This window comes from Phyllostomus hastatus, unplaced genomic scaffold (genome assembly GCF_019186645.2).
Source record: "Phyllostomus hastatus isolate PE091 unplaced genomic scaffold, TTU_PhHast_1.1 phas_scaffold_12, whole genome shotgun sequence".
Lineage (NCBI taxonomy): Eukaryota > Metazoa > Chordata > Mammalia > Chiroptera > Phyllostomidae > Phyllostomus > Phyllostomus hastatus.
In genome coordinates, this window is record NW_025334007.1 from 12,950,574 (window position 1) to 13,022,662 (window position 72,089).

The 72,089-nt window shown below is 37.8% G+C and overlaps 1 protein-coding gene across 1 annotated transcript; it reads left to right on the plus strand.

The window, feature by feature from the left end:
* Positions 1 to 9,254: 9,254 nt before the first annotated feature.
* On the plus strand, positions 9,255 to 52,192 carry BEND2 (BEN domain containing 2). The gene is given in 14 exon segments (XM_045855866.1): positions 9,255 to 9,345; positions 12,587 to 12,766; positions 15,640 to 15,791; positions 19,041 to 19,115; positions 22,239 to 22,343; positions 23,052 to 23,163; positions 30,281 to 30,397; positions 31,827 to 31,931; positions 37,045 to 37,182; positions 39,497 to 39,712; positions 40,799 to 40,920; positions 42,607 to 42,823; positions 46,533 to 46,736; positions 51,996 to 52,192. Coding segments are annotated over 14 exon segments (2,031 nt in total).
* Positions 52,193 to 72,089: the final 19,897 nt, after the last annotated feature.

The window sequence follows — 72,089 nt, forward strand, 5'->3', positions numbered from 1 at the left end:
CTGGGAATTGAACTGGCAACTCTTTGGGTTGTAGGCGAGTGCTCAATCCACTGAGTGACACCAACCAGGGCAAAACAGCAACCCAGGCATGTACCCTGACCAGGAATCGAACTTGTGATCTTTTGGTTTATGGGACAGTGCTCCAAGCAGCTGACCCACCTGGCCAGGACTAACGTCTCCCAGTTGAAAAGTGTAGACTTAAGTATATGACAACATAAGCCAAACCAAATGTATTTGCAGGCCAAATTTGACCCTACGTGCTATCAGCGTCAGATCTCAGCTCTCTGGAGTAGGAACTTGGATCTTCAATGGCCCTTTATTTATGTGTGTGGTAGAGCTAACCCCAAAGTTTCTAAGAAGAATCTTGGCTCTGCCTGTGAGCATTCCCTCAAGTTCAGGCCTTGGTTCGGGTTCAAATCCTCACCTTGCACTACGCCATGCTCAGCTGGCCACTGGAGCCCTTGGGGCCACAGTCAAAGGACAACAGCTTCCCTGCATTCCGGGTCATTGCCAGGCTGTGTACTCTTGAGGCCTTTGGGACTCCATGAAGTGTTGAGAGGAATGGAAACACGGGATGGTGTTTGGGTACTCCTTATGGGCTTGGAGAGCTGAAGAAGGCCTGGAACAGGAAGGTCCTTGGGTGAGCTTTGGGAAGCAAGGAAAGGGTTATAAATGGGGAGGGGCAGTCCACATAGCTAAACCTGCATCCTGGACATAGCATTCTGCCAGCTGCTGGAGACAGGGAGGAGAGCTGTCAGGCAATGGCACCCGTCACCCGCTCTGCACAGCACCTTCCACGTGATCCCATCCAGGTATTTCCCTTGGGCGTGACTCTAACAATTTCATTCTACCTTTTTCAGGCTGTTGTCAGAAGAATAGGTAACCCTCTGAGGGTGGCCTGGGTTGTTGCATTAATTATAGCCAGCAATGGTCAAGTGCAACCACCTTTCCCTTTCAAATGGTAGAAGCAGCTACTGTAAAGATTGCCTGAGGTCTGGGGAGCCCTGCTTTTTGCAGGGGGCTTAGATGAACTTTCGGGCAGAGCCCATGGACAACAGTCTCTCCCCTTTGCTTTCTCAGTATCGAAATGTCAGGTTAAGAACACAGGGAGGCAAAAGGCAGTTCCACAGCAGTGTGGGGATTGACTGTGAGAGCAGGGAGTGGGCTGGGTGCAGGAAGGCAAGGAGGGGAAAATTGGGACAACTGTAATAGAATAACAACAATTTTTTTTTTTAAAAAGAACACAGAGAGGCAAGCAGAGGCCTTGACCATCTGCGACTGGATTCCAGGCTGCAGACCCCTGTGCCCCATGCTCAGGGGCAGAAAGTTCTAGGCCTGGTGGGAAGGCCTTGTGCCCTGCAGCCACTCCTTCAGGTGCGAATGGTGATGAGGTGTGGACGAGTCCACCACCCAACCCAGGCCCCAGGAGTCAGGCACCACTGCCAGGAAATGACATGGGCTCAGGTCATCACCTCAAAGGTCAGCAAGGAGAGGTCCTGAGTTCTGCACCTGTCAGTCATTGTTGTCAAATGGGGCAGGACAAGGTGGCAGCCAGTGGCAAACTCATTGTCACCTGCTTCCAGACCTGAGCCACCTGCCGCTCCCAGGTCCCGTTGCCTCTGCAGGCCTGGGCTTGGCCTGGGAGACATACTAGCCTCAATCAGATGCAATTCTCCGAGGCCACTTACTTACTTATAACAATGGGGAGGTGGTTGCTTTTATTTACCAGACCCCTTCCCAGGTTCTTTCCTGTTTTGAGGGCACCACCGCCACCCCATCTTCCCTGTCTCTGTCTCATACACACACACTGTCTCTCCCACACACACACGCATACTTATGCACACCTCCTCTCTGGCTCTTCATGAGCCCATGGAACCCGCCCCCCCCCCCCAGGATGCTGCCTCTTCTGGGCTTTTCCCTGTTTCTGCAAAGAAAACATGTTTCTCAAACTTGCTCCTGTGTTCTCGGCCCTTCCCCTGAGGGTGTTCTTAAGGCCTTGGAGCCAAGAAGCCCATTGTGGCCTCTGGGTGGGGGGCACAAGGACATGGGTCTTAGTCAAGCGTGGGGCTTCACACCTGGGTTCTGCAGCCCCCCAGCATTTCATGTGGGCACTGGCCACTAGCGGTGCCTTGTGAAATCCAGCCCCTGGGTTCCAGTGCATTTAATGAGGCCAAACAGAAACCATCAGAGTGTGTGGCATGCGGTAAGGGTCCATGCAGTCTGTGTCTTGTGGGCAGTGTGTGGTGGTGCTGTAGGCTGCATTAAAGTCACTTCACATGCTGTTTGTGCCTGTACCATGGGCCCAGCTGGCTCACTTCCACTGTACATAAGCCAGCTCAGTAACATGAACCTGCCCAGGCAACATGAGAATGAAATGTGATGATCCTGTGACCGACCCCCTGTGGCATATAGAGCAGTGCACCTCAGCCTGATGCCCATGACCATGGCCTGGAACTTTTCAAGCCCAGTGTCCACCCCCCTGACCCATAACTTGGGAATCTCAGGGGCCAGTCCTGAGGTCCAGGGGTTCTTGCAGTTTCCCTGATGATTCCGGGTGCAGCCAGGGTTGGGAACAGGCGTCTAGAAGAGTGACCAACTCTAGTCATTACACAGCCGGGCCCCTGGCTTGCCCTCCTCAGGGGCCCACAAAGCCACCAGAAGTGGCCGGAGCCTGGGCCCTGTGCTCGCCAGCCCGCCCACCTCTGCCGTTGCAGCTCCCTTGGGGACCACACCTTCCTTCCTTCCCTTTGTTCCACTCCAAGAATGCCACCAACCTTTCCCTGCCCTGTTTTTCTTGTCTCCTCCAAAGCGATGCTGTCATTTCATCTGCATACACTTTAGCATGGGAAGTTTCCCAGCTGGTATCTTAACTCCTGAGGTCAGGAAGCTGCTGCAAATGCCAGGGCCCCCAGCCTCTCTCACCAGCCAGCGGTTTTCCATTACCAAAGGCAAGCAGGCACCTTTCTGAAACCTTGGGCCCTCAAGGATTTTCAATCTCTATCTTTCCCCAGATATGGGATGCTCCTGAGCTAGCTTTCAACAGAGACCAAGGTCACCAGCCAGTGCCTCTGTCAGGACCACTATGTGCAAGAGTGTCCTGTGGTTGTCATGGTGGTGGCAGAGACAGCTGAGGGGTCTCTGCAATATATATATATTGCTTTTTTCTTCTGCTGTCTTATCTTCTCCTATACCTGGTTATATTTAATTTCATGCTAGATATTCTATTTAAATATTTTTATAGAAATAATTTGATTTTATCTTCACAGGATAGAATTTTTATTTGCTTATATTGGGTACCTTGGAGTGCTAAATAAATCCATGAATGGTATGAGACTGAACTACAGTGTATGTGGTTAAGTGGATCACTTTTTATGAAGAGATGGCTCTTTGTGGTCCCTGTCCAAGGTTTACCAGCTCCCTTCCTCAGTGGGTCCTGGATTCTGAATTTTGTCCCTCGGTCCCACAAAGCCACCAGAAGTACAGCCTGACCTCTTTCAGTTGTTTCTGGATCACTAAATGCCCTATAGCAAAGCAGAAGCACTCCTTTTAGCTTCTCATACCTGTCTAGGTTTCTGTCCTTTCTAAGCTCTTAGCTCAGTAGTTGCTCATTGTTTTATTAACTTTTTGATGTTCTTGAGATTATGCTAGAACATTTCATCCAGCTTTCTTAGTTTTCATTCAGGGGAAGGGCTGCTGTGTATCATCCATTCCACCATTACAGGGAGCAGAACTCCCAGTTCCCATGGCTGCAATGGGTGTTGATAAAAATACCTAGCCTTGTCTGCTACTTCTGTGGCTCAGCTCTCACTTAAGGACAGGTAGATGACACTACCAGCACTTGTCCCACTTTTCTCAGTGTTGCAAGGTCTCCCTCTCCTGTCAGGTACTATTTTCTGCCCTACTCAGGTTGATGTGACTTAGGCAGATCACGAAAAAAAAATAGCTAGCCTCAAGAGTTATAGTAAGAAACTGTTTCCTCCTTGCAGTCTGTGTCCTTCCATGGAGAAGAGGGGTCAAGCAAAGGAAAGGAGATGACAAAGTAGAAATGAAATTAAAGGGATTTTCAAACATCTGTTGGCTGTTCAATTACATTCCAGGTACAGACATTGTGTACCTATTAAGTATTAGGTGCTGGAAGTAGACCCAAAAGGATGAGTGTATTAGTCTGGTTCCAGGATGAAGAAAAAAAACAGTCATTTGAACAGAGAAAGTTAAATGTGAATAATTATTATGTGTTGCAGAAGATTGAAGTAATGAGGGATTGGCTAGTAAGAAATAAAACTCTAAAGAATAGATACAAAACTCAACACCAAAAAACCAAACAACCAAATTAAAACATAGGCAAAAGACCTGAATAGATACTTCTTCAAAGAGGACATACAGATGGCCAATAGATATATGAAAAGATGCTCAATGTCACTAATCATCAGAGAAATGCAAATTAAAACCACAATGAGATACTATCTCACACCTGTCAGAATGGCTATCATTAATAAATCAAGAAACAACAACTGCTGGCGGGGGTATGGAGAAAGCGGACGCTAGTAAACTGTTGGTGGGAATGCACACTGGTACACCAGCCATTATGGAAAACAGTATAGAGATACCTCAAAAAAAAAATAAAAATGGATCTGTCTTTTGACTCAGCAATCCCACTCCTGGGAATATATCTGAAGGAACCTAAAACACCAATTAGAATGGACATAAGCACCCCTATGTTCATTGCAGTGTTATTTGCAATTGCCAAGATATGGAAGCAGCCCAAGTGTCCATCAGTAGGTGAGTGGATAAAACAACTATGGGACATTTATACAATGGAATACTACTTGGCTATAAAAAAAGAAAATTTTACCCCTTGTGATAGTATGAATGGACCTGGAGAGTATTATGTTAAGTAATATAAGCCAGTCAGAGAAAGACAAATAACATATGATTTCCTCATATATGGAATCTATTGAACAAACCAAAGTAACAAGGAAAATGGGGACAGACTCATAGATGGAGAGCAGAATGACAGTTAAGGGCAGTGGGAAGGTGAGGGGGGCAGAGGGATTAAACAAAAAGGGAAAAGGACTCATGGACATGGACAACAGTGTGGGGATTGCTGGAGGGAGGGAAGTATAAGGGGACTAAATGGTAATGGAAAAATGCAATAAAGGTTAAATTAAAAAAATACAGGATAACTGCTATAAGGAACAGCTACTACCTCTAAGGCTGAGGTAGTGCACTGAAGAGGCACAACTATGACTCAGTGAATGAGACAAGTCCCTGTTGTGCTGTACTGGTGGAACTTGCTATAAATCAACCCTCTGGAACTTACTGGAAATTTGCCCTGTAGGGTGCATGTGTGTGTGTATGCATGCTTGCTGCATTCTGCAGCAATCTGCCTAGGGAGCAAATGGGAATAAGAAAACAAAACTCATTTCTTTTTCAGTCTCTCTCCAGCTGAAAAACACTTCCTACAGAAAAAAACTTTAACTGTGCTACTGGCAAAGTAAAAATTGTGCTACCAGCAAAGGGAAAAATATATCCATTTTCACAGAGCAGGCAAAGGGGTGAATTTGAAGTTGAGAAGCAAAACATGGATCACCAGCACAGTGCATTGTTCTACTGCTCAGCTCCCCTGTGCATCCTCCTACACACATTTACGTTCCCACACAACAGCAGATCAGCTCTGCATTTCTACCTAACAAAATATACTTTTACTTTCTACTAGTGAAGAAACTCTCATGCTTTCCCCCAAATGAGGAGACCCACAGTGCCAAGAGTGATTGTACAACTGAAACAATGAAAAGGAACTAAAATTCCAGGCACTGTGCCAGGTGCTTTATATTTTATAACATTTACTTCTTAGAACCTTGTGAGGGAAATGCTATTTTAAATATAAATAATGTAGTGCTGCTACCCAGGAACGTAGTAGGAGAGAAGCATACTAACAAAGATTACTAATATCAGGCAAAGTGATTTGAATGCTAAAAGGGGATGATGGTAACCTGCCATGGAATCCTAGAGAAAAACCTACTTATTCCTGACCAGAGAGCTCTGGGAAAGATGGCCCACTGGAACAGGAAGGATATGAAAATTTCCAGAGGCAATTCAGTGGGAGATAGACTAAGATAGGGGAGATAGAATAATATAATAGATATGTGTGTTCAGATCATAACTCTGTCACTAGTTATTGTGACTTTAAGCAAGTTAAACCCTCTAAACCTCAGTGTTCTCATCTTTAAAATGGGACAATATACCAACTTTTTACAGTGTTAAGGACCACATAAGTTTAGACATGTTAAGTGGCTGTCTTGTGGTAAGCACTCGGTAAATTGTAGCTATTATTATTTTATGGGGGAATGAAACACATGGCTGTTGCGAAAATGACAAGTAGAGAGCATTTCAGCTGAAGGGCAGGGTGGCGTGGGTTTAGTGGGCCTTAATAAGGGCACGTTTTAAAAGCTGAATTATTTTCAGATTTTTTCCCAAAGCTGGCATTGAACATGAATATACAACCTGGAAAACATTAGAAAGTCTGAACTCAAATCAATCACATTATACACTTTTTCTATAGGGTTGGCCAAAATGTTTGTTCGATCTTTTCCGTAAGATGGCTCCAGCAGCTCTTAGTTGTCTTTACCTTCATTCAAAACAATTTTGTTAGATTGTATTGTGACAGTTGTCATATCAGTGTATATTTTAAAAAACATAAAAATAGGTGAATTTTTGTGTAGCCATTTTAATATTGAAGGTGGAAGAAAATAAGCAACACTTTTGGCATATTATGCTTTAGTATTTCAAGAAAGGTAAAAACGCAACTGAAATGCAAAGAACATTAGTGCAATGTGTGGAGAAGGTGCTGTGACTGAGCTAACATGTTAAAAGTGGTTTGTGGAGTTTCCTGCTAGAGATTTCTTGCTGGATGATGTTCCATGGTTGGGTAGACAAGGTGAAGTTGATAGCGATCAAATTGAGACACTAACTGAGAACAATCAACAATACACCATGCAGGAATTAGCTGACATACTCAAAATATCCAAGTCAAGGGTTGAAAATCATTTGCACCAGCTTAGGTATGTTAATCACTTTGATGTTTGGGTTCTACATAAGTTAACTGAAAAAGGTCTTCTTGACTTTATTTCTCCATGTGATTCTCTACTAAAATGTAATGAAAACGTTCTGTTTTTAAAACAAAATTGTGCCCTGGCTAGTGTGGCTCAGTGGATTGAGCACTGGACTGTGAACCAAAGGGTCACTGGATAGATTCCCAGTCAGGGCACATGCCTGATTTGTGGGCCAGGTCCCCAGTGGGGGGCGTGTGAGAGGCAACCACACATTGATGCTTTTCTCCCTCTCATTCTCCTTCTCTTTCCCTCTCTCTAAAAATAAATAAATAAAATCTTAAAAAATAAAACAAATTGTGACAGACAATGAGAAGTGTATACTTTACAATAATGTGGAATGGAAGAGATGGTGAGGCAAGCGAAATGAACCACCAACAACCACACTAAAGGCTGGTCTTCATCCAAAGACGGTGATGTTGTGTATATGGTGAAGGGAGTCTTCTATTATGAGTTCCTTCTGGAAAACTAAATGATTAATTCTAACAAGTACTGCTTCCAATCAGACCAACTGAAAGCACTGGATGAAAAGTGTCCAGAATTAGTCAACATAAAATGCATAATATTCCATCAGGATAACACAAAACCTTATGTTTTTTGACGACCAGGCAAAAACTGTTACAACTTGGCTGGAAGGTTCTGAGTCATCCACCATATTCACCAGACATTGCACTTTTGGATTTCCATTTATTTCCACCTTTACAAAAATTTCTTAATGGAAAAAAAATTTCAACTCCGTGGAAGACTGCAAAAGGCACCTGGAATAGTTCTTTGCTCAAAAATATAAGTTTTGGGAAGATGGAATTGTGAAGTTTGCCTGAAAAATGGTAGAAGGTAGTGGGACAAAATGGTGAATATGTTGTTCTATAACGGTATTGGTGAAAGCGAAAAATGTGTCTTATTTTTGCTTAAAAACTGAACAAATGTTTTGGCTAACCCAATATGATGTGTTATGTAGGAAGAGCATTTGGGGAAGGGTGGAATTACACTGACAGCTACCGGTTCACACTTTTTAAAAGTACATTTAAAAATATATGAATATAGATATAAGGTAATGTATGCGAGGCGCCACACTTGGGGTCGTCCCTGCCCGCTCTCTCCATCCGGGTATTTGCAGACTGGGCGCTACTGCGCAGCTGTATAAACCGTCTCTTATGATACAAGTGTTGCGCTTTTACAGTTTGGCGCCTTAGTCTACCAGTCTCCTCCAGTGTGCGGTAGCTCTGCAGTTGCAGCGCAGAAGCCGAGCTGGAGACACTCTGAGTGGATTCCTGCCTCACAATGTCTGCCGGGCAGGGTAAGGTGACCTCTCCAAAGCTGCCCTACTACTTTTTACCTCTTTCCTCCTGGGTCTGAGGAAAGGATTCGCACCTAGTCCACCTAGAGGCCTACGCAGGCCGGGGTGGCATTGGCCGGTCGTCGGCAAAAGCCGATGGCCGCTCTCTCTTAGTGGTTAGTGCGCACGTGGGAACTCAGGTGTGAGGGGCAGGGTCTGGCCTTGGGTTCAGGGCATCCTAGGGATTCGATGTGTCCCAGGAACTCCTGGTGTCGTGGCTTCGTGGCGTCCCAGACGCTTGTGGCGTCTTTGTAGTTCATGGCGTCCGTGGGGCTAGAGACAGTCCTGGGGCTCATGGCGTCCCTCGTGTTGGGCTCGCGACATTTACAAGGTTCATGGTGTCCTAAAACCTTGAGGGAATGTGGCGCTTTTGGCATTTATGGGGTTCATGGTGTCCCAGGGGCTTGAGGTGATCCTGGGGCTAATGGCGTCCCAGGGGCTCGTGGTGAGTCTAGGGTTCGGGACGCCCCCAGGGTTCATGGTGTGCCAAGGGCTTGAGGTGGTCTCGATGTCGTGGCAATTTTGGAAGTTATGGTGTTCTAGGAGCTCAAGGTGACTCTGGGGCTCATAGTATCTTAGGGATTTGAGGAGACACAGGCTCCCAGAGCCAGCGCACGGAAAGGCGGGACTTTTTTCCCTGCTCGAGGGCCGTTATTCTTCCCAGGATCCCTAGTGGCCATAAAGCTACGGCGGCCATTTCCTCTCTCGAGACTGAGCCCCTGGGTTCCGTTCCGCATGCCTTCCAGAGGGCCATGTGAGAACTGGATCATACCGCCGCATGTTTCCTTTGAACTTTTTCTAACGGTGCCATGTACACAGGCCATGAGCCGCTGTTGAGCACAGCCTGTTGGGCAGTCCGCAGTTTGCAGCCTCAAATTTCAGCAGCACTGCAGTGGCATGGTTTGGGGTGGTTCCAACCGCCTCTCCTCTGAGGCCTGCACGAGTAAGTTACTTTTTGCAGTTTATTGAATACTTCGTGCTGAGTTTCTTGGACTGAGTTGATCATTTATCTTTTCTCTTTCCCTGTTGGAGGAGGTGGGAATCCAGGAAGAGCAAAGACTCTCAGACTATATATCTGAAATGTTGAGTTTAGAGACTTGATAAAGTAAGCCTGCCTGGCATGGTTTGGATTGTTGGAGCACAGCCCACAAAGCGAAAGGTCGCCAGTTCGATTCCCACTCAGAACACATGCCTGGGTTGCGGGTTTGGTCCCCTATGGGAGCGTGTGCAAGTGTAAACCAATCCGTGTCTCCCACATCGATTTTTTTCTCCCTCTCTTTCACCCTCCGTTCCCCTCTCTGTAAAAGAATAATAAAATGTTAAAAAAAACAATTGATAAGCTCGCAAGTTGATTCATTATAAATTGAGATCAAGGCATTGATTTTGAGGCTCTTGAGGGTAACTGCGTTTCCTTAAAGATAGTGTAGCCCCCTGTTTTATTGTAAATACTTAAAAGAGGAAAAGGAAAATAAGGATGTAGGTGTGAAATCCCCGTGTATAGGGCCTCATGCAGGATTCAGAGAATACTGCAAAATATAGAAACCCCTGTAAAGCAAGGGAGGCCTTCTGGGAGTGCCGCGGGTTCTATCCTGTCTGCTACGCAGTTGAGCATGGGTTGGTCATTTGATAGCAAAAGCTCTAACATCGTCTGTTGGGGGTCGGTTCTGTACCCCCCTCTATCCTGCTCTCCCTGAATTTGGACTGAGAGTCCAAATTCATGCTGGGTTTAGGGTTTTATAACGTGAAGTGGTAAACTGGTTTAAAGTTTACAAGTAGTGAATTTACATGCACCTTTTCTGCCGGCTGTTTGATAAAGCCCAGCATGGCATGGGCTCAAGTCAGTTTCGAGCCTGCCTACATCAAGTGCTGGGGGATGGGACAGTTTCGACGGCATTATTGACATTTTGGCTGACTTGTAGTCTATCTAAAGTTTGATATGGACAACCAAAGGGCTGCTTTGGAGAACCCTTACAGGAGATTTAGAGAGTGATTGTTCAGTGTATTGACACATGGTTTTGCTTAAAAAAAAAAAGGAGCTGTGTCATCTATGTTAATCTGCCATTTTGCTGGTTATTCCCTACCATAGTACTAATGTAAAATGCTGGTTTCAGTCCTTATCATTGTGAACTGTATCTTATCTGGTAAGTTCATGGCAGCTTAGTTCCTTGCACCTTGGGAGCACAATCTTCTAAAAAACTTATAAAAGTTATATCATCTTTTAAAAAAGAATTAATTGGAATTTTACAAATTTACTGAGAAACCTTAGTGGAATTGTCCATAGCTTTACTAGCTCTAGTTTGAAAAATCTATTGATATTGATATTGATAAAAGCTCATCTTAAAAATAAAATTTCAGCCCTGGCTGGCGTAGCTCAGTGGATTGAACGTGGGCTGCAAACCAAAGTGTCACAGGTTCGACTCCCAGTCAGGGTACATGCCTGGGTTGCAGGCCATGACCCCCAGCAACTGTATATTGATGTTTCTCTCTCTCTCTCTCTCTCCCCCTCCCTTCCCTCTCTAAAAATAAATAAATAAAATCTTAAAAAAACATAGAAGTGTTTTAAAAAATAAAATTTCAATTACCTTTGTTAATTTGTCCTGATTATAAAGAGTAAAGTTCATTTTAGAGAATCTTAACAAATACAGAGTAGTCTAATGAAAATAATTTTGTACCCAGAGATAGTGGCATAGAGATAACCATTGTTATGTTTTCTCCTACTCTCAAAGTTAGGATTGTAGTATATTTTTCTACTTTGAATCTCTTTTCCCCCTTTAACATTATTTCATAAACATTTTTAACATTAATAAATGTTCTTTGAGAATGTGCTTCTCATTGGCCATTGGCCATATGATGGAATAGTACATATGGAAATACCATAATTTATTTAACCGATTCTCTTTTGTTTGGCTAGTTTGGTAGTTTCTAATATTCTATTTTTTTTGCCATGAAGATTATTAAGTAGAGTTCATAGCAACTTTCCAAAACCAGCTCCATGTTTTATGGATGTGAAAACAGAAGCAAAACAGTAGATGTATCTGGCCTGAGGGTCATATTTCTGGATGGCTCTAGAGCCTGAATTGGAACCTACATCATCTGATTTCCACTTTATTACCATTTTCACACCACTGCACTCCCTCACACTAGCTAATTAATTTATTCTAATGTTTTGGCCTGTTTCAAATAAATGTATTGAATCTAAGTTGTATGCAATGTAATACTCCAAGCTTAAATATGTTCTTTTCCAGGGCAACTTTAAGAAATAAAGCCCATTTAAATTTCATGTATTTTGCATAATTGCTATTTTTCATATTTATTAAACTGGTTTACCCTGTTGATATTTCACATCTAGTTTATTTGTGCCTACTTCTTTAACATTTTGTGAGGTTCAATTTGAATTTAATTGGTTTCATAACAACATTTACTTTTGTACTTTATTTCTGCATTATTTATTATAAAGATTAATATTAATTTTTAGAGAACAATTTGGAAATTCCTGGTCACTACAAAGTCTGGCTATGTAACATCAGCTATATCATTTACAAGTTAAAATCATATCATTGTACATGTAATAGCATGGGCCTGGTGGTCATGTTTCTTAAATGAGAAGAAATCAATTGCTCTATAAAGCAATTTTCAACCAGTGGCCCCCCAAATTTTTAAAACTTGCAATACCTGACTATTTAATCAGGAACACTGACCTCTTTTCCCTTAGACTGTCAAGTAAAAAAGTGACAACAGCCAGCACAGCAATAGCTATCTGGTATAAATGAATCAAAATTACACCTATTTTTTTTTGTCAGGCAAAAATATATATTTTTTGGTGTGCTGTAGAATTGTACTATAATTAGTTTAGTGCCATGACATGAAAAAGGTTGAAATCACCGGTCTATAAAATTGGAAGTACTAGAAATAATACTATATGTGTCTATATACATACATATAAACATGCATATATGTCTCAGTGCTTCATACTAAGCAACTAATTTTTTAGCTATCTTGCAATGATTGGAGATATGAAACTAATGTAATTTTTCAGCTAAAATATGTATTTTTAAATACTTCATAATTGTATAAGGTGTTCTCCTTTTATAAACTATTTAATGTGGTATCTAATTTAAACTTTCTCTTTGCTTATTCTTAGATTATATTATTAAAACTTTTGGTGGTAACAGTGATGAGGACAATAAAGATCTTGTGATAGTAAAAAAGCCTGCAACAGAGCTTACTGAGAACACATCTTCCACCGGTGGCATGTTGACCATGCAACCACATTTTTAAGGTGGCAGTGATAATCATCAGCCACCATCCCAAATGTCAAATGGTAATTTTGCAAAATTTTTTCCTGCACAAAATTTGGCTTCTGGTCTCCTTTTCCAGTAAATTGCTTAAATATTCCTGTATCTTTTACATTAATTAGTTATTATCAGAGGGCCAAGCTCCAGTGTGATACCACTATGTTTACTTGTGCTTATATTTCCCCTTCATTTAACCATCGTCATATGTCTTTTTCCATTTTTGATTGGAGAATATATTCTGTCTCTGAAAAGTTATTTATACCTGGCAACTGTAATTATAACTGTTGGGTGGCAAAACAAAAACTGTATTAATGGGAAAAAGAACTTGGGTCAAGGGTCCATGGAACAAGTGACATGATTGTCTCTGTGGAAGATCTTAAAGAATAAACAAACATACCCCCAGAACTATTAAATAATTATAGCAAGATTGTAGGATATAAGGTTAATATGCAAAAATCAATTTTTAAACAGTGCCATCTACATTGGCACCCCCAAAAAAGTCCATGGAAAGTTTAGTCTTGCTTCTAGAACTGCCGTGGCTACTTGTCTTCCAATGGTTGCTTGTCAACCCATGTTGATAAAGGAAATTTGAGGCCGGCTATTCACCACCTCACTTATTTAGAGAGCCAAGGGACAATAACCCCTTTGAACATTTTTTCAGTAGTTGTATGAAATTTTTTCTTTGCCCTATGCTTAGAGAATTGGGTTTTCATCCCCTTTAAAACATTGAAATGTTATTGCTTAAATTGGAGGTTGGCAAACTTTTTGTAAAGAGCCATATAGTCAATATTTTCAGCTTAACAGCCATAAGGGGTCTGTTATAACTACTCCAATCTGCTGTTGAAGCATACAAACAGCCAATATATAAATAGACAAATATGGCTATATTTCAGTAAAACTTCATGGATACTGAAACTTGAATTTCTTAGAATTTTTCCTTTTTGTGAAATATTTGTCTTTTATTTTCGTTTCTTTAATAATTTAAACATGTGAAAACAGTTTTTAGTTTTTGGGCTATACAAAAACACTCAGCAGGATTTGGTCCTCAGGCTGTACTTTACCAACCCCTGATCTACGTGAAGCTAAAAACTAATTCGAACTGTGGAGGGGAATAAAGGGGAGGAAAAAAAATGGGACAACTGTAATAGCATAATCAATAAAATATACTTAAAAAACTCATTTGATACCACTTCTTATTTGTTCTGGTTTAAAAAATATATATGGGACCAGCAGATTACTTTCTTAGTGTGTTATAGAACATCTGGCTGATTCAACAGTCTTCCTTAGTGGGAATGAACTGGAGAAGAATTTTCAAATGTGGATATCCTTTGATTTATCATTTCTAGGAATTTATACCACAGAACCACTTCCAGGAGTACAAGACTGTTCAGCAGTGTTTTGTGCAAGAGCAAAGCTTTAGAAGCAACTTGAATATCCTTAAATAAGGGACTAGTTATATAAATCATGGCCTGTCAGCATGATAGCAAATCAAGAAGCTGTTAAAGTGATTGCAGTGTATTTAAGATATTAGTTTGGAAAGTCCAAACTAATACATGCTTGTTGAAAAAAGGAGGTTGCAGAGTAGTATTTATAGTCTGATCCCTTTTATTTATCTGTCAGAAAAATTCAGAGTGGGAGATATCAGTAAAGGTGTTCAGTTACATATTTATTGTGGTAAATATACAGACATCATATTTTTATTTTAAGCATTTGTAAGTGTACAATTTAGTAGCATTAAACAGCCTGGTAGCTCTGGCTACAATTTTCAGTATAGTGTTGATAGCAGTGGTGAAAGTGGGCATCCTTGTCTAACTTCTAATCAATGGGGGAAAGCTTTTAGTCATTCACCATTGAGTATGATGTTAGCTGTGGATTTTCATAAATACCTTTTGTCTGGGTGTGGAATTTTCCCTCCATTCCTAGTTTTCTAAGAATTTTTTTAAGGAAATGGTGTTGGGTTTTGTCAGATACCTTTTCTACATCAGTTGAGATCTTCATGTAGTTTTTTCGTCTTTGTTCTATTAATGTGATGTGTCACATTGATGGGTTTTCTTATGTTCAGCCACCCTTGCATTCTTGAGATAAATCCCACTAGGTTGTGGCGAATAATCCTTTTCATATGCTTTTGCAGTGATTTTCAACTGGTGTGCCACAAGGATTTTTAAAACATGCAATACCTGACTATTTAGTTAGGGGCACTGACCTTTTTCCCTGAGATTGTCAAATTAAAAAAAATGACAACAGCCAACACAATAATAGCTGTCTGGTTTGAAAGAATAAAAAATATACCTATTTTTTGTTAGATTGGCACAACATATATTTTGGAGTGTTGAAGAATTTTAGTAATTAGTTTATGAAATGAAAAAGGTTGATAACCATTGTGCCAGTGGATTAGCTTGGCTAATATTTTGTTGAGGATTTTTTTCATCTATGTTTGTAAGGGATTATTGGTCTGCAATTTTCATGCAATGTCTTTTCCAGCTTTAGTATCAGGGTAATTCTGACCTCATAGAATGAACTAAGAAATGTTTTCTCTTTAGTTTTTTGGAAGAGCTGGACAAGGGTTGTTAATTCTTCTCTAAGTGTTTGGTAGAATCTACCAATGAAGTCTTTTGGTATAGTTCTGGTCTAGGGTTTTAGTTGTTGTTTGTTTGTTTGTTTGTTTTGGCTGGAGGTTTGTGATGACTGATTCAATCATTTGTTATAGGTCTGTTGAAATTTTCTATTTTCGCTTCATTTAGTTTAGATAATTAATTTTTTAAATTTTAAGAACAGAACACTTTCTCTAGAATTCAGCTAGGAATTCAATTCAATTTGAGTCAACATTGTGAAAACATCCATATTAAATTTATTAAGGTACTAAGTATTTGAAGTAACTTTTTTATGTGTTGCTTTTCAGGAGTTGGAGGTTTACCAGGGTTAGGTAACCAACCAGTTTCACAAATGAATCATCCAGGAAATTTAAGAAGAAACAACCCCAACTCAGCGGGTGTGGAGTTTACCCCATTGAACAAAAGAGGACGATCATCTGTTTCAATGAAGAATAACGTGGTTTGTATATTACAGTAAAAACATCTTTGTTTTTTTCATTCTGCTTTATTTCTTTTTTAAATTTTATTTTTATTTTTATTTTTTGTTGTTCAAGGACAGTTTTCTGCCTCCTTCCCACCACCCCAGCTCTCCCCGCCTCCCTCCCCTGTTTCTACCCCCCTTGTTATTGTCCATATGTCCTTTATAATTGTTCCTGTAAACCCTTCACCCTTTTTCCCATTATCCTCTCCTCTCTTCCGTCTTGCTTTATTTCTTTTAAAAAATTAATTTTAATTTAATACAGTGAAGTATATAGATCTTAAGTGTACAGTTCAGTGAGTTTTGACAAATACGTTTACCCACCCCCATCTATATAAAGAACATTTTCATCATCCCAGAAAGTTCCTTATGCCTCTTCCCAGTAAGTACCTATTCTCCTGAACTTTGGAGAAATACCATTCTGATGTTTTTTTAAATCATAGATTAGTTTTGCCTGTTCTAGAACTTTATATATAAATAGAATCATATAGTATGTACTGTTTTGTGTCACAGTCTCTTTTCCTTAGAATAATGTTTTGGAGATTCATCTGGTTGTAGCAATATTTCATGTCTGTTTATTGCTAAGTAATACTCTGTTGTAGGTATATCCATAATTTGTTTATCCATTCTCCTCTTGATGGAAATTTTGGATTGTTTCCAGTTTCTGGCTATTATGAGTAAAGTGGCTATGAAATTATTATGGAAGTCTCTTTGTGAACGTATGTTTACATTCAATTTGAGTGAATACTTAGTAGTGGGAATATTGGGTCACGGGGTAGATGAAAGTTTATCAGAAACTGCCAGTTTTCTGAAGTGGTTGTACCGTTTCACATTTCCATCATGTCTTTCTGTGCTTCTTCATATCTGAAGTTGAATAAAATAGATTTTTCAATTATATATAGTTTAGCTTAACAGAAAATGAATTTATTTACTTATATAAGATTGATTGAGGAGGGAAAATGCAGACAGCTGTAACTGAACAACAATAAAGTAATTAAAAAGAAAAGATTGAGGAAAGTAATACCACCTAAGTAGTATAGGCAATTCTCTTAACTTCAGTCAGCTCCAATATTTTTGTCTTTGGGAATCATGTTAATTGCCTACCAGGAGTCATGGTTTCTGACATAATTATGTGAAATCACTTTAAAAAGAATAAAGCAAAAAAAATAAAAATTAAAAATTAAAAAGAATAAAGCAGTGTACAAGGGTAAGATAGCAATATTATTTTATTAATTACTAATCTATATTATAATTCCATATAATTTTGCTAATAATAAGTTTATAATACAGGGCTAATTCAGATAATGTTTAAACAAAGATATTGATAGCTACTTGATATATTTCTATTAAAATTATTCACATAATTTGCAACTCATCCTTAGAACAAAGAGTTATTATGATTAAATGTAATGGCTATTGCTGTCTATTTACTTATTTATGCCTTGTTTTATTCCCAAAAAAGATTTGAGGTGTTTTAGAGATTATTTTATTAAGAAAAATGGGTGCTTAAGTATTTCCTGTTTTGTCCACAAAGCGTCACTGTTGGATTATTTGAAAATCAAAGGCCATGTATTTGGTTCTTTGTTCCTAGTTAGAAATATTTGCTTTTGAAGCAGTTTTAGTGCCAGGTTACTGGAAGACTGTTCTGCCTACCCTGAAATACATAAGGGGTTAAGTTTGATGGAAAATGATGCTTTAAGTATAGTTGGGTTAATGAAGAAACAGTTTTGCCAGTATATCTTTTCTTGTAGTCATAAATATTTATTTACAATGAACAAAGGTCCTTTAGGCCTTTGGTGCTTCTTGAAAGTGAAATTCAAGCCCTGAAATTTCCTTCCATATTTCCTTTTGGTTTATTAATGAATCTTCTCTAGACAAGAATATGAATACTTGATTGTAAAGAAGGTGGAAGTGTCATTAGTGAATGTATATCAGACTGAGTATTTACTTAATATTAATTGCTAATTGCCAAATATATTCATACTTACTATCATAAACAAAATGATTTAAATTCCTTTTCAGCCTTTGTATACTATGGAGTTACTGTGAAGTCGTGAACTTGAGAAATATTTCTCTCTCATGAATTTGTATACTTCCTTAACAATGAGCACCAAACAGAGACTATGAGCACTTAAGCATTTTATTTTCCTTTTGTTCTAGTCTAATAGGAAATTCAAAGCAGTTTTTCTATCATTTCAATATCTTTTCTAATTTTTGAAATAATTTTAGATTTATGGAAGAATTGCAAAAATATTAGAGTTCTTGTGTATACACTTCACACAGTTTCCCTTAATGTTAACTTACCTTTATAACTTAAAATTATAGTGATTGTATAACCACAGTACAGTTCTCAAAAGCATAATATTAACAATGGCACAGTACTATTAGCTAAACTGCAATCCTGTGGCCTTTTGACATGCCCCTACTTTTTTTGAGCATTTCCTTATTTTCTGACATCACCAGATGGTGAGGCTCATTTTCACATTCCCTGTCCTAGCCCTGGAATTCACCTCCTTCCACAGAGCTCTGGTTCCTTTTATTCAAGAACAGTACTTAGAAATCAAGATCTAGACACTAGATGTCTTCATTGATACTTGTGTCATTTATCACAGGTTCTCTCAATGGACAGAGTTAAGAAATAAATGTATGTGTTCTAATCCATGCATACACACGTCTATTTCTGTAGCACTCTTTATATGTGTTATAAACTATATGTTCATACTGATATTCGGTAGCTTTTCTTAAACCCAGGTTCTTATATATAAGCTTCTTTCTTTACCTTCTTGTTAGTCAGCTCTTAATCTTTTTCATTCTCATATGAATTTGACTTTACTTTATCTCTGCTTTATAAGACTTTTGAAAATTTTTTATCTTTAATTTATTTAAATTTTTGTTCAAGTACAGTTTTCTGTCTTCTACTCTCATCCCAGCCCAACCCCCCAGTCCTCCCAACCTCCCTCCCATTTCCACCCCTCCTGGTTTTTCTCCATGTGTCCTTTATACTTGTTCCTGTAAACTCTTCCTCCTTTCCCCTGAAATTCCCTCCCCTCTCCCCTCTGGTCACTGTCCGCCTGTTCTCTCTTTCAGAAGACTTCTGAAATTCTTTTGGAGCATAAGTGAAAAAGAAAAATAATTAAAATAGATAAATATATGAAGTGTTATTTTTTCTAGTGCTTAATTTGGCTTCTAGTGCTATTAAATATTGAATATTCATTTTTATCATTTTAATAGGTGAGAAACACATCTGGAATTTTTGATAAAGAAAAACATCGAAATCAACTTTTGAAACTGAAACACTATTGCGAGGTATCAAAGTTTTGTATCTTAAATGTAGTTTTTGAAGATATTGAGCTAAAATTTTCTTTATATCATTTAATGCCACTGTGCTGTTAATAGAAATTTTTCTATGTGAAGTTCTATATGATTGTCACTCTGTTGTGATATATTAAAAACATTGCTAGTTAGAATAGTATCCCTAATTCATAAAATAAAAATATGATATAAAAATACAGCTTTTTTAGGTAAAAAAAATAAACCAATTCATAACTGGTAAAATGTTAAGTCTCTTTCATCTAGATTGTTCAATATTTAATTTCTCCAACATACTCTTTTTAAGGAAATTGGCTGATTTGGATGAAATTTAGTATGTGCCTAAATACATATCAAGATGTCTCAAGGAAACAAAATGGCAGCCAACCAGTTTTTAAAAGAGTATATCTTACATAGTTTCGAGGGGATTTTGTAAAAATTAGTATATTGGTAGAGGTAGATAGAAGTATGTAATTATCAAGGATTTTGTGGGCCACATACCCTAGAGGTAATGAACATTTATAAAAAGTCAATTTTCTTAAGGTATCAAGTGTCTTGAATAAAATGAGCTAGCATGCTTTGAAAAGTAAATAATGTTTATATGAGTCTTGATCAAGTGGAATGCTTAAAGGGGACACATCAAGTCTTCAGGGGAAAATGTGCAGAGGATGGGCCATAGGGGGAGGGAGAGGGTTCTCATTCTGAGCAGGGCTATCCCTGGCCTGCCTTGCCTAAGCATCCAAGACCACCTAGGTACACACTGCTCTGCCAGGCCCTTCTGAGCAATTGTGCAGGGTGTGGTGGGATGTAGCATCTCAGATAAGACATGCTCAGGCCCCATGAGGGATCCAGCCTATTTCTCCTAGTGTGTTAGCTCTCTCCTTTCTTCAACTTCTTTCCTTAGCAGCCTAGACTGCATGGTGCAGCACTTCCATCTTTTCTTTTTTATCCTTGCCCACATCCTCTTTAGTAAAACCCCAGCCCTGTCCATGCTGGGAAGCAGAGGGGAGGACTTCTGCTGGGACCTGTCCACTGTCTGGTCTGTAGTCAGCACCCTCTCCCCATGTGCTCCAGGCACGCCCATCCTTGCCTCTTGTTTAATGGAGAAAATGGGTGGGGGGCAGAAATCTTCTCCCCAGAGCCCACAGACTTGCCTGGGATACATTGTTCTTCTGGTGTTTTTCTCTGTAAGGCCAACATCTCTGCTGGCTTCTGCATCTGACCCTCTTTCCCTGTGCTCAGACTCCTCCTTTCATGGGTCATCCCTCTCTCTCCTGGATCTCCAGCCTCTGTGTCTATTACTGTCAGCATGTTCTCTCACGGTTTTAAAAAAATCACTTCTCCCCTGGCTGGTGTAGCTCAGTGGATTGGGCGTGGGTCACTGGTTCGATTCCCAGTCAGGGCACATGTCTGGGTTGTGGGCCAGGTCCCCAGTATGGGGCGTGTGAGAGGCAACCACACATTGATGTCTCAGTCCCTCTTTCTCCTTCCCTTCCCATCTATAAACAAACAAACAAACAAACAAACAAATAAGTAAATAAATAAAATCTTTTTAAAAATCACTTCTTTTAGCCTCCTAGCCCTCTTCCACTGTCATCTGTCCTCTCTCCTTCCCTTAATAACCCAGCTCTTTGAATGTCAGTTATGTTCACTATTGAAACACCTGACTTCCTGTTTTCTCTCTGAATATTTTTGAATACACTGTTCTTTCTGCCCTGTGTGTCCTTCCATGCATCTTTACCTAGTGAACACCTTCTTGTCTTTTAATTCTCAGTGTAGACCTTTGCTTCTCTGAAAAGACCTGCCAACCTGCATTAGGTCTTTGCGTACACTTAGCCTCCTGTTCTTACCCGTGCCATGATAGTCATCATAGTAATGTTCACATTAATAGATGATTGAGCACGATTGGACCAGTCATCGTGTAGTATTGCTAATATGTTAGTATGAACATAATACCATAGCACCTTGTTTTGTCCTCAAGAGAGCTCAGGGATTTTCATCCTGATTCTATATGTGAGGAAATTGAAGCACAGAGAAGTTAAGTAACTTGACCAAGGTCACAGAGCTAATAAGTGGCAGAGCTCTAATACTGAAACCCAAGCTCGTTCCCCTGGAGTCCACACTACTTACCTCAGTGCTGTAGGCCCATCACTGGGCCTCACACTTGATGTGACATCACAATTACCTGGAGGGCTTGTGAAAACACAGGTGCTGCCCCCACCCTGAGTTCCCAATTCATTAAGTCTGGAGTAGGAGATTGTTCATTTCTAGCAAACTAGTATTGATGCTACTGGTCCACAAATCCATACTTTGAGAACCATTGCTCCAGGCTGCTAATTACTTTCTCTATTGAAACCATCTCTTCACTTGTCTCTCTCCAGCTAGAATAGGAGTTCCTTAGGACAGGAGCTGGTTGGGGTTTTTCCCCTTACCATTCATGTTTCCAGCATCTAGCAAAGTAGTTCTGACAGGTGGTATGCCCTCAATAAATGTTTATTGGAATGAGAGACTGAGGAAATGGTTCTGCACTATTATTTAAGTGTCTTTTTTGCCTGAATAAAATTTCTCTGCATTTCAAGAATTCAGTCACTTACCTGATTGGCATATAGGGGATGTGTACTCAAAGATTTTATGGCATTAATTGTTGATTTTATGAGTTTTAAATGCTTTGAAGCCAGAAGTTACACCTGATATATCTGGCTCACTGTTCTTACCAGAGTGGAATGTTTGCTGCATATTAGTTTATGTTGTCATATGGAAAGAGGTTCTTTGGATTTTCAGCAGATTTGAACATTTACTTCCAAATGTAGTACCTTCTTGATGTAAAATGACTCCATCAGGAATGTGATAGGATATAGGAATTGTGGTACATTTACTTTCCAGAATTAAAGCCTCTCAAAATGCCTGTGTGACATGGAGTAGTTGCATTGGAGGTTGGGGATCCTTGTGGTCAGCCAGCTCTCTGTTACTGACAACCAGGCATCAAGTTGGCAAGCAAGACATTTCTGATGGCATGAGAACTTTTTTTGTTCCTAGCAGTCAAAATTGGCTTAGTGGTATTTTCTTATATGTTATGTTTATTTTAAATTGGTACTACTAAAATATTTTTTATTATAATAGGGTTTGCAAGGCCTTATTCAAAACACGAATAAGCAGGTTGCTCAGCTTTGTCGAATCATTTCAAAAATGCAAAGTACTGAGGAGGAAGAATCCTTGCCAAACCAGGTGAGTATTACAAAAATATTTTTACTACTTTGATAAACCTCTACTTCCTGATGATCCCATCAGTTAGAAGTAAAAGAGAACTAATACCTGTGAGATTAGCAAGTCTGATCTATGCTTACTTTAGCAGCAGGTGGGAGACTAAACCTCTGTTGAAAGAATGGTGAAATTTAGTTTTAAGAACTTATTATACTGAATATTTTTATGTTTGTAACCATAATGTATAAAACGGAAATAAAATGTAGGGTTAAATAAGAATAAAAACCATATTATAAAAATTTAGCATTCAAAGAAAATAGGTATTAGTGCTTTTACCAAGTTTTTTATTCTCATTTTTATTCACATCTGGGTTTACACCAAAAAAATTTGATTGTATACCTCATGGAGAAAGTAAAGTGCAGGAGCCAAAGAAAAGAGTTTAACCCATTCTGTTCTTACCCCGGACAGGGAGATTGTAGCCCATCTTTAACAGTGGAAAGGCAGGAAAACAGTACCAGAGCTAAGCCCTGTAGGATCATCCCTTTAGTCTGCAGCACTCCCTGAACTGTAGCAGCTGGTCCTCAGGGAAAATCCACCATTTCTCTGAATTGTCTCCACACATTCATTGCAGCTGCATTGCATACCAGACAGCCCATTTCCTGGTCTTGCTATCTTAGTCTGATTTTGTAGCAAAGGGGCTGAAAGTACCAACAGTGTTATCTTTGTTCCCAGGCAATACCTACAGCAGAAGAACAAAGTCTGGCCAACACCCCTGAGATGATGGGAAATCACAGCATGGACCCAGACACTGCCTCATCATCTGTCCACATCCATCCTAATTTGGGTGAGTTTGAAATGGCACGTATTATAAATAGCATCCTTCAGTCTAGATTACAAAGCACCCTGGATGTAGGCTAGCGATCGCTGTTTTATTTTCAATTATAAGTTTTATATTAAAATAATTGTAGATTCACAAATAATTACAAGAAACAATGCAGAGTAATACCGTTTACCCAATTTCCTCCAATGGTAACATCTTGCAAAACTACACTAAAATATATCATAGTCAGGATATTGATGTTGATATAATGCACACATCTTTTTCAGTTTGACTTGTATTCTTTTGTGTGTCTCTGCATTTAGTTCTATGCCGTTTTTATCATGTAGGGAATTTTGTATGTCTACCACTATAGTGAAGGCACAGAACACACCATCACAAGGATCATATGTGTTACCCTTTTATAACCATGCTCATTACCCTCTGGTGGCCCTGCCCTTCTCATTTTCCAGTCTTAGCTCTGGGCAACCACTGATGTATTCTCCATCTCTAGAACTTGGTCCCTTCAAAATTGTTATACAGGAGTGGGCAAAAGTAGGTTTACAGTTGTGAGTACACTAAACACACAGTTTATTATTGTATTATTATTTATTATTTTCCATATGAATAACTACAAACCTACTTTTGTCCAGCCCTGTATAGTTGGATGCATACAGTATGTAACCATTTCATACTGGCATTTTTTTCACTAAACTTAAGTCCTTGGAGATTGAACCAAATTGTGTGTATTACTAGTTATTTCCTTTTTATCACTGAGTGGTATTCTATGGTATATCTCTGCCATCGATTAACTGTTCATTCATTGAAGAAAATTTTGGTTAGTTTTTTTTTCTCAGTTTTTGACTATTAGGTGTAAAGCTGCTATAAATATTAATATACAGGTTTTTGTGTAAACAAAAGTTTTTGTTTCTCTGACACAAATATCCAAGAGTATAATATCTGGTTATATGTTAATCACATGTTTAGTTTTATGAGAATCTACCTCTTTTCCAGTGTGGTTTACCATTTTACTTTCCTGCCAGCTGTGTATGAGTGATCACCGGATCTCTGTATCCATATTTCTGCTCTTTCCATGGTTCTTTCTTCCTTCTGATGCTTCATGATTCCTTTTTTCATCATATTCTTACTGATACAAGTTTTCCTTTAAACTTTCTTTAAGATTAAATCTTCTGGGAACAGAATCTTTCAGTTTTCCTTTGTGTGAGAGTGTCTTTATTTCTTCTTCTTTACTAAGGGATAGTTTCACCCAGTATAAAATTTATGGATGAGAAGTCTTGTACTATAGCCTACAAATACTTTTTTATTTATATAAATGTCAGGAAAAGCAGAAACCAGCCTTGAAAGCAGGACTGAGTCCATGTGTTACACAACTTTATTGGGAAATGACAGTGGCCAAGATACTACCTCTTCATCCTTCCCACTTTTGATAAGTGTGAAATGATATATATTATAAGTGGCACTGTTTAATCTAGATTTAGCAACATCCTTAATACAAGTCAGTGGTAGCTCTTTTTAATTTTTTTTTATTTTGAAATAATATTAAATTCATGTGTAGCTATAAGAAATTATACAGAGATCCCATTTATGCATTACCTATTTTCCCCAATGATAACATCTTGCAAAACTATAGTAAAATACCACAACCAGAATGCTGACATGGATTAAATATACATTTGTGTATGTATGTGTGTACTTAGTTCTATGCAGTTTTATTCCATGAGTCGGTGTATCTGTCCACCATCACAGTCATGATACAGAACACTTCCATCATCACCCCAAGGACCCTTCTTATTGTCTTTTTATAATCACAACCACCTGCCTCTGGTCACCCTCCCCTTCTACCCTGCCTCTTCCAAACCCTTGGGAAGTGGTGAACTGAAGTTCCTTTCTATAATTTTGTCACTTGAATATTGTTATTTGAATGAAATAAAATGAAATACATAATCTTTTAGGCATGACATTTTTTTTTTACTAAACATAATTTCTTGGAGAGTCATACCAATTGTGGCATGTATCAATCAATAGTTTCTTCCTTTTTATTGTTGAGTACTATTCCATGGTATGGATGTACAACTGTTTGTTGTATCTGTTCACCCATTGAAGGACATCTGAAATATTTCTAATTTTTTAGTTATTACAAGTTAAATTCTATGACCAGTCATGTACTGGCTTTTTGTATAAACATTAAGTTTATATTTCTTTGAGATGAATGCCTAAGAGGACAGTTCTGGGTCATATGGTAATTATGTTTAAGTTTTATTAGAAACTGCTAAATATTTTTTCAGAGGCGCTATACCATTTTACTTTCAACTCATAATATATGTGATACAATTTCTCTGTATGCATATTCTCCTCTTTCTAGTATTCTTTCTTTCTTCTTCATGCTCAAAGATCCATTCTTTCATCATAACCTTTCTATCTGAGCACTTTCCTTTAACCTTTCTTTAAAGGTAAGCCATCTGCAAGGGACAAGTTCTTTTAGTTTTCCTTCCTGTGAAAATGTCTTTCTTTATTTTCCATATATTAATGAAGGATAGTTTCACTATGTATAGAATTAACAGCTAAGAGTTCTTTTCTTAAGCACTTGAAAAATGTTCTTCCTGTAGGTATGCAAGAAATAGCAGGAAACAGCCAGGAAAACAAATGTGAGGCAATGAATCGCTCAACTTCATTTATAAATGGCAGTGGCCAATGTTGTTCCTCTTTACCTATCTGCCTCCCACTTGGTGAGTTTCTAGTGATAAATATTACAAGTAGCACTATTTAATCTAGATGCATCCACATCCTTAGTGCAAGCTAGTGGTAGCTCATTTTTTAAATTAAACTTTAATTTTGAAAAATCACAGGCATAGCAGCATGGAACAGATTGACAGCTATAAAATGGAAGGGGCTGCTGGGGTTGAAAGGAGGTGAAGGGATTAGTCAAAGAACATATATGCATGACCCATAGACATGGACTATGGTGTGGGTATTGCCTGAGGGAGGAGATACTGTGTGGAGGGGGTAGAGGGGGCAAAATTGGGCTGTGTGGAGGGCTGAAAGGGGTAAAATTGGGACAACTGTAATAGGATAAATGATAAAATAGTGTTTTAAAATTAAAATTTTATTTTGAAATAAGTTTAAGTTCATATGTATTATAAGAAAGAATATAAAGAGATCCTTTTATACTTTACCCTTTTCTCTGAATGATAACATTTTCCATAACTACAGTAAAATATTACAACCAGGGTATTGACATTGATATTGTACAATGCATAGATGTTCTTGAGATACCCCGTTTTACTTATAGTAACTTGTGTGCATTTATTTCTTTTTAATTTTACCAAATGAATAGGTTTGCTATCCACAACTACAGTCAAAATACAGAACATTTCCATCCCCATACAAATGTGTCACTTTGCCACATCCACCTCTTTCAGGTTACCCTTTCCTTCCCCACTGAACATTCCCTAAACCCTGGCAAACTGATTTCTTCAAGAATATTATATAAAGGGAATCTTATGGTATGTAACCTTTGAGGATTTTTTTTTAACTCAGCACCATCCCATGAAGATCCATCCCGATTGTTGCTTGTATCAGTACTTCATTTTTATGCTGAATAGTTTTCCATGTCTTTGCTGCAAGAGTGTTTTTGATCATTCACCCATTGAAGGACATTTCTTTTTTTCCCCTCCACGTTTTGGTGTTAGAAGTAAAGCTGCTGTGAACATTCATGTACTGTTTTTATAAATATAAGCTTTAATTTCTCTGTCATGAGTGCCAAAAGTGCAATTGTTGAGTGTTATGGTTATAGCATGTTAATTTTATAAGAAGCTGCTAAACAGTTTTCCAGAGAGGCTGTACTATTTTTCATTTTCACAGGCAATGTATGAATGATCCAGTGTCTCTTCATCCTTATTTCTGTTCTTCCCATTGTTCTTTCTTCCTTCCTGATGCTCTAGATTTTATTCTTTCATCAAATCCTTTCTGTTTGAAGGTTTTCCTTTAGCTTTTCTGTATGGGTAAGTCAGCTGAGGACAGTCTTTCAGTTTTGCTTTGTTTCAGATTGTCTTTATTTCACCCATTTCCTAGAAGACAGTTATGCCTCATATAGAATTCACAGTTGAGAGTTATTTTCTTTCAGAAGGTTAATGGTACATGCTTACTGAAGTTCCAAAAAATGAAGAAACTAGATTGGAAATTTACCCACTTTCATTGGGAAATGACAGTGACCTAGGTACTCACTCTTCAACTCACACTCTCCAGCCTAACGTTGGTGAGTTTGAAATGATACACATGTCAAGTAGCACTGCTTTATTTAGATGCATTGACATCCTTAATGTGAGTCAGTGGTAGCTGTTTTTAAATTCAACTTTCAATTTTTTTGTAATTTAAGACACACATACTATTGTAAGAAACAATACAGGGAGAACCCATTTATGATTTACTCATTCTTCCAAACAATAACATCTTACAAAACTATAATAGGATATCATAATCATGATATTGACATGGCTACAATCCACAGATTTTACTGAAATTTCTCCAGTTTAATTCTATTGATTAGTGTGTATGTGTTGAAGTCTATTTGATTTTGTCACATGAGTAAGTTTGATGTTCACCACCACAGTCAAGATACAAAACATTTCCATTCCCATACAGATGCCTCACTTTGCACTTTCATTACTACACCTACCTCAGCATAACTCCCTGGATATTTATCTGACTTGTTGCGTGCATCAGTAGTTCCTTCTTTTTTTTTTTATTGTTGAAGACTGTTCCGTGGTTTGTGTTTTGGATCACTGTTGAAGAACATCTGGATTACTTCCAGTTTCCAGTTTTACAAGTAAAATTGCTATGACCATTCATGTACAGGTTTTTGTGTACACATAAGTTTCTATTTCTCTTAGATAAATGCCCAAGAGTGCAGATGCTTGGTTGTATGGTAATAGCATGTGTAGTGTTATGTAAAACCACCCACGGTTTTCCAGAGAGGCTTACCCTTTTACTTTTTGCCAGTGATATGTGAGTTAGCCAGTTTCTCCATATGCATATCTCTGCTGCTGTCATTGTTCTTTCTTCTCTCTGATGCTCCAACATTTCTTCTTTCATCATTCTTTTCTGATAGGAGATATTCCTCTAGCCATTCTCAAGTGTAAACTGCCTAATGATGTATACTTTTAGCTTTCTTTCATGTGAGAATGTCTTTATTTCCCTTTTATTATTTTTAACAGTTTGAGTGCTCATTAATTTTTCAGCTTTATTGAGGGATAATTGACAAAATTGTAATATATTTAAAGTGTACAATGTGATGATTTGATAGACATGTACATTGTGAAAGGATTCTCAACATTGGGTTGATTAACACATCCATCACTTCATATATTTACCTTTTTATGTTTTGTGCTGAGAATGCCTAAGTTCTAGTCTCTAAGCAAATTTCAGTTATACAGTACAGCATTATCAACTATAGTCACCATGTTATACACCCTCAGACTTCAGTTCATTTTATAACTGATAGTTTGCACCCTTTTATCAGCCTCCCTATTTTTCTGTCTTCCCAGCCCCTGGCAGCCACCACTCTACTCTCTGTTTCTATGAGTTCGACTTTCTTTTTAGATTCCACATATGTGATACTATACAGTATTTGTCTTTGTCTGGCTTATTTAACTTGGCATTATGCCCTCCAGGTCCATCCATGTTGTCCCAGATTTGCTTTGTTCTTGAAGGATAGTTTCACCTGATATGGAATTCATCACTGAAATTTGTTTCTCTGATCGCTTCTCGGCCTTTTGGCTAAGATCAAGTGAAATTTGTCTCTCTGTATTTGAAAATATTTTATTTATAGAAATGTTGGTGAAACCAACTTGGTAAAGAGCCCCCAGACAACAAATTGTCCACTTTTATTGGAAAAAAAGAACAGTAGCCAAACTTTTCCTCACTATGTTGCTGCATTCATCCCAGTTTTGGTGGGTTAGAAATGAAATGATACTTATGGCAGGTAGCATATTTAATGTAGATTTATCAACATCCTTAGTGCCAAGACAGTGGTAGCTTTTTCTAATTAAAGTGTTTATTTTTAGAAAGATTTAGCAGCATATGCAGTTGTAGTAAATGATACAGAGAAATTCTTTGTTCCCATTACCCAAATTTCCCCAATGGTAAGAATTTATAAAATGGTAGAAAATTATCACAACCAAAATAAATGACATACCATCCAGATATTATTGAGATGTCCCTAGTTACACTTGTGTTGATGTGTGTGTTTAGTTCTATACAATTTTCTCATATGTCCTCTACCACAGGCAAGCCCCCAGTTTCATCACCACCATGACTCATATTGCTCTTCATAAGCACATCCACCTCCCTCTGGTTGGCATTCCCCCTCACTCCCATTTCCTGCCATGTCTCTAGCTGCTGGTAACAACAAAGCTGTTCTCCAGATCTGTAATTTGACCCTTCAGCATTGTTATGTAGATGGATCCTGTGGCATTTGAGACTGGCTTCTTTCCCTCAGTGTAATTCCCTGGAGACCATTCATGTTGTTGTGTATATCACTCATTCCTTGTTTTTTATTGCTTAGTAGTATTTCATGGTATGGAAGTTCCATGGTGTGTGTATTCATTCACCTGTTTAAAACCTCTGGGTTTCCTGTTTTGGGCTGTTATGGGTAAAGATGCCACAAATATTCGTAATAGTTTTTAATCTTGCTTTATTTCATTCTTGCACACAATTTTCATTTCTCTGTGATGAATGCCCAAGACTGCAATTTCTGGTCCTTTGGTAATTGTGTCCTTAGTTTTTGAGAAGAAACTGACAAATTGCTTTCCACTTTGGCTGTATCATTTTCCATTCCCACCAGCAATGTATGAGTGATCTAGTTTCTCTGCATCCATATTTCTGCTCTTTTCATTGTTCTTTGTCCTTCTTGATGCTCCATAATTTTTCTATTATATCCTTTCTGTTTGAAGATTTTCCTTTAGCCATTTTTAAGCTTGAATCAGTTAGTGAAAAATACTTTTGGTTTCCTTTTGTCTGTAATTATCTTTATTTTTGCTTCACCACTGAAGGACAGTTTCATTGGATATAGAATATGAGATTGAGAGTCTTTCCTTACAGCATTTGAAAAATGTTCTCCTTCTAGAAATGGTCAAAGCAGAAACCAACCAGAGAGAGAACATTCAGATGATGAGTAATGCACCACTACTGGGAAATAACAATGGTCAAGATCGTCCACGTGTCGTCATGCATTGTAATGTTGGTGAGTTTGGAATGATACATATTACAAATAGCACTGTTTAATTTAGATTTATTAACATACTTAATGTGAAACTAGTGGTAGCTTTTACTAATAAAAACTAATTAAAATTAATTAATTTTAAATTAATAGTTTTATTTTGAGAAAAATTTAACTGCACATGTAGTTGTAATAAACAATACAGAACCCTGGCTGGTGTGGCTCAGTGGGTCGAGTGCCCTCCAGCGAACCAAAGGGTTGCCAGTTTGATTCCCAGTCAGGGCACATGCCTGGCTTGCAGGCCAAGTCCCCAGTAGGGGGTGCATGAGAGGCAACCACACATTGATGTTTCTCTCTCTCCCTTCCCCTCTCTCTAAAAATAAGTAAATTAAAAAAAAAACCAATACAGAGAGATCTTGTGTATACCTTACCCAGTTTCCCCTCTGATAACATCTTGTAAAACTACAGTAAAATATCACAACCATGATAGAGACATTGATGGAGTTCACAGATTTTATTTAGATGTTCTTAGTTTTATTTGTATTTTTATGCGTGTTTATGTTTGTGCATGTACATATATTCAGTTTTATATAATTTTCATGACATGAGTAGCTTTCCATATCCTCCATTAGAGTCCGTATTCAGAATATTTCCATCACCACATGGATCTCACCTATTGCCCATTCACCTTTCACCCTTCCCCCTCCTACCTGTACCCGACCCTGCCCTTGCCCTTGGCAACCACTAATCTGCTTTCTTTCTTTATAATTTTGTCATTTAAAAGGTTTATATAAATAAACATACATAGTATGTAAGCCTTTGGGCTTGCCTTTTCTTCATTCAGCATAATTTCCTGGAGATTCATCTAAATTGCTGTGAATATCAGTAGTTCTTTTTTATTGCTGAATACTATTCCATGGTATGGCTGTATTATAGTTTGTTTATCTGTTCACTGGTTGAAGGACATCTGGGCTGTTTCCAGTTTGGCTATCAGGAGTAAAGCTTCTGTGGATACTTGTGTACAGGTTTTTGTGTGAACATCAATTTTTCATTTCTCTGGGATAATGCCCAAGAGCACAGTGGCTGGGTCTTATGATAATGGTAAGTAGAGTTTTGTAAAATATTGTCTGTCTTCCAGTGTAGCTGTACTGTTTTACATTCCCACCAGCCAGGTTTGAGTAATCAAGTTTCTCTGCTCTTTCTATTTTTTTCTTTTTTTTCTCATGCTTCAAGGTTCTTTCCATCATTATATCTTTTTTATTTGAAGATTTTCCTTTAGCCATTTTTAAGGATACATCAGCCAGTGACATTTTTTAAGTTTTCCTTTGTCTGCAGATGTTTTTATTTCTCCTTCATTCCTGAAAGATAGTTTTTCCTTATATAAAAATTACTGTCGAGAATCTGTCTTTCAGCACTTTAAAATGTTTTACTTAGCAAAATGTTGTCCAAACAGACTCTAACACAGAAGTGAGGTCTGAGACAGTGATTTCTGCAACTTCAACAGTGGAAAATGGCAGTGCACAAGATACAAAATCTTTCGTCATCACTCCTAGTTATGGTAAGCTCAAAATAATACATATAAGTAGCACTCTTTAATCTAGTTTCATTGATATTCTTAATATTGTTAGTGATAGTTTTTTAAAAGTTAAAATTTTCACTTTGAGATATTTCAGAATCACATGTAGGTGCAAGAAATAATACAGACAGGTCTTGTGTAACCTTTACCTAATTTTTGCCAATAATAATATTTTGCAAAAATATACTAAAATATCACAACTAGGTTTTGACATTGATATTGTATAATCCACAGAACATTATGCCTAAGTATTTCACTTTCTTTGGAGGTGTTATAAATGGTATTATATTTTAAATTTTTGTTTATACATGTTCATTGTTAGTATATAGAAATGAACTTGAATTTTGAATGTTGATCTTATATCCTATGACCTTGCTGAGCTCAGTTTTAGAAGTCATTTGTGGTAATTCTTTGGAATTTTCTTTTTTAAGTATATTTCATTGACTATGCTATTACAGTTGTCCCATTTTTTCTCCCCTTTATCCCCCCTCTGCCCTGCACCCTGCCACCTTCCAGCATTCCTCTCCCTTAGTTCATGCCCATGGGTTGTACATATAAGTTCTTTGGCTTCTCCATTTCCTATACTATTCTTAACCTTTACCTTTCTATTTTTTGCCTACCACTTAGGCTTCTTATTCCCTGTACCTTTTTCCCCCATTCTTCCCCTGCCCTTCCCCACTGATAACCCTCCATGTGATCTCCATTTCTGTGATTCTGTTCCTGTTCCAGTTGTTTGCTTATTTTATTTTTTTTTTTAGGTTTGGTTGTTGATAGTTGTGAGTTTGTTGTCATTTTACTGTTCATAGTTTTGATTTTCTTCTTTTTCTTAGATAAGTCCCTTTAACATTTCATACAGTAAAGGCTTGATGATGATGAACTCCTTTAACTTGACCTTATCTGAGAAGCACTTTACCTGCCTTTTCATTCTAAATGAAAGCTTTGCTGGATAGAGCAATGTTGGATGTAGGTCCTTGCCTTTCATGACTTGGAATACTTCTTTCCAACCCCTTCTTGCCTGTAAGGTCTCTTTTGATAAATTAGCTGACAGTCTTATGGGAACTCCTTTGTAGGTAACTGTCTCCTTTTCTCTTGCTGCTTTTAAGAGTCTCTCCTTATCTTTCATCTTGGGTAATGTAATTATGTGCCTTGGTATGTGTTTCCTTGGGTCCAACTTTTTTGGGACTCTTTGGGCTTCCTGGACTTCCTGGAAGTTTATTTCCTTTGCCAGATTGGGGAAGTTCTCCTTCATTATTTGTTCAAATAACTTTTCCACTTGCTGCTCTTCCTCTTCTTCTTCTGGTATTCCTATAATTCGGATGTTGGAACGTTTAAAGATGTCCTGGAGGTTCCTAAGCCTCTCATTTTTTTTGAATTCTTGTTTCTTCATTCTTTTCTGATTGGATGTTTCTTTCTTCCTTCTGGTCCACTCCACTGATTTGAATCCCAGTTTCCTTCCCATCACTATTGGTTCCCTGTACATTTTCCTTTACTTCACTTAGCATAGCCTTTATTTTTTCATCTAATTTGTGACCAAATTCAACCAATTCTGTGAGCATCCTGATTACCAATGTTTTGAACTGTGCATCTGATAGGTTGGCTATCTTTTCATTGCTTAGTTGTATTTTTTCTGGAGCTTTGATTTGTTCTTTCATTTGGGCCATTATTTTTTTGTCTTGATGCTCCTGTTCCGTAGTGAGGGGTGGAGCCTTAGGTGTTTACCTGGGTGGGGCAACCCATGTTGCTGGGTTGTGACACTGTATGTGGGACAGGGGTCTGAGAAGGAACAATGACGGTTGCTCCACTCTCTGCTGGATTTCAGTTACTTCCCCTGCTACAAATTGGGCCCTTCTGGTGCTGATTCCCGGGTGGGTGGGTTTGTGCATGTTCTAGGACCCTGTTGGTCTCTCCAATGAACTCTCCTGTGAGGTTGGAGGTTGCTCCTGGCTTGTCAACCCCCACAGGTGTTTTCAGTTGGTGTTTTGAGGCTTTATTTCCCTATGCTGGGACCCTGGGTTGCATGGTCTGTCCTGCTTCCCAGTTTCACCTGCTTTATCTGTGCAAATGTGGGTCCGCCTGGTCCACCAGCCACCTTGTGCACCGCACCCCTCCACAATCCGCTGCCTCACTGGGTCTGCCAGCTGCTGCCTTGCGCTCCCGGGGTTGCCAGCCACTGCTTTGCCCCAACCCTTCTCCACCCGGGCTCAGGACTCTGCCTCTCCTACCGGTCTGGATGAATATATCTACTTTAATTCCTTGGTTGTTGGACTTCCATACAGTTCAATTTTCTGTTGGTACTGGTTGTTTTGTGTTTCTAAATTGTTGTTGTCCTTATTTTGCTTGTGCAAGGAGACACAATGTATCTACCTACACCTCCGTCCTGGCTGGAAGTCCATTGGTTGAGATTTGACATTTGTAATTCTGGAGAAATTGTTAATTTTCCCAAGGTATTAAGTTTATGCATGTAAACTGGTTTGTAGTATTCTCTATTATCCTTTTAATGGCTGCTGAATCTTTAGTGATATCCTATTATTAATCTTTTTTGAGACATCCCTTTTTGCTTCATTGATTTCCCATTGTTTTCATATTTTCTGTTTTATTGATTTCTGCTCTTTATTGTTTCATCCTTTTACTTATTTTGGGTTTATTTTACTCTTCTTAGTTTTTGGTTTAGGAACTTAGATTATAGATTTGAGATCTCTCTTTTCTAATGTAAGTATTTAGTGCTGTAAGTTTCACTTTCAGTATTGCTTTAGTTGCATACCGTGTATTTTGATGTGTTATATTGTCATTAAGTATTTTTTAGTTTAAAAAATTTATTATATTTTTTCATTACCATTTAGTTCCCTTATACTCTGTCGTCCCCCCCGCAATCACCACACTGTTGTCCATGTCCTTGAGTCCTTTTTCCTTTTTGCTTAGTGCCTCTATCCCCTTACCTTGCCACTGCCCTTAACTGTCATCCTGCTCTCCATCTACAAGTCTGCCTCTATTTTGCTTGTTAGATCAGTTTCTTCATTAAATTCCACATATAAGTGAGATTATATGGTATTTGTCTTTCTCTGACTGGATTATTTCACTTAGCATAATGTTCTCCAGATCCATCCATCCTGTTGCAAAGGGTGAATTTTCTTTTTTATGGCCAAGTAGTATTCCATTGTGTGAATGTCCCATAGTTGTTTTATCCACTCATCTACTGATGGACATTTGGGCTGCTTCCATATTTTGACGATTGTAAATAAGGCTGCAATGAACATAGGGGTGCTTATGTTCTTTTGAATTAGCATTTTGGGTTCCTTGGGATATATTTCTAGAAGTGGGATCACTGGGTCAAAAGGCAGATCCATTTTTATTTTGCAGTGTTGGTAGGAATACAGATTGGTGAAGTCATTAAGTCTTAATGGATTTTATTGCCTGGAAACTTTCTCTTTGACATATGTATTATTTAGAAGTGTGTTGTTTAATTTTCAAGTATTTGAAGATTTTCTCTTGTCTTTATATTATTGATTTGTAGTTGGATTCCATTATGGTCATAAAATATACTCTATATGATTTTGTTTCTTTCAAGTTTGTTGAGATTTTTTCTCTGGCACTAGGTGTAGTCCATTCTGGTGAATGATCCATGGACTTTCAAAAAAATGTATTTTGCTTTTATTAGGTGGGATGTTCTATGATGAGGATCTGTTGGTTGACTGTGTTCTTCAGGTCTTCTATATCCTTACTGATTTTTTTATCTTGTTTTCCATTGGTTGCTGAGAGGGGGTTGTTAAGGTCCTCCACTGTAATTATGGATTTGATTATTTCTCTTTTCAGCTCTTTCTGTTTTTGCTTCATGTGTTTTGAGACTCTTTTGTTAGGTATGTTGAGGATTATTATGTCTTCCTGGGAGATGATCCACTTATCCTTTTTTCCCTTTAGTAACTTCCTTTGCCCTGAAGTCTGCTTTATCTGCTATCAGTATAGCTACTCTGCTTTTTTTGATTAATATTTGCATAGTACATATTTTTCTATCCTTTTACTTTCAATCTATACCTATGTCACTGATTTTGTAGAGTTTCCTGTAAAGAGCGTATACTTGGGTCTTGTTTTTTATCTACTTTATCAATTGTCACCATTTAATTGATATAGTGAGGTTGTTTATATTTAAGGTACATTACTGATATCCTGGGGCTTAAGTCTGTCATTTTATTATTTTTAACTTTGTTTTCCATGTTTGTCATTCCTCTCTTTCTCTTTCTTGCCTTCCTGTGGGTTATCTGAACATTTTCTAGTATTCCATCTTGATTTATTTATGTTATTGATTGTATTGCTTTGTACAGTTTTCCTACTGGTCACTGTGGATGTTACTATATACCTCTACTGCTATTAAAATTTTACCACTTAGCATTAAATGATGAAACTTTAATCTACTCATGGTCCCTTTCCACCCTTACTTTTAATTATTATTGTTTAGGTGTCAGATGGTGTTTTTATTTTTGTTTTAGCTATCACATATGATTTATAAAATTCATGATAGTATCATATTTACCCATATTTCTGCTCTTTCTGTTTTTTATTCCTTTTTAGTGTTGAATAATATTCTATGGTATCACATTTATCACAGTTTATTTAACCATTCACCTGTTGAAGGACATCTGGGTTATTTATAGATTTTGACTCAAGAATAAAGGTGCTAAGAATACTCATGTATTAGCATGACACTCAGGTTTTTGTGTCACTGTGAGCTTTCATTTCTTTGAGATAAATGCCCAAGAAAGAATTGCTGTGCCATGTGGTAATTGCAGGTTTAGTTTTATAAGAAACTGCCAAACTGTTTTCTAGTGTGGCTGGTCTCACCTTCAGTGTATGAATGATTGAGTTTCTCTGCATGCATATTTCTCTTTATATTGTTCTTTTTCCCTTTCCAATGCTCTAAGCTTCCTTCTGTCATCATAACCATTCTGTTTGAAGATCCTTCTTTACCCATTCTTTAAGAGTAGGTCTGCTAGGGACAAACACATTTTGTTTTCTTTTGTCTGAGAATGTGTTATTTCCCCTTCATACCTGAAGAATAGTTTGCTAGATATAACATTTACAGTTGAGAGTTCTTTTCTTTCAGCACTTTTGCCTTTTGGTGTAATTGTAAAAGCAAATGGCATGGGAAATAGCAATGGAACAATGATTTCCCCAACTGTATTGAAAAATGACAATAGCCACGGTTCTTCCTTATCACCTGACTCCATCTCTTTACATATTGGTGAGTGTGAAATGACGCATATTACAAATAGTAATATTTAACCGATATTCTTCAACATTCTTGATACAAGCTAATGGAAGCTTTTTTTCATTTTCTATTTTGACTCCTGTTTTTAGGTGATATAATGATGACTAACTTTTACTGAGTGTACATTATGTGCAAGGCACTGTGCTAATCAACTGATACGCCTTTTCTTTATTAATAGTCCCCATGATGTTGGTGCTTTTATTACCCTCATTTCCAAAGTCACAGAGCTGGTGAGTGGTAGTTCTGGAACCCCAAACCAGTTTTCTCTGACTTTAAAATTTGTGTTCCTTAGTAGTCTTCTGTATTGCCTGCCAAGCCACAGTGGCAGAGATGAAGAGACACCATGTTTTCTGGCCTCCAAAGGCAAGCCTCCTTAATATTTTATAGTTTGTGTATCTATTCCTAAATAGCTGATCTCTTATTAATATCTTAGCACAGGGCTCAGAAAACTTCTTCTGTAAAGGGCTAGATAGTAACTATTTTAGGCTTTATGGGTCATCTGGTGTCTGTTTAATAAGTGCTCAACTCTGTGGCTTTAGCATAAAAACAGCCACAGATATAGGTAAATGAATGGGCATGGCTGTGTGCTAATATGACTTTTATAAAAACTGGTGGTGGGATTGGCCTGTGGATTGCAGTTTGGTGATTCTTACCCTAGAGACCCTTTTCTTTTAAATTACTTTTTTACCCATACTAGGAGAAACTTTAAAAATTGTGCTTTTTGTAATAAATGGGCACTATGATATGCTATTGTTATGTGTATAAATTGGTGAAACTTTCTGAAAGGTAATTTGTATGAAAATCCATAAAATTATTTATGCCACTTGACTCAGTAATCCCACTTCTGTCCAAATATATAACTTTAAAAAATATTTGTATTAAAATTTTGATATGAGTATGCTTTGTAGAATAATGAAAAATTAGAAACAGACAAATAAGCAACCATAAAGAATTAGTTAAGTAACTGCTGGTATATTCATGGTATGTGAAGCAGTAAAACATGGACTTCTGAGTCAGACTGCCTAGGTTCAAACCCCAACCCATGTCACCTTCAGCCACTTCTATGACCTAAATATTAGTTTCTTTATCTGTGAAGTGACAGAAACTGTAGTACCTACTTCACAGAATTGGGAGGATCATATAGGATAATTCATTTAAAGCTCCTGACACAATTCCCAGAGTGTAAGTGCAACATAAATGCCACCTATCAGGAAAATCATGATGATAGGGATGCAGAGTTGGAAATATAAAACAAAAGAAAATGGAAAAATGCTCAAAATATAGTATTAACAGAAAAATCAGGATTCAAACTATATATAAAGTATGATTTCAATTTTGTGTTTAAAAACGGAGTAGAAAAATAATAGAAGACATTAGCAGAAGATTAATGGTTCAGAGTACCTGTCTTATAGACAGACAGACTTAGCTATTAAAATTGGCTCTATAGCCCTGGCTGGTATGGCTCAGTTGGTTAGAGCATTGACCCATAAACCAAAAACGCATAGGTTCAATTCCCAGTCAGGGCACATGCATAGGTTGTGGGTTCAGTGCCTGGTCTGGGCATGTAGAGAGGCAACCAATTGGTGTTTCTCTCTCACATCGATGTTTTTCTCTCTCTTTCTTTCCCTTCCTTTCCTTCTCTGTAGAGTCAATAATCATGTCCTTGGCTGAGGATAAAAAAAACTGGCTCTATACCCAGCAGTGTGATCTTGTTCAAATAACTTAAGTTCTCTAGGCCTTAATTTCCTCACATACTAAGTGGCATTAAGTTGTTAGGATGATGAAACTGAGCTTATAGATGAAAAATATCTAGCATAAGTGCCTTTTATATAGTAGATATGCTACCTATTTTCAAGTTTTCTTAAACGTACTCACCCATACTTTCCAAATCATCTTCAGGAAACATATACTTACTTGGTAATATAGCTCTGAGAGTATAGCTCTTGGTAATATAGCTCTTAAGAGTATCAAAGGGAGCGATGAAATCTCAGAACAACATGTTTACATGTGTATCTGTAGCCTAAGAATTGAATTTATTGAAGACAACAGATTAGTTAAAGTATAATAAACTCAAGACTTTATTATAAAAGATGAAAAATGCTAACAATTATACAGATAGAATTGAATAACTCATTTAAGGAAAAGGACAGATAAGTATAGGGAAAAAATTCACCCAAGTACAAACTTGTGAATTAGAAATCAGTTAGGTTAAGTTTCTTGGGCACTTTTCATGGTAGCCTTGCCTGAAAAAAAATAAGGATTTTATTTGTTCCCTATATTTTTAAAGGATATCTTGGTAATCCAGAAAGAAATGTCATAATTCTTAAGATGCATTTGATGAACGCACAAAGAAAGCCTGAACCTAAGCATGCAGCCCGCTACTTGGCTCGTGTTTTGTTCTCCAAGGAAGTCCTGGTTTGCAGCTCAGTAGGTACCAATCCATACCAAGCAAATCTTAGAAACCGCCAACCCCTAGATCCAAACAAGTTGGCTGCGATAAGAGGTATGTAAAGGTGTTATGGAATCTTGTTTTATCACCATTTGGTCATTTGATAGATGTTATTAGTAGTTGAAGAAATAATGATGAAGTGTTGGTAAATCTTAGAACTGTTCATTTTTTCACCTGTCTGAGCCAGATTATACAATTTAATAGTATGTAATGGGTAACAACTTCTAAATAATAAAACTTGTCAATAGACTGGTGGGATAAAATAGGCTTTATTAATTATAGTTTCTATGTTTAGCACTAAGTCAGTTCTTCAGTGCTGAAACTTGGTACTAAAAAGCAAAGAAAAGGCCAAAAAAATGACTAGGGGAAAATAAAACACATTTCAGTGCTAGAAACTAGCAACACAGAGGTAGAATCTCATGATTAATCCACTTAGTCTCCCGCCTTCCAGAAATGTGTATTAGGGTCCTAGAACTCATAGGCACTGAGGATATAAGGATAAGTATTTCTGCCTTCAAGGAGTTCACAGTTTGGAAAGGGGTAAGGTGAGGGAAACAATCAATTCCAATCCAATATGGTAATGCTGTGGAAGCTCTGAGAGCAGAGCAACTACTTTGAGGGCATCAGGGAAGGCTTACTAAGGGCAAGGCATTTGAGCTGGATTTGGAAGGATTCCTTACCTAGGTAAAGAAAATAGGAAGGGTATTCTAGGCAGAGAGAATAGCTTATGGGGAAAATAGACATGTAATGTGCACAAATAAACCATGGTATAATAATATTTGCAATAATATTACTTTCTCTTTACAGGTTTCCTTTTATTTTTAGTTTGAACTTAAGCATACGGTCATTAAATGTCATTAGCACCCTGAAATAGTTGACTTTTTTTACGTACTTGTTTTAAGTACCAAAACCTCATTACTGGCTCCCATGGTCAGTGTTTTAGGAATCTCACATTAGAAGAAATAAGATATTCAGGAAAGCATCTTCTTTGGGTAGAATTTCAAACCAGTCAGAAAGAGTTAGAAAAAAGAATAACAATTAAAAATAGAAAATTTCAGTATTTTAAATAAAAATTTTCTTGTCAGTTTCTTTGTTAACTTTTTTTTTCTAATTTTCATGAATGCTTTCTGTTACTTGCAGAGTTTCTGGCAACAATTTTTCCCAACCGTGATCTGCGTGAAAACGGAAAAGAGTGGAGAACCTGTCTTAGCTATATCAATGCTCTGATCCGCTATTTAGGATCTACAATCAGAGGGACACCAGTAAGTTATTTTTCATCTAAATATGGTCACCACTGTACAAATGCATACTGTATACAACTCCAGAACCAAAAGCACAACACACAGGATTTCAGGCATGTGGTCAAAATCTTATTTATTTAATTTAGGGGCAGGATATGTTCTCTGAAAAGCATACTGCCTATTTTTTTCACTCTTTGCTATTTATGCTCCATAAAATATCCCGAATATAAAAATATATCAAATATAAGGTTATAGTTAGTATATTTGAACCCAAAGGCTATACTATAAAAATTTCAGCTACAAAGATATTTGACAAATATTTTTCAGTATCCCACTAAGCAGTAAGTGGTACCTGCTTAGCTGTGCTAGTGATAGTTAAGGATGGCACAGGAGAAAAGGAAAGTGCTATTACTTCTTCACCTTCAGTAATGGCAGAACTTAGTGAGAATAGTGCATGTCATGAGGTTAAGCTATCACAGATATTTTATATTCTGTATGGTTACATGGTAAACAGGAATCTGGCTTCCCTCTCATCCATTCTATATTCAAAATCTATTAGAGATTTTTTAACATGAATGGGCCATTAGGGAAACATATCATATCTATTGCTTTCTCCTGATGAACTTAACAACAATTCCTAATTTCCACCCACCTTTCTAAAAACCCCATTTTATTCTTACCATATCTAGTCACTCCTGTGTCTCTAGAGTAACTTTATGGAAACTATTTGCCATGAATATTTGTAGCTGAGCTTATGTTTTTGTGGTGAATGACTTGAATTCAGTGATAGCTCAAGCACCATCTGTAACCAAATTTGCTTATTTTTCACATTCCCTTTTATAGCCTACAAAAATTACACCCTAAACATTTGAATGTAAAATGAAGATACTGCCTGGAAAGTGGTAATTTTCACATTTGCTTAGATATCAGAAGAGAAGCAGCATCTGCCAACTGCCTGCTGTGTACTTGGCTAGGAGTAAGATAGGTCCTTGCCACTCAAAGTAGGTCCACAGACCAACAGGAGCAATACCAGAAAGCTTGTGAGAAATTCAGTCTTGAGTTCTACACCAGACTCACTGATACAGAATTTGCCTTTTAGCAATACCCCCAGCTGATTTGTGTGCACATTGGAGTTTGAAAAGCCTTGACCTATGGTAGTTGTGGTCAACCCTGGGTACATACTAGAATCACATGAGACACTTTTTAAAAGATATTAACTCCTGAGTTTCCTCACTCCCTGCACCAGAAGTTCTGATTGAATTTGCTGAGAGTGAAACTAAAGAGAGCTTTCTTTTATTTTTTAAAGATCCCTAGGGTAATTCAACTATTCGTTTATGTAGCCAAAGTTGAAAGCCATTGGGGAAAGAGAAAACAAACAAGAAACATTTAAAAACAAACAGAAGTTGTGATCTTCAAGAAACTCATTTACTCATTTATTCATGAAATGTTTATTTTTCTGCCAGCAATTATCATTCAGTTCATTAGCTACAGCTACCAAGTCCCCAAGAGGCAACAGTCATGGCAGCTTGAGGAGTAATCTGCACCTATAGTTTTTGGTCATAGCACACAATATCTTTGGGTTTTAGCTTGTCTTATTAGAGACAGTTACTTCCCTACCAGCCTGGGGGTCCTGGGTAGATGATGGAGCATGTCCATACTTTCTCACTATGGGGCTTTGTTTATAAATGCAATTTTGTGTTTCACCAGGAAATTGTTGTCACCACCAACCCCAATATACCAGCATTTGCAAATTTGAACAATAATAGGTATGGTGATGGTGGTGAAGGTAGTTCCCAGTTATCGCAGCAAGCAGCTGTCTCAGAAGCAAGAGCAAGGGCAAATTATCAGCCAAGCAGCAGCGCTGTCCCTGAAGGAGCTGAAAAACCTTCCACTAGTGGTTTACCCATACCTTGTGGAGCGCTGGGTGAGTTTTAAAATATGTTTTCTGGATATAGAATCTGGCTCATCCTTTCATGGGGCTTATTTTACTGTCTTTCTACTTTTATATATGTTTGAAATTTTTCATAATAAGAAATCTAAACAACTTAATCTCTTATATTAATGAGTTATTGCAATATAAATACCTAGTTCTGAGACTGATAGTTTTTAAAAAGAATTTATTTATTTATTTATTTATTTATTTATTTATTTATTTATTTATTTATAGAGAGATGGAAAGGGAGGGAGAAAGAAAGGGAGAGAAACATCAATGTGTAGTTGCCTCTCATACACCCTCCACTGGGGACCTGGCCCACAATCCAGGCATGTGCCCTGACTGGGAATTGAACCAGCAACCCTTTGCTTTGCAGTCTGGTGCTCAATCCACTGAGCCACACCAGCCAGGGTAGTTTTAATAGTAAGTGAAATCTTATTTTTCTTTTGGAAAACAGTTCTCAGCCAACTCCTTTGACTCATGTGAACTCTCATGTTAGACACCCTGCTCTGCAAGTAAAGATGAAGGATATACAGCTGGCTGAGACAGAGGCAATTCAGGGGTCTTGCTCTCTTTGTTGAGCACATTGTTCTATAAAAAGGTTTTACATGAATTAATGAATCCCATTCCTCAGAACATTGTACTCTCATGCCAGCTGTATGCTGGAGATGCACCCTGCTTCATTAGTGTCAAGTGGCAGTGAGTTTTCTAGGTGACTCATGCTTCCCAATGACCCCTCCCTAGAACTCTGGGACTTAGGAACACCTGATGTAGCAAAACTATCTTCTGTCTTTCCTCTGTCCCCTATGTTAACACTAAGTAGAACATTACCTGTGAAACTATTCATATAAAATTATTTTTCTCCAACTTCATTTCTTTTTTCACTATATTCACTAATAAAATATTTACTAATTCACTAATAAAATTATATAAATTTCAGGTGTACAATTATATAATACATCATCTGTATATTGTATTATGTTTATCTTCCCAACTCAAATCTCCTTCCATCACCATTTATCCATCCTGTACCCTCTTCTACCTCTCCCATCCCCCTTCCCTATAGTAGCCAGTATACTGTTGTCTGTGTCTATGAGTTTGTTTTTTCCTTAATCCCTTCACCTTTTTCACCCAGCCCAGCAACCCCCTCCCCTGTGACAACTGTCAGTCTGTTCTCTGTGAGTTTGTTTTGTTTATTTTGTTCATTAGATTCCACATATGAGTGAAATCATATACTTTTTGCCCTTCTCTGACTGGCTTATTTCATTTAGCATAATGCTCTCCAGGTCCATCTATGCTGTTGCAAAAGGTAGATTTCCTTCTTTTTTTAAGGGCGGGTAGTATTCCGTTGTGTAAATGTACCATAGCTTTTTTATCCACTCATCCATTGAGGGTACCTGGGCTGCTTCCAAATCTTGGTTATTGTAAATAATGCTGCAATGAACATAGCGGTGCATATATTCTTTCAAATCAGTATTTTGGGTTTCTTTGGGTATATTGCCAAAAGTGGGTTTACTGGTTCATAAGGCAGTTCCATTTTTAATTTTTTGAGATAACTCCAAACTGCATTCTACAGTGGCTGCACTAGCGTGCATTCCCACCCACAGTGCATGAGGATTCCCTTTTCTCCACATCCTCACCAACACTTATTGTTTAAATGATACATCTTTATAGTATGTTTTTCCACTTTAAAAATAATATAACTACTATATTTGTTAAGATTGTGCATGACAGAAACAGACTTCAGCCAAATTAAACCACCACAACAAAAATCACTGGATGAATAGCTCCTAGATTTAAAGAAGCAAAGAACAAACTGAGCCACAGGCAGGAGCCAGAATGGGGGGCTCTCTGTCCGTAGCTTCCATGATATCTAGGTTCTAGGTTTCTCTTGTTTCACTGTTCAGACTCCCAGGAAAAATAATCTGATTTGGGGAGGTTGGGTCATAGGTCTCTGACCCTGACTTAGCTAGAACCAGAGGTCAGGGCAACGAAGTGCATTGTGAGCCAGGTAGCTGCCCCAGTTTCTGTGTAGTCAATTATACCATTTTATGTTAAAAGAAAGGAAGATATTTAGGAGGGAAGACCAAGATACTTTAAAAAACTATTGTGGATATGTTAATTTTATTCCATTTTTTTCTTATGAATCTTTTAAAACATTATGGTGTCCATATAATAACTCTTCTTTTAAAACATGACATGTGTGTTTCCTTAAGAATCTCCAATCTTTTAACAGATATATAACATTCCACAGGTATACAATATTAGAGTAAGTGTACCATAATTTATTTAACTACCTTCCTCTTTTTGTTGTTGCATTTTTTGGGTAGGATTATCAGTCATGCAAATCATGCTGCCATAAGCCCTCAACTTCATTTGTGTAAGTTTTTACACATTTTGGATTCTTTTCTTTTTTTAAAAAAAGATTTTATTGCCCTGGCTGGTATAGCTCAGTGGATTGGGCTCAGGCTGTGAACCAAAGGGTCACTGGTTTGATTCTCAGTCAGGGCACATGCCTGGGTTGCAGGCTGGGTCCCCAGTGCGGGCCACGTGAGAGGCAGCCAGACATTGATGTTTCTCTCCCTCTCTTTCTCCCTCCCTTCCCCTCTCTAAAAATAAATAAAACCTTAAAAAAAGATTTTATTTATTTATTTTTAGGCAGAGGGGAAGAGAGAGGGGGAGGGAAACATCACTGTGTGGTTTCCTCTTGTATGCCCCCTACTGGGGACCTGGTCCGCAACCTAGGCATGTGCCCTGACTGGGAATTGAACCAGGGATCCTTTGATTCTCAGGCTGGAGCTCAATCCACTGAGCAACAGTACCAGGGTGGATTCTTTTCTTAAGTGAGGTTCTCAGAATTTGAATTACCAAGTTAAAGAATATTAACTCTTTTCTGTCCCCTCATTAATATTGCCAAGTTAATTTTCCAGAGTTACATCTTTAGACCCACTGAGTAAATTTTTAAGTAATTTCATCTCTTTTGGTAAATATTGGGTCTGGGGGATTCGACAATTTATACTGCCATCCATTAAATGATGGATGTTACAAGATGGATGTTCTTGACTTATAAGAATCAGATTATATTCTCTAATATATTTTTAACAAATAATTTTTTTATTATATGTAACATACAATATGTTTCAAGTATAGTTCATTTGAATCACTGTGGATTGAAGAGAGTTGGTAATGATTAGGTTATAAAATTGAGAAATGAAAACAGTCTTAAAATTTAATTTTCAGTTCAAATAAGTTATCTAAAATATGATATCTAAGGTGAGTTTGTTGATTTTTAAATGAGTTTAATACTGAACAGAAAACCTGCATTTTAAAATTTGTAAACGTTTCAGTAAGAATCATGGTACTTATTTTTGAAAAGGCCTTTTTTGTAAGAAGGAAAACAAGGCATTAAAATGACTTAGAATTTGTTATTTAATATAATGTAAAACTGACTTAAATGGTAGTAGACCACTGACTTGTCCTCTTAAACCAACAGAGAACGTGTAATCACACCAGCAGTGATTCCTATCTCATTTCTCGCACTGTCTCATGATACACTAAAAACTTAAAAGCTTTCATTTTTTAGCCTATCAAATTCTTGAACCTGAAAATTCAGAAGAATACGCCTTTCTGTCATAGCCTGTTTAAAAACATGAGCCTAACATCTGCCACAAAAATTGACATCTTTCTCTTTTGTTTCTAGATTATATTGGAAACCCAAGTAGAAATATAAAGTTATCACATTCAGTACTGATGGTGGCAAAAAGGAAGGCTTCCCCAGAGATGTCAGCCACATACCTTATGAGCCACCTGTTTCCAGAGGAAGTCCTACTAAAAAGTGATGTCTGTGGCAATCTGTGGCATGGCATATGTGCCGTTAACCTCAATAAGATCAATGCTCTCCGAGGTTTGTAAATACAGAGTATGTGAGAATAAATATGTGCCAATTGTGGTAGAGAAGGGCAAAAAGAAAAATCCATTTGGTCTGTGTGTGTCCTGAGGAGAGGGAGCTCTTATATATGGCTCATTAGCACATAACAGGGAGCAGGTTTATGAATTGTGTTTCTTTTTGCATTTGGGTGCTCAGGGCTAATTGCTCTGTTTTGAATGGCATTATTAGAACAGGAAGGCATTATTGACTGTGGCTCCCTGGTATGGACTGCCAGGAGTTTGGAAATTCAAGCACCTTCATTTACTGAGGATCAAGGTCGAAGCTGCTGGGTACTGTCAATTTGTAGAAGTGTCAACAATAGCACAGCAGGCTGATTTGCCAGTTTTTTTCTTATGCACATGAGCATGGTATAATCTTGATCTGCAACATGTATAGATGAAGAAATAAAGCTACCAAAAACAGTTGTTTGAAATCTTACATTTGGATGAAGCAGGAAACAAAATAGTTCTTATTTGTGTCGCTGGTACCCAGCATACATAGTTCTAAGCCCCAGCCTGATCTCAATTGGTTCCTACCTTCATTATCACACATTTCACATCCAACAGATTTGAACAAAACTCGTGTTTCAGTCTAAGCTAAAGATAGCACCTTTCTTAAGCATTTGCTAAGCATCTAATCCAATTGTTTTCAAACTTTATTTTTACTGTAACCCATAGTAAGAAATACATGTTACATTGTAACTCAGTACATGTATGTGATTTTTTAAAAACTGAAGTAAAATTTTCACAAACAATAATCACTCTTTCTATAAGAGTTACATTCTATTCTATTTTTTCTATTCTATTGCATTTTTTAAAATTTTATTTTAATCATTGTTCAAGTACAGTTTTCTCCCTTCTATTGCATTTTTGAAAGTGCTGCTATCACTGATGTCATGACCTAGTAATTGGTCACAGTTTGCAATTTGAATATCACTGAATTAACACTCAGGGCAAAAAAACAAAACCCAGTTCCTCTTACCTTAAGTAAAAAAAGAACACAGAGTTTGTAACCAATTTGGAAAGAAAGGGTTTATAGAATAAATAGTCTTTCTAATGAAAAAAAAATTTAAGTGAGGAGTAAAAAATAACTTTTATAGTTAAATATCTAGACTAGATTAATTCCTTAAAGTGGACTAAAAGTATTATTTCACTTTATCTCTTAATTGAATTATATTACAAATCAAGATGTCTTTTGCAGTAAGAAATATTTAGCATGACTTTGACATACTATCCACATAGGGCATATTTTAACAAATTTCCCATGAGACTTAAGAGTAGTCCTTTGAAGAAAGGCAGCCATGTGAGTTATTTCAGCAGAGAGAATACAGTAGAATCATTGTTATCCTGGGGGCAGAGCCAGGTTCAAGGAGGAGAAGGTGACAAGAAAGCATATTTTACTTTAATGTAAGGAGAAAATGAACTTGGAGAATGAAAGGACTTAAAGTAAATGCTGACTGATCAGATATGAGAGATTTCTTTACTTGTAGAAGGACTGGGCTTTATGACTTCTAACATTTCTTTAGAAGTGTCAGTCCAGTATAATCTCTCAGAAACACATAGAATGGGAAGGGACTAGTCAAGGAACAGGTCTGAATGACCCATGGACACGGACAACAGTGTGGGGATTGACTGTGGGAGTGGGGGATGGGTTGGGTAGAGGAGGGCAAAGGGGGGAAAATGGGGACAACTGTAATAGAATGACAATAAAATATTTTTTAAAGAAATTACAGAAATACAGAAAATTACAGAAATTACAGAAATTAATGTAGTAAAATAATAAACATCTGTTTAACCAGTACAGATATACTGTACTGTAATATTTAAATGTTTTTTAAAGAAATTACAGAATTACAGAAATTAATGTAGTAAAATAATAAACATCTGTTTAACCAGTACAGATATAAACATTTTGCTTTTTGTGCTCCAAGTATTTTTTTAAGATTGTTTTTCCTAGTAAATTGCATTTCTTTTATCATGACTTAACAAAAGTTTTTCTTTTTTGTAGCTTTCACTTCTTTTTTTATTGTTGTTCAGTTAGTTGTCCCCATTTTCCTCCCAGTTGCTCTCCCCTGCCCTATCTAACCCCTGTTCCCAAAACAATTCCCACCCCATTTTCCTTGTCCACAGGTCCTTTGTACATGTTGCTTGACTTGATCCTTTCCCCTCTTTATTTTTTAGAGAGAGGGGAAGGGAGGGAGATAAACATCGATGTGCAAGAGATGTGCAAGAGAAACAGCTATAGGTTGCCTTCCACATGTTCCCTACTGGGGACTTGGCTTACAACCCAGGCATGAGCCCTGACTGGGAATTGAACTGGTGGCCTTTTGGTTTGCACCCCGATGCTTAATCTACTGAGCCATACCAGCCAGGGCTGGTCCAAGTTTTTTTTTTAATAATAAATCATTATTGATATCATTAAAACTCCATCCCATCATTTCTTTTCCCTCTCTTTCTCCCTGGAAGTAATCACAATCTTGGAGTTGGACCTATCGTCCCCATGCATATTTTATACTTTTTCTACCTGTGTTAATAGACCCATAACTAATATGTGATATTGTTCTTTAGTTGTTTTTAATGTACATAAATGGGATGTACAGTATATATCCTTCAGTGAATTTTTTCACTTGACATTATGTTTTAGAGATCTACTTCATGCATTTTAACTGCTGATTGGTGTCCCATTGAATAAATAGTTTATTTTTCTATTAATATAATTCCTTATCTTAAGATTTTATTACTTGGGGGGACCACTTCTGGAAATTAGTAGTCCAAGGTTAGAATGTAAATAGCCAAAGGTATTGATTTCTTATTAGGAACTATTATTTGATGCTTTTTGGTGAGAGTTCACTATCATTTAAGAGCTCTTTAGAGAATACTTTATATGGAGAAAGTTAGTAGGCTGCAGATTTGCAATCAGTGAACAACACTTATGCCCTCCCATCCATTTTTATGTATTGCAGAACTGTAAAATCTTAGCAATAGGAGGTGTACATTACAGGTACTCTAAAACAACTTCTTACCCAGAGCATGGTAAGCTTACCTATCTCAGCTTTGACATGTAGTCACCTCCCCTTGGCTTGAACACTTCCACTGATGGCAGTCCACTAAATTTTATTTATTTATTTATTTATTTATATTTTTAGTCAACTACATTTTTAGAGTGTTTTTAAAAAAATCCTCGCCTGAGGATATGTTTATTGATTTTAGAAACAGAGGAAAAGTGGGGGCGTGGAGAGAGGGGGGGAAGATTGATTGGTTTCCCATACTCACCCCAACTGGGGATCAAACCCACAACCTAGGTGTATACCCTGACTGGGGATTGAACCTGCAACCTTCGGTGTACAACACGCTCCAAGCCATTTAGCAACCCAGCCAGGGCTAGCTCTCTGCATGTTAAATGGTCTCTAAGTGATGAGAAAGATCTTCCTCCAAGTGGCTCACAATTAATCTCCCTTCAAGTGAGACATATTTCTTCTACTTCCAGAGCTACTTAGGGTAGATCCAATCACTTTTCACATGATAGGCCTTCAAGTATTTAAAGATAGCTATTACTTCCTGCTGGATCATCAGAAAGTAATAAATATAGCCTCTGCCCATACTTTCAATTCAGAACCGAGTGAGATCCTGTGGGATCTGGAGGTGGAGATAAAAATATCAGCTTTATTTTTGATTATACATGCTTAGTTCTTCCAAACTTTCTAATGTAGAGATCCCTCTATGTGGAAGCATGAAGATTGGAGAATGAATGTTATTCCCAACTTTTCCTTACTAAATCTTACACTTTAATAGTTAAATATTTCCATTTCCTTTGGTGATTCCTCATATAAATAAATTCCTAATCTTTCACCATCTGATTGGTGACTAACTTCAGATAAACTCAAGTTAATCCAGACTTGAGTTTAGTGGGGACTAACTCTGAAGTGTAGCTTTTATCATTTGCACAATGGAACTGAACCCCAAGAAATTGCTTTTGTATCTAGTGTTTCAGTGAACAGTTTGGGAAACACCAACCAATTCAGCCTCCTCATTGAAGCCTGTTGAAAGCTTCACAGTTCCTCTATTTGTCTTCCAGTCTATTATCTGTCATTGCTTTGCTGTTATGGATGATGGGACAAACCTGCTTTCTGTAACTTGTTTTTTGTTGGTAAAACTGTTCAACGAGATAAAGCCTGATACCAAGTCCAGTGACGTATCACTATAAGCCTCCTTCCAGGCTACCACTTACCTTTGGATATGAAAGCTTTTTAACTTTGTTAATTTCCCAGCCTATTAATCCTATAGAAAAAGCAAATGAAGTTAATAAGCAAATCCTATTAAAAAGCAACTAATGCTGGCCTGTAATTATCACCACATCCTTTCCTATGGGATCAAAGGTGTTTAGAAAGCGATCCAAAAATGTAAATGAGGCAGCTTTGCTTTTGTAGTTAACACCTCTCTTCCCTACCTTGCCCTTTGCCTGTCCTTCCACTTTCTCTAAGAGTGCTCCTTGAGCTGTGTTGCTCTGTCACCTTCCCTTATGGAAGTTTTCCTCTAACTCACAGGTGGCAAACACAAGATCCACAGGCTGAATCTGGCCTTCCACCTTGTTTTATCTGGCCCAGCACCTTGTTTCTGCCTGGCCGCAGTGCCTACCTCTCACTTAACTGCTAAGGAGTAGTTACATTTATACAGTCCTAAAATTACATTTGGCCCATTGAAGGCAACCACAAGGCTGTTGTGGCCCCTGGTGAAAATGAGTTTGACACCCCTGCCCTAACTGCAAGATCTACACACTCTCATTCCTTTTGTCTGTGATAAACCAAGCAGCAGTACCAAATTTAACAGTTCTAGCTTCTTGCCTCTAAAATATGAAACACACTGCAGCCTCTTGTGTGTTGTAAAGCCTTGGCGTGTCTCCATTTGGTATAACGAATAGCATAGCATATTTGATAAATTGAAGAATAAGAAAAGTTTACATTGGGTACTGAAGGCAGCAGAGGATTTCAATGCTAGTTATGTAGCAAGATCATGGGACATTGTTCTATCATGATGTAAGAATGGTGCTATTTCACATTATTATCCTCTTAGATGAAAAGATTTGTTAAGCTAATTTAATACTAGTTATAGTCCATGTGTTTTAATTAATTAAAGTCCTAATGACCCTTTGACAGATATAGCAATAGAACTAAGGTTGAATAAATTAATTTCTCTAAATGATTACTTAGTAATTTATGTTTTGGGACTTTACCACCAGAATTTCTCCAAGACGTCTTCCCAAAATGTGATCTATCAGAAAATGGACGTGACTGGAAGTTGTGTATGCAGTCTATCAATTGCCACAACGGTAGTTGTAGAGGTGGACACGGGAATTTGACATGTGAATCACTGCCATCCGAAGTGATAGCTACTACAATAAAGTCGGAGTCAAGTGATACCGACTATAGTGATTAAAGTGTTTGAATGTCAGCTATTCTACATTTTTTCACTGTTACATTATCCTGTAAGTTTTTCAAGTTATAATTCCAAAATTAACCTGTTATAGTAGCAGTGTAGTTCTACATTCATACCTGAAGAAAAATCCAATGTTCTTTTTCTGCCCACATACAAAGGGGAATTGCATGAGGAAGATGTGTAGTTTTTCATCTCATGAGCAAAGTGATGAGCAGGATTGTAATAAGAAACTCTGATGAGGGACATGTTGGTAAACTCCTACATTGCTGTTGTAATGTAGAATACAAATAGTGCAGATACAGGTAATGAGATAGAGAGCCATAGCTGGATAGGCAAACCATAATGTTGACTTTAGGAACTTGTAGGTAGTAGACCTAATATTTGTTAAGTGATACCAGCTTAGATGTAAGGTCCACTGATTCAGAAGGGGGGTATGGTTCACATATAACCCAAACACCCATGCTGGTTTTCTTCTACATCCTTAGTAGGGGATTTGTAGAATTGACATATGGTTTGACTTAACCTTTCTGGAGATGGGACCTGTGTTCTTTAGATTGATTCCAGATAAGAACAGTATTCTTTTAATTACCTCCTGATAATATTTTATCACAAAAGTTTGCTAAGAGTTAACTTAGAAAAGCATATCAGGGACTTTTGGATTCCATCAAAGAAAATTGCATTTAAGAATACATCACTATGAATAAAAAGAATCTGACAAGATTTAGACAGATTAAAGTTATTCAGATTATTTCTTTGAGGGTAGTCTTTGGCTTCACCATCCAGTTTCACAAATAACTTTACAAACTTCTGGTAATACAGCTAATGTGGAAAAATAAAATTATATCCTAGGCAAGATTAAATTTCAAATTGTATTTGCAGATTTCAAATTTGACTTGTATTTTATGGTATCTGAATTATTCCCTGGATTAAAAGCAAAATTATACAAACAAAAAGTTCATATTTACAAAAATTTTTCAAGATTTATATGGTTAACTTTATTATGATGGTTGCTTATATAACTTTTGAGACCAGACCTGTTCAACTGAACTTTTCATTATGTTCTGTGATTTTAGGTTGTCTAATAGTCACTAGCCACATGTAGCTCTGGAGCACTTGAGATGTGGCTAATTAAACAGAGGAACTAAAATTTAAGTTTTATCTTAGTTTAGCTAATGAAAATTGAAATAGCCACATGTTGATAGTAACTACTGTATTGGATAGCACAGGTTAGAATGCGCTTTATTATTTTTAAAGTGTTTAAAGTGGTCCCCATGGTTTGAATCCCTAGAAAACACATAAACTTCTCTGAAGTCACACTGATTGAGCAAAATAAATTTCATAAAGGTGCTTAAAATTTTATTTTATAGTATTTTTATTAAAATTATTGGGGTAACATTTCTTAATAAAGTTATATAGGTTTCAAGTGTATAATTCTTTCATACACCATCTGTATATTGCATTTGACCACCCAAAGTCAAATCTTCCACCAGTATAGTATTTTCTTTTTGTATTTTATTTTATAATAAATTAGACCTTTTATGTTACCAAAATGTCACAGGTTTATTCTTTCATTGTATTAGTCCAATGTTAAATACTTTAAGTGTCTGTTTATAAGACTTGTTTTTGAGAGCTATATTTAATATATTTTGTTTTTCAAATAAATCAATTAAAATTTAGAATGTTCTTAATACAGATGCTTGGGATTTTTTATTGCATAATTTTATAGAACTTTTACTAATGGTGTCTATAGTATTTTTTTAATTAATGATGACATATTTTTCAGCCATATCCATCAGTGTGGCACAGTTAGAATGTTTGCTTTCTTGCTTGATAAGCAAAACAGTAGTTGACTGTTACTGTAACCCAGTAATAACAATTTACTATTGTGGATGTAATTGTCAGTTATTGACAACTTTGGAAGTGTTTTGTCCTTCCTGGGTAAAATATATGTTACTAAAACATAATATTTTATACTTCAATATTTATTTAAGTATATGCTAATAGTTTCATTTTGGCCATCAAGGCTTAGATTCTCAGCCCTGTTTCACTTTCTCTATAACCCATATCCACATCTAATACAGTGCTGCAGTCCCTTCTTATCTGCAGGGGTATGTTCCAAGACCCCCAATGGTTGCCTGAAACTGCAGATAGTACCCACTGAACCATATATAAGAGGCCTGTCCAGAAGGTATCCAGCTATGTATGTGAAAAATAGAGACATTTATTGAAGAAGATAGAAGAAATATGTGCATAGGACAATGACACCTCAGTTTCCTTCAAAGAAGGCACCTTGGGACTTCTCACAGTTCTCCCAATCACCATCAGTTGCCCTGTCGTATTTTCCTGAATCTCATTGACGGTTTGAACTCTCTTCTCTTTCAAAGGTTATTTTAGTTTTGGGAAAACCCAGAAGTCTCAGGGTGCCAAATCTGGGCTGTAGAGGGGCTGAGTCACCTGGGTGATTTGATTTTTCCCCCCAAAACTCTTCATGAGACATGATGCATGAGCAGGCACGTTGTCGTGGTGAAGCTGCCAATCACCAGTTGCCCATAGTTTTGGCCTTCTGAATCATCCAAACAGTTTTCATTGAAGAATGTTCAAGTTTAACACAAAATTTGATGCATATTTATTGCTCTACTTGCTTAGTCATTTTGAATGTGATGGCCACACAGTATACATGTTCATTCTATGGCATCTACCCCCCCCCCACTGACTAGTACAGTGAAGCCATCATTGTTCACACATGTACATTCCAGTCCACTCTGCTTGGCTGCCAGGTTACATCTGTGTTGTGCCAACTGTTCTCATTATATTAACTATGGCTGGATTTTTTTCTGGACAGACTTTATATTTCTTTTTTCCTCTATACATGCATACCAATGATAAAGTTTAAACTACTCTTGTACTTTGAAGCCATTATTAAGTAAAATAAGGATTACTTGAATATAAGCACTGGGATAGCGCAGCAGTAAATGTAATAACTGATACCCAATAGCTAAGTGACTAACTGGAGGGTTGGATTCAGCGTGAAGATGCTGGACAAAGGGATGATTCATGTCCTGGAAGGAACTGAGCAGGACAGTGTGAGATTTCACCAAGCTACTCAGAATGGCACACAATTTAGAATTTATAAAGTGTTTATTTCCAGAATTTTCCATTTAATATTTTTGGACTTTAGTTGACCACGGGTAACTGAAGCTATGGAAATCGAAACCCCAGATAAGGGGGGTGGGGGACTACTGTACTATTTCTGCAGTATTCTGTAAATGGCAATCTGTGATTACATTCACTCTTGTGTAGGAGTGAAGCACTTGTCACCTCTTCACCCAAATTTATTTTAACTCATAATACATTAAATTTGAGATGACTGTTTTAGCCATGATAAAAAAAGAATCTGCTCATTCACTTTGAGATGGAATAATTGTAATCTCAAATCATTAGCAAAATTTGAAAGGTTGATAGATGATAGGTACAAATTTTGTTACACCAACACAGGTGAGCAAGAAATACTACTTTATTTTTTTGTAACAACCTAATTTCTATGTTGATTACACAACTTCAAGGTGTTCTTGCAGACCTTATGGTCAGATGGGGCAGGGAGTCCCAGAATGGGGAGCTGTGTTTCAGCCCACTTGCCTCTGTGGAACAGGGTGAGGTACTCTGGGCAACTCCCAATTTTTTCAGGCCTGCTGTCTGGCCTGGAGGGGTGAAAATCTATGCTCAGCCTTTCCTGTGAGTTCATCCCTGTGCCTGGATGGAGCAAGAGAACCTTCCAAGCCCAAGCACTGGATTTGCCTTGGGGAAGCAGCTCCGCCCACTCAGCTCCAGCAGGCTACTAAGTGTTCCCAGCAGCCCCTGCTGCAGTGGACCTGGGAGCCATCCTCCTCAGCGTGGGGCTGTGATTCAGCTCCTTTCTTGTGTATGGGCAAACCAGGTGCTAAGACCAGTAAATCTCTACGTTTGTGGACCCAAATCATACAGACCTGTACCCCAATGAGTTCCCTGGTCAAAGTGCAGCCTGACGTGGTTCTGCAGGTGAGCAAAGTGGGATTATTACTTGGGTGCTGCAGGTAGGGACTCATGTGCTCAAGATGGAGTGCTGGCTGTTGTGAGCTCCTCTGTTTCTTGGTCTTAATCAGATTCCCAGTGATTGACCCCTGCAGGTTTCCCTGTTGTCCCTCTGAGATGAGGCCAGAGTAGGGGGTCCCACAAAGCATCCACAATGCTTGGGCTCTGGTTGTCTCCCAGGCTGTCTTCCCACTGGAGGAACTGGAGTCTTGGGGAAACCTCTCCACATGATGCTGCAATGGTCTGGAGTCAGGCAAGGCAGTAAGCCTATAGTTGCACCTTCTACCTGAAGCAGTCTGTCTTGGTGTCTGTGTGCAGGGTGCTTCAGCCTCACTCTATGGTTTAGCATTTTCTCAGTGGTGTCTACTTCATGAGTTGTTTGTTGTTCTTGTGGTGGTGGGTGGTGGGGTGGGGCAAGTCTGGAAGGACCCATGTCACCATTTTGTGACTCACTCTGAATTTCTATTTTGAGTCTCCATGCACTGTGAGTATAATCTTTGCCTTAGTCATTCACAGCTTTAGTTTCCCAGGCATGCAAGTAAAATACCCAAGACATAAATGGACATAGGTTTGGGAGAATACCAATGGGAGAATACCAAATGGACATAGGTTTGGGCGAATACCAATGGGTGGGATTTTCATTCTTTTTTCAATTGCTTCTAAGTTTTGGAGCTGGGGAGAGGACTTCAGAATAAGGTTCTTGTAAATTATTTTTTAGCCATCAGCAGCTAAGATGTCTGTCTGTCCTACCAGGTCTTTAGTCATTGGCCCAGAACCATCCTTATTCCTGTCCACAGCACCTGCTCACATGGAACAGTTTCTTTCTCTGCCCCTTCCAGGTCCCCCTCAAGCTCATAGGAATCAGTTTGTTGTGGCTTCACTATTTTGCATCACACAAAACCAGTTTTATCCATTTCTCCACATACTTCCATGCAGGGCTGGCTACATAATTTGCAGGGCCCAGTGCAAAATGATGAATTCAGTTTTAAATAGCAGTTTTATTTTTTTAACATTTTATTTTGGGATAATTTGGGACTCAGAGAATGATTGCAAAAATAGTACAGAGAATTCCCATATGCCCTTCACCCAGCTTCCCCTAAATGTAACAGTTTTCATAACCGTGGTACAATGATCAAAACTCAGAAGTTAATGTTGGTGCAATACTATTAACTCCAGACTTTGTGTTTCACCAGGTTTTCCACTGAAGCTCTTTTTTTTTTTGCTTCTGGGATTCAATTCAAAATCCCATGTTGCATTTAATTCTCATGTTTCCTTAGTCTCTTCCAATCTGTGGAAGTTCTCAGTCTTTCCTTGTTTTTCATAACCTTGACACTTTTGAAGAGTACTGGTCAATTATTTTGTAGAATGTCCCTCAATTTGGGTTTGTCTGATGTGTTCTTACGATTGCACTGAGGTTATATATTCTAGGGAAGAACATCCCAGAGATGGTGTATTCTACTCAGTATCCTAGCCTTTTGAATTTTTCAGTAAAACAGTTTCAAGAAAGTTCAGCAGTTTGCCCCAAACCATAGAGCTAGCTGCTAGCAGCAAAGTCAGGACTAGACCTCAAGTCTCAGTTTTATTCTAGGTTTGTTAAGACAAACCTATAAATCCTTTAATATATTTTTCAATACTTCCAAAATGTTCAGCAGTTGTCTTCAAACATAGTGCCTGTAGGCTGGGTGATGGACAGAAATCCTAGGAGAAAAATAATACTTTCAAATGCCATGAAGTTGAGCTCTTGCTTAGTGTGCCTGCTGCTTCATGGATAGCAGTGATGATGATCACCACTTAGTGAGCTCCAGCTGTGTGCCAGGTCTCAACTCAGCATCAGCACCTCCCCCTTCTAGAATCTCCGCAGAAGAGAAGCTGAGAAACACATTTCCTAGAAACCCCTGTCTCAGTCTGGTTCTGGTTTAGAGTTTGTTGATGAAAGGAACTTGAATAAAATTTGAAGGCAGGAGAAAAGGAGAAGGCATTTTACCCCACAACCAGGACACATGGACAGACATAAGATTTACTGAAGCTTCTTAAAGGACTCATTAGAATCACATACTTCACTGCTGTAGATGAGTGGGGGTAGCATGAGGGGATTTCAGAGATTCTTCAGCAGCTTTTCAGTAATGTTTCAAAAATTTTCCATCTTGTTGCTTCAAGTTGAGGTCTCCAGTGTCTGCTTCCTTGATCTTTGGTGGCACCTTCTTTGACCTTGTCTTTTTGACCTCTTTTAATAGTCCTGTAAACTACTAATTCGTATGTTAAACCCCTTTATAGCTGATATACATAGCATGGTTCTGCTTTCCGAGCCAACCCCTAAGTAGTACAATAGATATTAATGCATTTAATCCTGTCAATACCCCAGGAGTTCAGTGTCATTAGAAATCAGGGACCTCACAAGTAGATTGTGCCACTTTCACATCTAGCCAGGAGCAGTTTAATGAATATTTCAGATATTTCTTAGCAATAAAGCTGAACATCTTTATTATTGAATGGGTGTTTTTATGTGAAAAGAATGAAGATCAAGACTTTGTCTTTTATCTTTCAAATATAAAAAGGCTGTTTCCATGTGAAATCATTTCCAGGCACTCTGAAAGCTTTCAGAGACCATAACCTGAGGGCCAGCGATGGATAAACTCCCTTTCTTCCAATCATGCATTAGAGCACTCACAGCTTGCCTTCATTTCACTTAATTGCTTAAGTATTCATCTCCCCCTCTAGCTTGAGCTTCCTTAGGGTTGAGATTGTGTCTTCCTTCAGTGCCTAATACAGTGGTCTGGGGGTGGTAGGTGCCCAGTAAACAAAGTCATCTCTTATTCATCCTGCTTTACCATGCTTGAAATTCTATCATTAGTCTGATTTTTTTTCGTTGGAGCCTAATTTGATCTTTCCCCCTGTTTAACTCTTAAATTCTATCTGTATTCATCCTCTGTGCCTTTATGTATTTGAACTTGTTAAATCCATTCTTCAAAGTAGGTTTGATTGGAGTGTGAGAGAGCATGAGGACTTCTTAGTCTTCAGAGAGATGTATACACAAAGATAAATGTGCTATATGGGTTACAGCATCCTCTGTAATAGGATAAAAATGGGAAACATTGTGTTAAAGAATAATTTTTTGAAGAAAAAAGTGTGACTCTCTTACATGCATAAAGTAAACATATGTTAGAGATTTTATTGAATGTATTACTAATGAGGGAATGGGTAAGATGCCACAACCATTTCAAAGGACAATCCAAAGAACAGATACATTTATAGATTAGGAATATTAAAATGAAAGTTCAAGTGAAGGCAGAATTGGCTTACTCCAAAGTTGGGGCATAAAGTCAGTAGAATTGCCACCAGACAATTTATTTTTATGTCTATAGGTAAGAATTATTTTGCAGTGCTATCAGTTATATATAATTTACAGAGTGCAAAATCAGAATCAGTTAAGCAAGAACAGTGTGCTCTAAACAATGTACGGTTTTCCACTGAAGTACAAATTTTTCCCTATGAGTGTAAATATCTATTAATAGAGAACTGGTAACATAAATTAAACTGCTACAACAATGGGAAAACATGCATCCATTAAAAAGAATATGGCAGATATTATCTGCCAGAATGGCTAACATTTTAAAGACTGACAATACAAAGTGCTTATAGAAATTGGAACAACTGGAACACCGTACACAGCTGATAGGAATGTAAAATGGCATGGTCACTGTGGGAAAATGCTTGGTAGTCCCTTATAAAACTAAACATACACCACCTATGACCCAACAATTATAAGCATATTCTCAAGAGAAATGAGTGCATATGTCCACAGAAAGATTTCTAAAAGAATATTCACAGTAGCTTTCTATGCAAGAGCCCCAAACTGGAAACAATCCAAATTGTGGTGGAAATGACACTCAGCAACAAAAATAAAAAGCCACAAAACTACCAATACATGTAAAAAATGAATGAATCTCAGAAATATTATGTTGCATGAAAGAATCCAGACACAGAAGAATAGCTACTATGTGAGTCCAGGAATGTGAAGTTTAACAGACAAAACGAATGCATGGTATCAGAAGTCAAAGCAGTGGTTACCTCCTTGGGGATGATATTTACTGGAAGGGGTGGAAGGGAGTCTTTCTGGAATGTTGGAGATGTTCTACATATTGATTGGATGGAGGTCACACAAGGGTACACATATGTAAAAGGGCTTCAAGCTGTACTGAAGTTATGTGCAGCTACTGTATATAAATTATACCTCAACAAAGTATTATTTTTAAATGTAGTCAAACTGAATAAACTGATTTTAAAATTGTGTCCTGATTCACAAAGGCATATCTCTTAAGTTCAAACAGCAAATCACAAAACAGTAAATGAAACATAATTTCATTTATATTATTAAAAGCCATGTGTGTGGTTGTATGTAATATGTGAATTCATCATGAAAGATGGAAGATAGTTGTCTAGATTTACATTGGCTATTCTGGGCAGTAGATAGGAATAAGTGTGGAGAAGCATTATTGTTTGAATCACTTAGAATGAAAATGTAATTTTAAAGCCTGACAGCTCTGGGGTGGAGGGGATTAGAGGGTGGAGGGATTGAGAAAAAAAGAAAAAAAGACTCATGGACACAGACAAGTGTGTGGTGATTGCAGGGGGAGGGGACTATAAGGAGGATTAATGGTAATGAAAAAAATACAATAAAAAGCAAAAAAATAAAAGGCCAATTAAAAATATTGTTCTTTAATTTACTTTTTGAGAGAAGGAAAAGGAAGGAGAGAGAGGGAGAGAAACATCTATGTGTGAGAGAAACATCAATCAGCTGCCTCTCTCACATCCTCAACTGGGGACCTGGCTGGCAACCCAGGCATGTACCCTGACTGGGAATCAAACAGGCAACAATAAAAAGCCAATTTTAATTCAAGTAATATTAAACAGAAAATGCAATAACTGATCTTGAAGAAGAGTGGTGAAAAGGATATTACACAGTTGAACCAAGCTGGCCCTGAGATCTCAACTGGACGTCTTACAACAGAAGGTTCCTTTGGTTAAAAAACAGTGGGATTTTATTTATTTAAATTTTTTTACTTTCATTTTTTCATTGCTGGTCAAATACAGTTGTCTCCACTTTCCTGCCACCGCATTCCCCCACCCCACCCACCCCGAGCTCTCACCCTCAATCCTACGCTCCTTTGACTTTGTCCATTAGTCCTTTATACTTGTTCCTTGAGGACCCTTCCCCTTCTTTCCCCTGTTATCCCCCTCACCCCTCCCTTCTGGTTACTGGAAGTTTGTTCTTTATTTCAGTGGGATTTTATTCAGCTCTAAATAAAGCCATAGCCAGAGATCTTCTGTGACTACAGTCTAACACAAAAATCTTGTTTTGTTCTTGGCCGTCTAGCACTGTCTTTCACACTGCAGGTCATTTCCCATCAGTGGGTAGTGAAATTAGTTTCATGAGTTGGCACCGACATTTAAAAAAATTAAATAGATTAGAATACAAACATCAGAGGACAATATTATTTTGCAAAACGTTTGTCTCAGATTTGTATTTATGTAAGAACTGAGTTGCCATGTAAAACAAATTTCTTATTTGGGTCACAAATCAGAAATATTTGAAAGCCACTGGCTCTAGTAAGTCTCTAAGCTCTGTTTATAAGTGCACGGTGACTGGTTTTCACTTGCCCTGTAAGTTAGAACGATTTGGGAGACAGTCCATGGGAATGGGAAGGACTTCCCCTTTGGCTACAGAGAAAGCACTAGCCTTCCTGCAGTCAGATGCACAACTGAGCCCTTCAGGGATAACTTTGGCATCCAGATCAGGCTTGAGAAGCAGGAGCTCGACCTCAGTGGGTTGTGATTAGTGTATTGAACTTCCCTGTCCTTATATTCTGCCTGTCACCTGATCCTTGAAATACTTGCTTTTTATTCCTTGAATTCCTTGTGTGTGTGTGTGTGTGTGTTTATTTTTTTTAACAAAAGCCATTTCAGGTGTCTGTTCTCAGGAAAAGCCAGTCACCAACCTTCAAGATGAAGACAATGGTAGGTTTCTTTTCCCATCTTAAATACAGGAAGAGTGGTGTGTGTGTGTGTGTGTAGAGGACAGGACACACATGCATATTCATTGTCCAGTATATAATTGTTATTCCTAAATTGCCAAATAATGACCTTCTGAACTAAGATATCTGACTTAAACAGGACCATTCAAGGCCAACTGGAGCAGATGCTCGTACTTTTGTATCACTAATATACATTTCCCAAGAATGTTGACTTCAAGTTTTTAAAGAACCATTTAAGTGAGTTTCCAAGCAAGTCACTTTCTGAAAAGTGATGTTCCTGTATATTTTAGTGGTTATCACTTTCTCTATCAGTGCCTGTGTTTTCATTCTAATTGTTGGTTTACTTAAGTGATGAATGATGTCTGCTTAAAGAAGATAGGACACTTTTATATGCTTTTTAAACATATAATCTTTATTATATCTTCCATTACCATTTAGTCCCCTTATACCCCCTCCTCCCAGCAATCACCACCCTGTTGTCCATGTCCATGAGTCCTTTTTCTTTTTGCTCAATCCCTTCACCCTCCAACCCCCCTCCCCAAGTAGCTATCATCTGTTCTCCATTTATGAGTCTGTGTCTGTTTTGCTTGTCAGTTCAGTTTGTTCCTTAGATTCCACATATGAGTGACATCATATGGTATTTATCTTTCTCCAACTGGCTTATTTCACTTAGCATAATGTTCTCCAGGTCCATCCATACTGTCACAAAGGGTAAAATTTTCTTCTTCTTTACGGTCTAGTAGTATTCCATTGTGCAAATGTCCCATAGTTGTTTTATCCACCATATAATGATGAATACTTGGGCTGCTTCCATCTCTTAGCAATTGCAAATACTGCTGCAATGAACATAGGGGTGCTTATGCTCTTTCGAATTAGTGTTTTTGGTTCCTGATATGTTTTTGAGGTGCCTGGTAATGCAGTATCTTGGCCTGACTTACTTGGTTCCAAGTATAATTATTGTTTAAACACCCTTTTATCTGCCTAAGAATAGTAGGTAAAAACAGCTGTTACAAAATTTATGACCTGTGGCCTTGAGAATAGACGTGTTCACATAGGCACATTTACCAGCTTGTCAATTATTAAAGGATATTAACCAATTCATATACTTTACTGTGTATCTGTATATATGTAGGCAGGTATTCTAATGGGTGGTGGGTCTGATACTGAAGGCTATAGAATACTGTTTGGGTCTGTGACGGACAGAGAGAGTCAAGCTTTGTTACTCACTCTTTCTATATTAAACATGTGATGGATGAAATTAAAGACTGATTTTTTTCTCAGATGGACCTGTGCTCTTTTGGTATTACTCTAGAAAAGTGGTTTTCAAACTGCATTCTAATAGACCCCCAGGGTTTCACAAATTTTTTATTAGAGTATCATTGAAAAAAACATTATAGAAAACTCAAAACCTATAATTAATGGAATTACTGTTAATTTTCATAGGTGTGATGGTAGTATTGGTATGATGTAGATTGCATTTATTCTTGGCTGATGCATACAGAAGCATTTAGGAGACAAATGATATGATTTCTTCAATCCTTTCAAATGGTATAGCAAAAAAAAAGATAGAGCATGCTAAATTGCTAAGAATGATTAAATCTCATTGGGAGTATATGAGTATAGGTGGTATTCTTCTGTTGGTTTGACAATTTTCAAAATAAAAACTTGGAGAAATATGTGTAAATATGTTATAAATATGTACAGGGTGGGGCAAAAGTGGTCTTACACTTTTTCATATGGAAAATAATACAATAATTAATAATACAAGAATAAACTGTGTTTTGCATACTCACAACTGTAAACCTACTTTTGCCCCACCCTGTATATATGGAGAGAAGGAGTTAAATATAGCAAATGAGAGTACTTATTGGATTCATATGTAGGCTATATAGGTATTCATTATACCTTCAACTGTCTTAGACACTGAGACTAATGTTTGCATGCAGAAGTTAACGGTGGAGTGCTCTTGTAGGGAAGTGAAGGCAGCAGGATTCAGAAGCAGGAGGAGCTGAGCTGCGATGCTGTCCCAACAAAGGCCTCAGCCAAAATCACAGGAGCTCTGCAGCTGGATGGGCCTGTCCCAGTTGTCCTCCTTGATGCAAGGGGGCTAGGGCTTTATCCCTCCTCACTCGCCAGTCATTCGATGTGAGCTGCTCCCAGACAGGGATGTGACCTTGTGTGAGTCTCTTTGGCTCACTGGAAATTCCCAGCTGGGGCCTCAGCTGGTAACACTCACAGCTGTTGGGGAATGGGTATATTGGTGCTGGAGGGATGGGGGTGGCTCACCATAGCACCCACTACACAGCTTTTCTTTATGGTATGTTTATTTGTTTATTGGAGTCACATTCTTATAAATGAGTCATTATTTTGGAAGGTTACAGTTTGTCATGTATTTTTTGTTTGTTTAGTTTTGGGGGGCTTTTTTGGGGATGGTAATTCAAGCCTATGGATTGTTGTGCATGTAAAACACCATCCCAGTTCATGTGTACTGCATTCAATTAAATGTCATCATCCTCAAATAAGGGAACTTACAATAGCTCTCATTGTGTTAATATCTTATCACATATAGTTGTAGGTTTTGGGGTTTTTTTCCTATTCTCCCCTCTTTTTCTTTTCCTTGTCTTTTCTCTTTCTTTCTTTTGGTAAGGCTTAGGTACTTCTTATGTTACTTATAACTTATAAAATAAATTTAGACAAATAATATACTGCTTTTAAATCTAATTTTTATGTTGAAAATTCAAATGAGATTTATTTTGCATCAAAAGGAATTTGCCCCTTGAAAACCAATGCTCTACAATCACTCTCTTGTCTAGCCAAGGCAAGGCAGTGCTGTTTCCAAATATGGAAGGTGAAGGGTGAAAACAATCAAACATAAAAACAAAAGGTTTGTGATGCTAAGCGTAATAGGAATCTGACTTCTGAGTCTCCATCCTGATCATAAATGAGCAAGAACACTGCCCTTTCTGCTTGTACTAACCACTTTTGGGAACAAGGACAAGACAGAACAAGAGAAGTTCTCTTCTGGTTGTTATTTTAAGCACGTGTTTCCTTCTGATTTTCTTGTTTCTCTCCTTGCTGTAAGTTTTTATAAGTGCTTCATTTATTTGGACAAGGGGACAATATTATCCCACTGGAGAAGAAAGACAATAGTCCAAGGAGGAGAACCCATACATTGCAAAGAACTCAGAACTGTTTTTCCTGGTGATAAAACCTTATTTATCTTAGAATGGATTTGGCTTTTTAAAAACATAGATGCAAAGCAGGAGGGGGAACTTAAATATAACCCCCAAATCTCTATAAAGCTATTTAAACTACAGAGTGGTGAATCAAGATCTTAAATTCTTTCTGAAAAGAAAATACCTTTTTGAATTATTTTCCATTGTCCTACCTATTACTTCAAAAAAAGTTTTGGCATGATCTTTAGAGACTTTCTTCTGTCAGAGGAAGGCTGTGAGGATACTGGGGTAATTTGAACTCAGTAACCCACCCACAAATTTCCCAGCTTTCTCCTGCATTTCTTCATTGTCCATCATATGGAATGAGCAATGATTACTTGCAAATCATCTTGAAAAGAATAAAGGGCAGAAGAAATGTTCCTGAATCATTCCTCCCATAAGTGGTCTGAGGTATAGAGTTGGGAAGTCTGGAGCCAGGCAGATCTCTGATCTTACAGAGTGTGGGCAGGTTTGCTGAGACAAGGTTGCTGATTTCATGGAAGTTCTACAGGGAAAGACCAGTCCCTCAGATAGCAACAGCGATGCTGGGTGTTGCACTTCCCACCTGCAATCAGGGCCATGCAAACCCCTACTGCAGTCTCAAGGAGCCTTTGGGGAGTTGATCTGTGCAGCTTTTTAGAGCATACACCAACAGATCACTTGTGACACCCATAATGTGAAGAACTGTGAACCCTTCCCTGGCCTCACATCCTTACTAAATTTCAGCCTTAACTAGTCTACTCTTCTTTCTCCCTCTCCAGCAAACCCAGTACAACATTTATTCTGTAGTGTTCTGTTGTAAATAAGGCTGTTGGTATCCAGCTATGCACACTAAGTACCATATTCTTTGGTTACATTCTACCATAAATTGTCTACATTTCAGGAGATTAAAAGCAAATGTTAATGACTCAATTATCTCTGATGTCAAGGAATGAGTAAAAATTGTGCAGCATGTGTTGCAATTTTTTTCTGAATGAAAGATTGTTTAGTTTGGGTTCCTGCAGAAGTAGAGCCTGAGACAAGGATTCCAGTGCAAATCACTTAATTGGTAGGTGAAGGAAACATTGGAGGGGGCAGAGAAATGAGACAGACAAGGGGCAAATATAGGGTGCTACTAGAGCTTTAGTCTGCTGGTGATCTCTGGGAGGTGGTGTAGAAAACATGCCTGAGGGCAAAAAAGCTAAACTGGGTATATATACCAAATCCTATTAGTTCTGGGGTGAGAATTGTAGGGGGAAGCCTTAATTTTCCAGCACCTTTAGCCTGCTGCCCTGGTGACAAAATGGGCTTTATGTTGGTGGGTTAAGGATATGAGTTGGGGGCTACAAAGATGCTATTGGGTATACAGAATAACATTCTAATACTTTTCAACATGATCTGGAACTTCTATCAGCAAGGAATTTTTTTTTCTGGTGATGGGCAAGAGGCATGTTTCATTTACTTGAAGCTTAGTAAATAAGAATGCTAATGCCTTTTCAACTTCACAGGCTTACGTGGGAATTAAGTGAATTAATAATACTTGTGAAAATACAACAGAAATGAAAGATGGCAGTTGAAATGATTTGACAGTTTGCAACCAGACAGAAAAATGAACCAAACCAGTAAACTAGAAAATAAAACTATCACATTGGTTTCACATTTTATTGCCTTTTAAGTAGTTTTGTTTCTGAACCCCAACATGTGGCATTTACAGTGATTTAGTTTAGGTCATGTCTTTTGATTCACCAGAAAGCCTTCTTAGAATCTGGATATGATCACAGTTTGGGCCAGTTGGCCAGCTACTCCTGACTTAGCCACATGGAGGCTTAGACTCTCAGTCTCTGGACTAAACAGAACCAATAGTATTAGCAGATCTCTCTCCAAGAATGCAAGGTTGGTGTTCTCTAAAAGCCTATTTAGTATGTAGTCAATTTTTGTAAATGTTCCATATGATCTCAAAATGAATGTCTGTTCTCTATTTGTTGAGTGCAATATTCTGTGCATAAACGTTAAGTCAAGCTGTGTCTTTAGTGTAGATGAAATCTTTGCTATTCTAAAGATATATATTTTGTCCACATTATTAATAACTTTTTGAGAGAAATTAAGTAACATCTTCTACAATGGTGGATCTTTTATAAATATGTTGCTTTATATATTTTAATATTAAATATTTTAATTATTATTTTATTACAGTTGTCCCATTTTTTACCCCTTTACCCTCCTGCACCCAGCCCACCACCTGCCCCCACAGTCATTTCCCATGCTGTTGTTCAAAATTGTCACAGCTTCCTGGTGGTGTAGGTGGAAAATAATTTTCCTGTCACCTTTCTCAGTTCTGGCTAGACTAATAATTAAATTAACATGTTGCTGATTAATGGGAGAAAATGACCAAATTTATTACACACAGGGGCAACATAAAAATATGAACTTGAGGAGGTATTGTGCAGTTGAGGCTTATATGCCATTCTAGAGGGTGGCAGGGGTCTGGGACTTCAAAGGGAAAGTAGGCAATTCTAGAAAGAGCAAACATTTGGTACACAAATTCTTGCTGGGCGGCCCAGAAACAATGGTGCACAGGGGAATCTAACAAACAGACTTGCTTGGGCCCTCCCTGTCTGCCACACTTAGTTCCTATGTGCTGAGGTGAGTATGCTGAGGTTCCCTTTCTGAAACAGGCTCTCCTGTCTGAATTCCTTAGGTAAGTAAAGGGGGAGGGGGAAAAGGTCTTCTTGAGCTTGTTGGGCATTAATGTTTTCAGTTGGAAATAGTCTGCATGCCAGGGTAGCTGGCACATTCTGGGGAGACTCTTTTTGAACCCTTACAGTTGATTTTTTTTTTAATCAAGTCAGGTACTTCTTTATTCCTGCCATCTTTCTCCTTCAAATTCTATTTAGCCTGATATTAATTTTGCTAGATAGATTTTTATTGTTATTTGTCTAATATTTTATCATTTAAAAAATTTAGCCTATGTGTATCATGTTTTAGGTGTGACTTTTGTAAATAATTGATGTCTACCTTCTGTTTTTCACCCACCCAATATAAACAGATTGTTTATCTATTAAATCTAGTGATTAAAAACATAGATTACTGTTATATTTGGATTTAATTTTGGTTTTCTTATTGTTCCTGTTAATTTATCTCATTTTCTGACTTCTTCTGGTTTGGAACTTACCCATTCTTTTTTTTTTGTCATACCATTTCATGCTCTCATTTCCATTGCTTATAGACCTTTAATGTTGCCAATGTTTTCTGCAAGGTTAACTGCCTTTCTTTAGTTTGCTTGGACTAGAATAAAAAACATGATAAATGTTTATCTGGTGGAAGAACATTCACTACATATTTGAGGGTTGTTGCTGTGCACCTAATGACATATAGTGCATATGTTGCTTTACTCCCTGCTCACAGAGAGTGTGGGGCAAGCTAGTGAAATCTTCCCAGACTTTCTTTAGAATTTCTATCCACAGAACTCACTCACTCTCCCTCTTCTTTCTTTTCCTCTTTCCTCATGATTTTTCCTCAGTATCCTTTGAAAAAGAACCTTAGTGTTGACAGCAGTTGCAAGAGGTAGCCTGAAGGAAAGTTCAATACATCAAGTCATGACACCTCAGCCCCCTAATTCTATGAAGTAACTGCTTTAAAGTGAACCACTTTTTTTGTCTCTGTCCATTTGTGTGATTGCTTTGTACTGTGACACATGCATCTTCAGCTGACTTTTGAAAGCCTGCTATTTTGGTCATAATTTTGACTGATGCGCCTATAATTAGTAAGTGCTCATTAAGTACTCTGTCCTGAGTATTTCTGTGAGGTGGAAGAGAATGTTGTTAGCAGTTGCCAGGGTGATGACAGTCCTGCAGATTGGCAAGATTCCAAAAGTAACCAAAGGGTTACTTTTTAATAAAGATTAAAAGCAAACAAACAAAAGAACATAGAAGCAGCTGTAGCAGTAGCCACAACAAGGGAAAAAATAGTATAAATACTTCCTGGTCACCGGATCTAAGGACCTCTTTACTCTTGTTTTCTCCATAGTGTTCAAAGATTGATACTCTCTCAGTTTCCCTCCCACCCATGTGAGGCCATGCCTATCTCTACTGGGTCTTTGGCCTCCTGCCTTCTAGCTGCAGGTGTTTTCATGTGTTAATATGAAGTCTTCTTCTCTCTTCTGTGATCCCCCACCACACAAAGCATTCCATTCCAATGGTTTTAAATATAAGCTTTGTGTTGATGAGTCCCAAATTCATCTCTGGCTTCTACTCAAACTCCAGTCCCACAGTTTTAATCTCCTCTTTCACATATCTCCCTAGAGGTCTTCCTGAAGCCTTGACTCAATGTACCTAAAGCCATATTCTCTCCTTAAAACCAACTTTCGTACGCTATGACCCACTAATTCCATATATATATATATATATATATATATATATATCTCCAAAAGAAATGTGTGCACAGTACACCTAAAGCCATATATAAGAATATTCAGGACTGGCTGGTGTAGCTCAGTGGATTGAGTGTGGGCTGCAAAACCAAAGGGTCGCCGGTTTGATTCCCAGTCAGGGCACATGCCTGCTTTGCAGGCCAGGTCCTCCTGGGGGCCACGTGAGAAGCAACAACACATTGATGTTTCTCTCCTTCTCTTTCTCCCTCCCTTACTCTCTCTCTAAAGATAAATAAATAAAATCTTAAAAAAAGGAATGTTCGTAGAACATGATACAATATGACCAAATGGGGTTTGACCCAGGAATGCAGTGTTTGATTAAAATTAAAAAATAGAACACCACAATTCATCAGATTAACAAAGAGAAAAATCACATGATCATTTTGATAGATGTAGAAAATTCACTTGATAATATTAAATGTCCTTTCATTATAAACACACTCTTAACAAAGTAGGAGTAGAAGAGAATATCCATAATCTCCAAAACATCTGCTGCAAATGTAGTAAATGATAAACTGTTGAAAACTTTCCCTTGGAGACCAGCAACAAGACAAAGATGCCCCTTATAATCACTGCTATTTAAAATTGTACAAAGCCAAAGGGAAGGAGGATTGAGGGTGGGAGGTGGGGTGGTGGTGGGGGAAGTGGTGGTGAGAAAATGGAAACAACTGTACATGAACAACAAAAAATATATAAAATAAAATGGTTCACAATGTTCTGCCCAGTGCACACAACTAGAAAAGGAAATAAGAATTGTAAAAAAACAGAAAACTCATTATTTACATATGATATGATTATATTCATAAAAAAAATCCAAATAATTTGACAGATATACTATTGGAATTAATAATAGAATTTACCATAATCTCTGGATATACAAGCTCAGTATCCAAAATCTAATATATTTCTCTATACTAGCACCAAACAGAAAATTAAATTAATAGAAAATACTGAGAAATAAATCTAATAATAGATGTGTAACACCTCTACAGAAAAAATTATAAAACCTTATTCTGAGACATTACAGAAATGTAAAAAAGGGGAGATATACTATAGTAAATATGAACAAAAAGTACCAGTTCTCTCCACATTTATTTCTAAATTCAATTCAATTCCAGTACATATTTTTTGATAGAACCTGACAAACTGATTTTAAATTCATATGGAAATACAAAATGGCAAGGATAGCCATTACCCTTTTGAGGCAGAAGAATAAGGAGCAACACTTGATAAAGTGGATAAGAGGACTGTTATAAAGCTATAGTCATCAAGACAGTGTATTATTTCTTCAGGGCTAGAAAAATAGGCCAGTGGAATAGAATGAGGACACCAGAAACATTTCCACACATAAAGTCAACACTTGACATATGAGGATTGCCTAGAAAGAGTCTGGCCATTGTTAATATAACAAGACCAGTTTGTGCCAACATTCATGTCACCTGGCAGCCAAGGAGAGTGGACTGGAATGCGCATGTGTGAACAGTGATGACTTCACTGTACCAGTCAGTGGTGGTGATAGATGCCACTGAGTGGACATGTGTACTGTGTGGCCATCGCATTAAAGATGAATAAGTGAGTAGAGCAATGAATCTGCATCACAATTTGCATTATGCTTGAACATTCCTCCATGGAAACAATTTGGATGATTCAGAAAGCTGCAGCTATGGGCAACTGGTGATTGGCAGCTTCACCATGATAATGCACCAGCTCACAAACCATATCTGGTGCAGAGGTTTTTGGCAAAACAGCATATCACCCAGGCGACTCAGCCCCCCTACAGCCCAGATTTGGTGCCCTGAAACATATGGCTTTTCCCCAAACTAATATCACCTTTGAAAGGGAAGAAATGTCAGACCACTGATGAGATTCAGGAAAATACGACGGGGCAGCTGATGGTGACTGGGAGAACTATGTGAGGTCCCAAGGTGCCTACTTTGAAGGAGATTGAAGCATCATTGTCCTATGTACAATGTTTCTTGTATTTTTTATCTTCTTTAATAAATGTCTGTATTTTTCATAGTACATGGCTGGATAATTTCTGGACAGATCTCATACATTGCACTGTAGAACAGAGGAGAAATGTCAGCCCTTAGAATAAGTAGTGCTGAGACAATGGGAAAAATTAAATTAAATTAAATCTGTGTCTCACAGTGACCCCAAAGCAATTCCAGATG